General features: G+C 47.0%; 3 protein-coding genes across 4 annotated transcripts in view; 2 read left to right on the top strand and 1 right to left on the bottom strand.

Moving 5' to 3' along the window:
* The window catches only part of HDHD5 (haloacid dehalogenase like hydrolase domain containing 5), a 17812-nt gene extending 7369 nt beyond the window's left edge, over nt 1-10443 (top strand). Inside the window, exons 4-8 of the mRNA XM_040462586.1 lie at nt 1879-1972; nt 3305-3338; nt 5509-5683; nt 9172-9360; nt 9549-10443. Coding sequence (XP_040318520.1) covers nt 1879-1972; nt 3305-3338; nt 5509-5683; nt 9172-9360; nt 9549-9882 — 826 coding nt within the window. The 3' untranslated portion in view covers nt 9883-10443. The remainder of the gene's footprint in view (nt 1-1878; nt 1973-3304; nt 3339-5508; nt 5684-9171; nt 9361-9548) is intronic.
* A 21709-nt stretch (nt 10444-32152) lies between these two features.
* TMEM121B (transmembrane protein 121B) lies at nt 32153-39489 on the top strand. The gene has a single exon (XM_040462668.1). The coding sequence runs from the start codon at nt 34848-34850 to the stop codon at nt 36624-36626; it is 1779 nt and encodes a 592-aa protein (XP_040318602.1). The 5' UTR covers nt 32153-34847; the 3' UTR covers nt 36627-39489.
* Nucleotides 39490-44283: 4794 nt separating this feature from the next.
* IL17RA (interleukin 17 receptor A) lies at nt 44284-68096 on the bottom strand. Of its 2 annotated transcripts, XM_040462981.1 has the most exons (13): nt 67837-68095; nt 57883-57907; nt 57008-57154; nt 55937-56049; nt 54441-54567; nt 52813-52860; nt 52547-52710; nt 51760-51843; nt 51310-51394; nt 50483-50494; nt 50113-50214; nt 48119-48157; nt 44284-47521 (listed from the first exon to the last, which is right to left on the bottom strand). In XM_040462981.1, exons 1-13 carry the CDS (start codon nt 67978-67980, stop codon nt 46023-46025), a joined length of 2589 nt encoding a protein of 862 aa, XP_040318915.1. In that variant the 5' UTR covers nt 67981-68095; the 3' UTR covers nt 44284-46022. The 2 variants fall into 2 exon arrangements, with proteins under 2 accessions (XP_040318915.1, XP_040318917.1); XM_040462983.1 differs by lacking the exon at nt 50113-50214 and having other exon boundaries at nt 67837-68096.
* Between the last annotated feature and the right edge of the window lie 2129 nt (nt 68097-70225).

The raw sequence follows: 70225 nt of genomic DNA, 5'->3' as shown, positions 1-70225 counted from the left end.
GGCCGGTCCTGGTTCCTGATAGTTTCCAAAAGCCAGCCCACTGAATTGGAATCTACTGGGGAGCTTAAAATACAGGTTCTTGGGGGCACTTGGGTGGCTCACTTGGTTAAGTGCCTGATTTTGGCTCAGGTCATGATCTCACAGTTTATGGGTTCAAGCCCCGCATCAGGCTGTATGCTGACAGCTCAGAGCCTGGAGCCTGCTTCTCGGATTCTGTGTCTCCCTTCCCTCTCTCTCTCTGCGCCTCCCCTGCTCATGCTTTCTTTCTCTCAAAAATAAATAAACTTAAAAAATATATATATAGATTCTTGGTTTACTAGGTCTGAGATTAAAAATCAGCAATCCAGGGGCGCCTGGGTGGCACAGTCGGTTGAGCGTCCGACTTCAGCCAGGTCACGATGTCGCGGTCCGTGAGTTCGAGCCCCGCGTCAGGCTCTGGGCTGATGGCTCAGAGCCTGGAGCCTGTTTCCGATTCTGTCTCCCTCTCTCTCTGCCCCTCCCCCGTTCATGCTCTGTCTCTCTCTGTCCCAAAAATAAATAGTTGAAAAAAAAAATTAAAAAAAAAAATCAGCAATCTGTATGTTAAAAGAGAAAACTAATTAGGTTTGGGAACGACTGCTCTAGCGTTGTTCTTTGGGGTGCTCAATCAACTTATCAACTAATATCTGCAGTGAACCTTTTGGGTGTGTGTACACTCAAGAGGCAGAAGACTTGGTCCCTGTACTCAAGCAGCTTATTCATTTGCTCATTTTGTGAACCTGTGTTGAGCACTTCCTCTGTACCAGCCCTGTGCTGTGTGCTCTGCAGGGGCAGGGAGACCAAGAGAAGCACATGGGGTTGTGTCTTCCTCAAAAGGTTCATGCTTGAGGAGGTAGGAGTAGCACACCCAGAAAGGATGCAGGAGTGTTTAAGATGATACATGATTGAAGACCAAGGAGTGCAGTACAGGTTCTGAGAGTCACAGGTGTTGGGAAGGGAGGATCTGGGAGTGGGAATGACTGGTGGCTTCATGGAGGGATGTGGCTGTGCCACGGGAGATGGTTTTGGTTTTCCATGCGGGGAAGGAGGTAAGGATGCTGAAGAGAGCAGGGAAGACATGGATCCCCAAAGCAGGAGATTAGATTGGGACAGGGTGGGGAATGAGAAGAGGAAGAGTGGTGTCTCGGAAAGGGAACCTCAGAAGTAAGGGCAAGAGGCCAGCGAACTTACTTATGTGGGCAGGAGAGTCATTGCAGGTGTTGTTGCTGTTAGGGTGATCTAATGGAAGCATTTTTGAGAGATTCATTTTGAAAGTAATCTGAAACCATGCCCAGTTAAGATTTTAAGTGGGAATTGAGGGCAAGAAAATGGAGGCAGGTCTTGGAGAGGTGAGGTTGGTTGGCACTGGCATTCCACTCTTCGTGGCCTCCCCAAACTGTCTGAATCTGGCTTCTCCTCAAGAGTTAGCTCACGTCTGACTTCTCTAGACTCTGTCCAGCTACCAGCCCGCTGAGGAGTCTCCTCTTTTGAACTCAACACATGTGGCAGCACTGTTCACAGAGTGCTGGTTTAAATGGGCCCTGGGCATGTAGTGAGCTTGAGGCCAGAGATTCTTGTGTGCTTCTGAGCCCTGGTAGTGCCCAGCATAGGACCTGGCACCGGAGTGTGCCCAGTGACCACCGATGCATTCAGTGATGGTGTGCATACATGCTCTGCCTGTGCAGTCATGGCTTGTCCTCCAGGATTGCCATGGGCCTTGCGGGGCTGTGTCTGGGCTCTCACTGGTTTACTCCTGTCTGGGGATTGGGTGGACTAGTTTGGTTGGGACTGTGTTGGTTCCCCTCACCTTAGAGGCATCTCCCAGAAGTGTCCAGCTTTGCTTTCCTAATCTTGCTGTAGACTGGGCTTTGAGAATGTGGTTACTGTGGATGAGCTGCGAATGGCCTTTCCTGTGCTTGACATGGTGGATCTCCAGCGGCGGCCAAAGACCACGGTAATAATGAGCATGCTCCTGGGTGTCTTGTGTTTAGTTTTGTCCTCTTATTCCCCACATGGGTTCTTCTTACCAGCCTTGCAACCCCTCCCACTAAGAACTTCATCTTATCCATCTTGGAGAGGCATATCTGGCCAAGGATTTTGTTCCCCAGATACACAAGGATGGCCCAGAAGAGCAACTGGCTCCTAAGGGCTTTCCTTTCTGCATCGTTTGTAATTAGCTGAGAATCCCTTTCAAAGCCTTAGCATTTCCAGTGAGGAGTTTTATATTTTACAAACTGGCTTTTTGAGTATTGCTTGGGAGAATCATTAACCTTTGTGAAATTAATCATTGCTGCTACTTTACACTGAAGCTTGCTGTGGAAAGTTGTCCTTATGAGAAACAGCTTGCTTTTAAAAGTAACCAGCAATTCTGAGTATGTCCATATTCCTTGTGGGTTTGGCTCTTATTTGAACCACTGGTTTGACTTGTTATCTCTTCTGATCACTAGTTACGGAGCCTCTCGTTGATCTTTTAGAGTATGACTGCCTGCCCTTGATGGCCTTTGGCCCCCCTTTCTCATGTGAACTCTATGTCATATGGCCTACAGTTTAAGTCAAACCACTGTCAAAATATGGAAAAATGTAGTTATAAACAAACAAGCTTAACTTTTGTTTATGTAGCCTTAGTCCTTTCTCTGGAACTTTCTGATTGAATAGAGCACTTCATTGCCTTTGAAAGCTTTCTTCTAGGACCATGGAAATTATGTGGAGAACTCGAATGTCAGAGTTGGAACAGATCTTAGAGCAGCTCAGAGACTGAGCCCCGTGCAGAGGAAAGGACCTGCCCCAGGTCACATAGCTGGTTAGTAGTAGTGCCAGGACTAATAGTCTAGAAAAGGAACGGACTCCAGGAGATTGGTAAACTGAAGACTCCTGCCTCCTCATCTCATGTTGAGAGAAATGGTCCATCATGCCCTGATGGCCTCCCTTTTCTCCATAGGCTTACCTTCATTTGAGCTACCTGATTCTAGACTCTTGCTTGGCTTATAACTTACCTCCTGTCCTGAAGAAGGACAGCTGACTAGCCCTTCCTCCTGGGAGACTTTCATATGTGGGTTCCCTCAGACTGTTCTGTGGTAGCCCTGCTCTTTCTCTCTTTACTTTTCTTTGTAAATTTTCTTCCTCAGTCCTATCTGGCTTCTCCTTGGCTTGGACTAGGCCTGGGGGTGGTCTTTGATCTGTCTAAAGTGTGTCTTTCCTCCTGCTACCCCTTGAAACTGGTTGTGTGGCTGTCTGGTAGTGGACTGCGACTGTGGCATTAATGGGCCTATTCTTTGTCTCTTGGCAGCCCCTTCTAAGGAACGACTTCCCTGCCATTGAAGGTAATGAGGTCCTCTGCTGGGATGGATAGGCGTGGCTCTGGGTGCTTCTCCTTTTGGCCTTCCAGGCTGTCCTAGTGCCGCTCTGTGCCTACAGACTGGTAGGGTTGCTAGGGGCATTGGATGTCAGGTCGTCTGGGTTCTAGTCTCAGATCTGCCACTTACTACCTCTGAGACATTTGTTTTTAATCTTTCCTTCCCCATGTCACTTGCCTTAGTATTCCAGAAAAATTGTAAGTGTAGAAAATCTTAGCATGGAAAGGCCCCCAGAGGTTATCTAAACCAGCGTTTCACAGCTCCATTAAACCCAGTTCTCCCTTGTATAACAAAAATACCATAATGTCCTCTTTACTACTCTGCAGTGAAGTTCACTGATACTGTATATTAATTGAATACATACTGAATAATACTGTATATTAAAAATTAACTAGTTCAACGTAAACCCTATTTATGTATATATGTATGTATGTATGTATGTATGTATGTATGTATTTTGAGAGAGAGTGCGTGAGTCGGGGAGGGGCAGAGAGAGGGAGACAGAGAGAGAATCCCAAGCCGGCTCCGCACCATCAGTGCAGAGCCCAATGCGTGGCTTCAGACCACGAGCCATGAGATCATGACCTGAACCAAAGTCAGACACTTAACTGACTGAACCACCTAGCTGCCCCTAAAGCCCTAATTGTAAGAGGGAGAGATAAAACAAACATTTTTTAGTAAGGTAATATGTACTTCAACATGTAAATGATTATTCAAGAAGACATAATAAAGTAGTGAAATAATAATACAAAACATGGAATCACCATGAATGTTACAGCTACAAATGCAGCCTGATATAAGTGTGATAGGTGTGATATAGGTGTGTTTTATTTGTGACTCAGAAATTAGGGGCAGCATTGTCATTGGTGAAGTGATTTTCCAAAATAGGGAACAGCTATTGGTAAAGTTTTGGAAAGATAAAGTGCAGTCTTTTCTTGACTTACATGATAGTTGCATTTTTGGAAAATGAGTGTGTATGAAAACTCTACCAAAAAATACTTTATGTTTACATGTAGAATTAAATTAGGGCTTAAGCTCAATTAATTATAAATAGGTTTTTCACCTTTGTGAATGTCAGATGGAACACTCAAATGTTAATAGGGGCCAGTTTTTGATTGTTTAGTAGGAGTGTCCTGAGCATCTAGCATTCTTGGCCCCCTCCCATGATCCCTTGCCATGATCATTACAATTAAAATACATCTTCCAGGGGTGTCTGGGTGACCTAGTCAGTTAAGAAACCAACTTCTGCTCAGGTCATGATCTCACAGTTCGTGGGTTTGAGCCCCGTGTTGGGCTCTGTGCTGACAGCTCAGAGACTGGACCCTGCTTCGGGTTCTGCGTCTCCCTCTCTCTCTGCTCTTCCCCCACTCGCTTGCTTTCTCTCTCTCTCTCTCTCTCAAAAATAATAAATAAACATAAAAAATAAAATACACCCTCCAATTTCTAGAACACCTCCCTAGGGGGCAGTACTTCCCCCTTGAGACCACCGGTTTTGTTCAGTCGCTGGCCTTGTAGCTTATATTGGCAGCTACCATTTGCTAAGTGCTGTGTGTCCAGCATGGGTTAAGTGCTTTATTACATCATTTTTATCCTAAACAATAGTAGGTATTGTTATTACATACTTGGGAAGGCCGAGGCTTAGAGAAGGTAAATAACTTGCCCACATTCACAAAGGAAAATTAACAGGGACTTGGAATGCAGGTCTGTGTCACTCTGGATCCCCCTGTCCTAGCTGTTAGGTTTACAGGCCTCTGGGGCTCAGAGAGAAGTGGCTGAGGAAGATGAGCCCTTTGCCAGGTACTTGTGAGTGAGGTGGTCAGGAGAGCATTAGTCCATCGGAGGATGCAGGCTTGAGACTTGGCTGCTGGTTTTCTTTGTTTTCACCTCTTCTGTGAAGTACTGGCGAATACAAGTGAAAGTGGGAGCCCTTAGGAAGTGCCTTCCTGGGTCCTGGGCTTTGTTCACCTTGGTGAATGGGTGAGTGGCTCTTTGAAGGCTGGTTCTGGGAACTGTGCCCTTGCAGGGGTGTATACTGTGGAGGAAGAGCTTGTGGTTGGGTGGTGCCAGCTGGCATCAGCTGGCCTTCTAAGGGCCTTCCTCCCTGCAACCCTCACCTCCATGCCTTTACTCTTTAAAGGGGTACTCCTCCTTGGGGAGCCAATCCGCTGGGAGACCAGCCTGCAGCTGATCATGGATGTCCTTCTCAGCAATGGGAACCCTGGGACTGGTCTGGCAACATTCCCCTATCCCCATCTTCCTGTCCTGGCCAGCAACATGGATCTCCTTTGGATGGCTGAAGCCAGGATGCCCAGGTGAGGACACAGAGTCTCTGGGTTTGACTGTGGTGGCCACTGCCATCTGTTGCCTGGGTGGTCCTGCTGACAGTTTCCTACCATCTGGGCGGTCAGTACTCTGGGTGGTCAGACCCCTGCCTGAGCAGAACCCATATTTGTCACAGAAACTTAATCTTCTGTGAGGATTTTCAATGGGTCACTTCTGATTATTAAATGAAAAGTATAGCTTACAGAACATTGAAGATATGTTGAGATGATCTTTAACGCATGATCTTTGCCCTCCAGAATCTTAACAGAACATGTTATTTTTTTTAAGATTTTTATTTTTTTTAAGTTTATATATTTTATTTTCAGAGGGAGAGAGAGAGAGGGAGAGAGAATCCCTAGCAGGCTCTGCACTGTGAGCCCAGAGCCTGATGTGGGGCTTGAACTCACGAACTGTGAAATCATGACCTGAGCCAAAATCAAGTCGGATACTTAACCGACTGAGCAACCCAAGTACCCCTTTTTTAAGATTTTTTATTTTTTAAAGTAATCGCTATCCCCAACGTGAGGCTTGAGCTCATGACCCCTAGACCAAGAGTTGTGCACTCCACCGACTGAGCCAGCTGGGCTCCTCCAGAACATGCTGTGTTTGCCTATGGAGCCCAAATGATGGATGACTTCTGAGGCCAGCAGTACAGCTGCTCCTTGCATTGTCCCTGTAGCACGAGTTCTTTGTTGTTTCTTTCTGTCCTTAAGATGTAGGGCGGGGTATGCAATAATTATTCTGATGATTGTGTAGGCCAGAGAGCTTGAGACCCAGTGGGTAAGTGACTTTCTCAAAGGCACATTGATATTGAGCAGGCCCATGTTCTCTCCTCAGCTGTTTAAACCTCATCTGGCGTGTCCTTTTTGGAGGCTAAGAACGGTCTAGGCAGCGCTTTTCCTAGCCCTTGAGGGCCTTCCTGGAAGGGCAGCTATGGCTATTGTGTACTGTATGGCTGCTCTTAATCTGCAGGCCCAAAGTCTAGAGTTTTCTTTCTCTGCTACTTACTGATTCCCAGTGCACTCTGTGAGTGATCCATCAACAGAGGGCAGCAGGCCCAACACTTGATGTGACTGAAGTCATGTCACTCATTAACTCCAAAGAGATGAGTGTTACAAGTGTTCCCTTGTTACTTTAAAAGATATATTTCTGCAGGGGCACTTGTGTGGCTCAGTCGGTTAAGCATCCAACTCTTGATTTTGTCTCAGTTCATGATCTCACAATATGAGATCGAGCCCTGCATCGGGGCTCTGAGCTGAGCATGGAGCCTGCTTAGGATTCTCTTTCTGTCTCTCTCTGTCTGCCCCCACTTGTGCTTTCTCTTTCTCTCTCAAAATAAATAAATATTTTATAAAACGTATATTTCTGCATGCTGAGGTTAGATATTTTTTCTGAAGTATTCTTCCTATAGTTAGTGTGTGCTGACACTAGGTGAGAGGGGTTTGGTTATGTAGGCTGGAACTGAATAGCCAGGGGCAAATTTCAGTTTATAAACTAAATTTGAGATTGATTTTCTTTCTTTTTTTTTTGTTAAGTGTTTTTATTTATTTATTGAAAGAGAGCGTGTGCAAGGGAGGGGCAGAGAGGGAGGGAGAGAGAGAATCCCAAGCAGGTTCTGCACTGTCAGTACAGAGCCCGACGCAGGGCTTGAACTTGTAAACTGTGAGATAATGACCTGAGCTGAAACCAAGAGTCGGACACTTAACCGACTAAGCCACCCAGGCACCCCGAGATTAATTTTCATTCAGTAATTTAAAAATTGAAAATAAAATTTGTCACATAAATAAGTGACACTGAAATACAAGTTTATTTGTTTTTTAATTATTTTTAAATTTTCTTCTTTTTTAAATATATAATTTATTGTCAAGTTAGCTAACATACAGAGTGTACAGTGTGCTCTTGGCTTTGGGGGTAGATTCCCATGGTTCATTGCTTACATACAACACCCAGTGCTCATCCCAACAAGTGCCTTCCTCAATGCCCATCACCCATTTTCCCAGCCCCCATCAACGCTCAGTTTGTTCTCTGTATTTAAGAGTCTCTTATGGTTTGCCTCCCTCTGTAACTTTTTTTTCCCTTTCCCTTCCCCCATGGTGTTCTGTTAACTTTCTCAAGTTCCACATATGAGTGAAAATATATGATATCTGTCTTTCTCTGACTGACTTCTTTCACTTAGCATAATACCCTCTAGTTCCATCCACGTGGTTGCAAATGGCAAAATTTCATTCTTTCTCATTGCCAAGTAGTATTCCATTGTATGGATATACCACATCTTCTTTATTCATCCGTTGATGCACTTTTGGGCTGTTTCCATACTTTGGGTATTGTTGAAAGTGTTGTTGTAAACATTGGGGTACTATGTGCCCCTATGCACCAGCACTCCTGTATCCTTTGGATAAATTCCTAGTAGTGCTATTGTTAGGTCGTAGGGAATTCTGTTTTTAATTTTTTGAGGAACCTTCACACTTTTCCCTAGTGGCTGCACCAGTTTGCATTCCCATCAACAGTGCAAGAGGGTTCTTGTTTCTCCACATCCTTGCCAGCATCTGTTGTTTCCTGAGTTGTTATTTTAGTCACTCTGACTGGTGTGAGGTGGTATCTCAATGTGGTTTTGATTTGTGAAATACAACTTTAATATGTTGGACAGTATCTGTTAAGATTTGGTTTAGCAGCCAGGGATGAAAACCCAAAACAAAAGTGTCTTAAACAAGATAGAAGTTTCTTTCTTTCTCATGTTAAAGAAGTATGTGGTAAGCAGTCCAGGGCTTGTGTGGAAGTCCCACCTATCTGGGACAGGCTCCCTCTGTCTTCCTGCTGTGCAAGCCTTGGCTCTTCACAGCATAATCCAAAATGGCTGCCTGAACTCCAGCCGCCATATCAGCATTCCAGGCAGCAGGAAGGAGTGGGGAAGGATGGAACAATTTTATACTCCCCAATTTTACACTTGCTAATAGTTTAGCCCAGCACTTCTGATTTCATTGACTCTTTGCCTGTAGCTTATTCACATGGCTGCTCACCTCGCTGCAGTGGAGGCAAGGGAGTACTTTTTACATCGGGTCACAATATGGTAAGCTGCAAATTGACACTGAGAAAGAAGGGGAGAATGGCAACCAGTAGTCTCCACAAATTTAAAGCTGAATTTAAACTTCAGTTTGTTGAGTCTTGACTGCTTGGGTTGTAATCCTAGCTCTGCCATGTTGAGCAAGTTACTTAATCTTTATGCCTCAGTCTTCTCACTGTAAATGAGGAGAATGACTGCTCTTTCATGGGGTTATTCTGAGAGGTAAGTGTGATATGCCATCTCTAGTGCTCAACAAATGTTAGTAGATAACAGCAGGTCATAAAAATAGGTAATGTCATTCTTACTAGAAATAAGTTCACTTATCTGTCACCAACAGGGTGCTGGAGTGTAAGGTATAGGGTCCTGCTTAGGGCCTGTGAGGGGAGGCCTGAACTGCTGAGCTCTCTTCTCTGACAGGTTTGGCCATGGCACCTTTTTGCTGTGCCTGGAAACCATTTACCGAAAAATGACGGGCAAAGAGCTGCGATACGAAGGCCTGATGGGCAAACCCAGCGTCCTCACTTACCAGTATGCAGAGGACCTGATCAGGCTGCAGGCGGAGAGGCGGGGCTGGGTGGCCCCCATTCGGAAACTCTATGCTATTGGGTAAGTGCTGCTCCAGCTTCTCATCCCTTTCAAGACTCCCCCTGCTCTTCCTCCATACCTGATCACTCCCTTGTTTCCTTGTATCAAATGCATGCCAGTTCCACAGCTGTCCTTCGCTTTCTTTACCTTGTAACACTGAACTGGGTTTTTTTTTCTCTTTCGTTTTCTGGTATGGCTACCCCTGCCAGTGATAATCCTATGTCTGATGTCTACGGTGCCAACCTGTTCCACAAGTACCTGCAGATGGTGAAGCATGATGGGGCAGAGAAGCAGGGGGCTGGTGGCTTGTGGAGGCAACGACCCTCAGCGACGCAGAGCTGCGCCTCTATCCTGGTGTGCACTGGTGTGTACAATCCCAAGGGTCCAGAGCCTACCCAGCCTGTCCAGGGTGCAGAGGAGGCTCCATTCCACGGGCACCGGGACTTCAGCTTCAGCCCGGGGCTCATGGAGGCATCCCACATCGTGAATGATGTGAACGAGGCGGTGCAGCTGGTTTTCCACAAGGAGGGTTGGATTTTATAGTGAGGGCTGTGCATTGGAGGCAAGGGGGCAGGAGGGGCCCTGGAACATTACGGGAGTCCTGTTGACTAGCTTCTGGCCTAGATCGCTGGGCATCAAGTCAGGGCTGCTTCCTGTGACACTTTCTGCCGCCCCACGGGGTGTTATTAACTGGTCACTTAGAAGAAGACACTGTTTTTCTTCTCCTGCTGGGCAATAGCCACAGAATTGTATCTGGGTAGCATTTTGGGTAGAACAGTCAGGATTTTCTGGGCTCAGTTCCTGTCTGATTCTCCTGGCAGTCTGACCTCAGGCTAGTTCCTTTACCTCTGTGCCTCAGTTTCATCTCTCATTTCAGTAGGGACTTCTGAAAAAAGGGGAAGTGGTAGGAAATAATGTGGAAATTTCTACAGAGCCTTGCCTGCATTGAAGGCACTACTACTACTACTGCGTCACTGCATGCCAGCAAGGTATGTCGCTAACACTAAGATACTGCTTTTTATTGTATTTTAGCTTATTGCCCAGAGACTTCTGGGCTTATTTTTTTTAATTGAAATAATCATAATAAAAATTCATTATGCTGTCTATTGTGAAGTGCTTCCTGGAAGGTACTAGAAAGTCCGGTGGGGGAAGAGTAGTGGGTGAGCAATGTGGGTGATCTTGAAGCAAAGAGATTGGTGCCATTTTGCTCCCATAAGGTGCTGATGTCTCTGCTTTCCTACCTCTGTTCTCCCTCCCACCACCAACCCACCCCCGACCTGCAAAGCCTGAGTCTGTCTAGGAATTAGTTATGCCCAGGCTTTGGTATATACTTGGCAACTTCTCTGATACGGAAAAAAAAGATCTTGCTTATGGTTTGTTCAGAAAGAACAAATCACACAGAATCCTGTGTGATTCTGGAAAGAATGTGTTTCTTATATTCCTTCCTCTACAAGCAATCCAATTTCACTTTCCATGGTCTGTGTTGCCAAATCCCTTGGTCATTTCTTGCCCTTGTGTTACTCCAGCAGTCATTTGCATGTGACACAAAGCTGATGACTCCCTCCCCTCTTCTCAAAATACTCTTTACTTCTCTGATATCTCACTGACTTCCTGACCCTTTTGTTTGGATGCCTGGTAGTCATTCAGAGGGAAAGAAACATAGGAGATTGAGAAGGAGTGGCCAGTGAAATAGAGTCACAAGAGTCTAGGAAGCTGAGTGAACATGTTTCACAAAGGAGGGAGTGATGAGCTGTGCTCACTCTAGAAGTATCAGAGCTTGGCTGTGTCCAAAGCTGAGTGCAGTCTGACCTTACTCCTAGCACCCTGAGCAGCCTGGGTCCTACTCTGGGTCCTGCTGCAGCCCCCGCCCCGTAGACACAGCACTGAAGATAGTAGGCTGAAGGCTTAGACACCCTTGTCTTCTCTCTCATCTCCTACGGCCAGTCCATCAGCACATCCTGCAACTTTGCCTTCAGAATGTACCCAGAGTGTGAGCATTTTCCAGCCTTCAATGCCTCCCTGCTCCAGACTGTTGGCTCCTCTGGCCTGCGTTGTTGCGGCACACTCCAGTCTGGCCTCCCTGCCTCATCTCCTCCTCCCTCCCCACTGCTTTCCACTCAGTAGCCCAGAAGCAAAATCCTAAGTTTGACCTCTTCTAGGATCAAAACCCTCCATGACTTTTCATCTCAGAGGAAAAGCCCACATTCTTTACTGCAGCACAAATGCCTCTACATGCTGTTCTTTCCCCTTCATGTTGTACTAGCCCTGCTGGCTCCCTTGCCAATCCATCATACCCATTCCTGCCCCCGGGGCTTCTGCACTCACGGTTCCCTCTGCCCTACTTCCACTGTCCACATGGCTCATTCTATCTCTTTCCCCCCTCATCACTTGTTCAGTGTCTGGTGGATATGTCCTCCCAAGAAGACTCCCTCAACTTCCTATAACAAATAGCATTCTTAATTCCTTAATTTTTTCCATAGTCCTTATTACTTGTGACCTATGTCTACTTCCTTTTTTTTTTTAAGTTTATTGATTTATTTTGAGAGAGACTGTGCATGCATGCACAAGCGGGGGAGGGGCAGAGAGAGAATCCCAATCAGGCTCCACACTGTCAACACAGAGCCAGTCACAGGGCTCAGACTCATGAACTGTGAGATCGTGAGCTGAGCTGAAGTCGGACACTCAACCAACCGAGCCACCCAGGTGCCCCCAAACATGATTTTCTTTTTTTCTTCTCCTTTGAGGATTATGGCAGAAGTGAAGAGACTAAGGGTCTTGGAGTCAGACAGACCTGGAATCAAATCCTAGCTGTCATTCACTAGCTATATGGCCATGGGCAATTTCCTTCATTTCTCCAAGTTTCCATTTTCTCATCTGTAAAACTGGCATTGGCAGTGTGTATGTCATAAATGAGCTATTTTAAGTGCAGTACTGTATCATTTAGGATTTTGTTCAGCTGCTTATTACAGAAATCTGACTACAGTGGCTTGAACAAATAGGTGGTTATTTTTCTAAGCGATAGGAAGTTCAGAGTAGGCATTTCAGGCTGGGGAAGAAGCTCAAGGGTGTCATCAAGGACTCAGGTGCTTGGCCTACTATCCTTAGCATGTATGTTTGTCCAATTGCAAGATGGCTCATCCACCTTCCAAGGAGGATGGAGAAAAAGGTGAAGACAAAGCAAGTGGAGCTGGATTCCTTCAAAAGAACTTTCCCAGAGGTTCTACTTTAGGACTTCAGTTCTGTCTGGTTGACTACAGGTGGATCACACTGATGCTGGTAGCTACAAGGAAGCAGGGACAGGGCACAGTGTTGCTCAAATGAAATCTGGGTCTGTCTGTTTGGAAGACTAGTAGAATGGATGTTGAGTAGGCAACTAGTAGTACAACTCCAGTGCCTGGGACCCACAAGCATTTAATTGAGTATTTCTTCAAGTGCCCTGAGCAAGTGGGTAAAGCCCTGGCCTCAGAAGTACCTTGTCTAGCAGTCATCTGATGACGGCATCTGGCTGCATCTGGCTGGCAGTCTTGCTAGATTCCATTTGTACATCGCTTAAGCTTTTCCAAAGCATTGTAAGTTCAACATTGTTCATCCTGTTTTGTTAGAGCCTTCTAAAGCCCCTAGTGAAGAGAGAATTTTTACCCTGTTTTTCTAAAGGAAGGCACCAAGGCACTATTTTACTTTGATTTCAGAAACATTTATTGATGATCGCCTAGGTGCCAAACACCATTCTAGGTGCCGTAGCAATGACCAGTCATTGGCAACAATACCTGCTCTCATGGTGCTTTACCTTTCACTGATGATGTGTCCAGTCAGTTAGCAAATGGAGAGGCTGGGTCTGCAGTTCAGTCTCCTGACTCTGAGCCCAGTATTCTTCCTGAGACACACACCAAAGACTCTCCTACCCTTAGCCAGCCTGCTGCCCTTCTCCAAGCATTGTTTTGTATCCTGGAGCAGGTGCTGTTGTGCATACAGCCCATGTGAGCTCTCCTCGGGCCAAATAGGTCAAGCTTACCAAATGGAATGACAGGTGAGTGCAGAAATGAGTTGGAAAATAAAGGCAAGTATGGCTATATGGGGAGGAATCATGCCAGAGTCAAGACTCCCTTGCTCCACATTGAAATGACAGAATGACAGCATCTCTGTGCCTGTCTACCTCTGGCTCTGTCCCTTTGGCTGCCTGTCATTCTGACTGTGTAGTCATTTCTCTCTCTTACTTGTTTGGGTTTCCTGAAGATCTCACAAGCCATTCTAAACTGGGTGCCAAAGAGCAAGTGTATGCAATGGTACTTACTCAAATCTGTGTCAGAGGACAGGGCCAGCCAGCCGCTCAGCTCCAGTGCCAATCTTGTCCCTTAGGGGCTTTGTCTAAACTACAGAACCAAAACTCACAACCAACTGCTTCATTTGCTCAGTCCCAAACTGAATGAAAATACTACTTTTTTGTGTTTCAATGGAGCCAAGTGAATACAAAACAAAAAAGACTTTGTAAGTCAATTTGAACATCAAGTAAGCCACGCACTGTCCGTGCTGAGCCTGATGTAGCGTCCACGCCCACAAACTGTGAGATCATGACCTGAGCTGAATCAAGAGTTGGACACTCAACCGACTAAGCCACCCAGGCACCCCAAGTATTTTTAATAAAAGTATTAAGCTGGAACAAAACTATATCATGAGGGGTTCACACTGAACAGAGAATCACCTTGGGTCTCTTCAAGTCATTACCTTGGAGCCAGAACATAGAGGCACTTCCTTGGTGTTCCCCTTGGTGGCAGCAGCTCCCGGCCTCCTGAGGACACCTCTAGGCTGCCAGAGGCAGGTGCATTGAGCAAGTTGGTAATCAGAACTCCCAGCAGAGTTAGGGTTGCCATAGCAACTGGATGCTGCCCGAGGGTGGAATTTTAAAATATCACAGCTATAATAGTGTTTATTTCCCCCAATCACTGTCACTTCCCCAGTGCTGCCTGGTGCTGCTGAGGCTGGGGCCATCTTGGGACGCCTGTTTCCCTGCCTGGGGCTTTTGGCAGCTTCGGGGGTTGGAGGTGGGAGGATTGTCTCAGGGTGTGAACTGCTGGGAAGCTGACAGCTTCAGCTTTTGCTTCCAGGCTCCTCTAGCTCTTGGTTCCAAAAGCCTTCTGTCATTTTCTATATTTTGGGAGGTTTAGAAGAGGGGTCTAGCTTTATACTCTCTCCACTTCCTCCCACTGTGATTTGAGTGCTCTGACTTAACACTCCTACCAGATCAGACTTAGCATTCCTGGGACTTCTCTTTGGAGAGGGGAGGGGCATATCCCCTCTTGTCTGCTTTTTTCTTTGGACTTTCTAACTTCCTCTTTAAGCTTCATTTATTTACTTACAAAATGACCATTAAGTACCCAAGGATAAGAAGTGAGAAACTGCCCTGGTCTTGAAGAAGCTCATTGTATTGACATTGGACTTGGGCCCTATCCAATTCCAAACATTTTTACAAACTTACACTAATTAAGACAGTGTTCTGTTGGCAGAGGGATACAAATCAATGGGACAAAATAGCATGCAGAAGCATGTGATAAGTATCCATCCGTGGATGAGTTGATAAATGTATGTATACACACACATACAAGATGTATACCTATACATATACACAATGGAATGTTCAGCTATAAAAAGGAGATCTGGTAGGGCGCCTAGGTGGCTCAGCTGAACGTCCGACTTCGGCTCAGGTCATGGTCTCACGGTTTGTGGGTTTGTGCCCTGCGTCAGGCTCTGTGCTGACAGCTCAGAGCCTGGAGCCTGCTTTGGATTCTGTGTCTCCTCTCTCAGCCCCTCCCATGCTCATGCTCTGTTTCTTTCTGTCTCTCAATAATAAATAAAGACTAAAACAAATTTTTTTAAAAGGAAATTTGGTATTTACAGTAACATGAATGGGCCTCAAGGGTCTTATGCTAAGTGAAGATAAATACCATATTATCACACTTATGTGGAATCTAAACAACAACCAAAAAAACCCCCTTGTGCTCACAGATACAGAGAAGAGATTGGTGGTTGCCAGAGGTAAGGGGTGGGGGTGGACAAAATGGGTGAAGGGGACCAAAAGGTACAAGCTTCCAGTTATAAAATTAGTAAGTTGGGATATAATGTACAAAATGGTGACTATAGTTAATAATACTGTATTACGTATTTGAAAGTTGCTAAAAGTACTTAAAAGTTCTTGGGGCACCTAGGTGGCTCAGTTGGTTAAGCATCTGACAGTTGGTGTCAGCCCAGGTCATGATCTTGCAGTTTGTGAGTTTGAGCCCCACATTGGGCTCTGCACTGGTGGCATGGAGCCTGCTTGGGATTTTCTCTCTCTCTCTCTCTCTCTCTCTCTCTCTCTCTTTTTCTCTATCTCTGCACCACCCCCACTCACATGTGGGCTAAGTGGCTATTCTTGGCTTTTCCACTCCAAGTAGTGACTTAATCCAGACACCTTCCATTTTGTGATGCTGTCATCTTCAATGCATGATTTCCAAGGTCTCTATGGAAGAGGGAGAGAGAGTGGATGACTGTGAGGGATTTATGGCAAGACCTGGGAGTGGTACACAATACTTGTGTCCACATCCATTGGCCAGGCACATGGTTCCAGTGCAACTACAAAGAGGATGGGAAACGTCTTCTTTTGTGCTGAGGAAAAGGAAATGAGATCAGTCAGCATCTACCCTGTCTTTGTTGCCATATTTCTTTTTACCAGGATGAAGAAATTCTGTTTTGCCAAATTTTTGTTTAAATTAATAAATGTTGGAAGTTGTTTCTCTATGTTTATTCAGTTGATTATAAATGCTTTTCTCCTTTAATCTGTTAATGTGGTAAATTACAGTAATAGAATTTTTTTTTCCTCTTTAACTCTTCCTTGCATTCTTGTAATAAAACCTAATTGGTTATGTTGCATGTTGCTGGCTGCTAGTAGCCAGCATTTGTTTAGGGGCTCTTTGTCTATGTTCATAAATGAGATTGGCCTGTATATTTTTAACTGTTTTCTACTGTCTTTGTCTGGTTTTGACATTGATTATATTAGTCTTATAAAATAAATAGTGGTTCATTCTATATTTTCCTATTTTCTGCAACAGTTTGTTTAAAATGGGAATTATCAGTTGGTTGAATGTTGGTGGAACACACAGATAATTATTAGGACCTGGCAAATTTTGTGGGGAATACTTTTAGTTACTGATTCAATTTCTTTTCTTTTTTTTTTTTTTTTTGAATGTTTATTTTTGTGTCTGTGAGAGCGTGAGTGAACATAAGTGGGGGAGGGGCAGAGAGAGAGGGAGACACAGAATCCAAAGCAGGCTCCAGTCTCTGAGCTGTCAGCACAGAGCCTGATGTGGGGCTTGAACTCATAAACTATGAGATCATGACCTGAGCCGAAGTCGGAGACTTAACCGACTGAGCCACCCAGGCACCCCCTGATTCAATTTCTTTAATAATTAAATGTATATTCAGATTTTGCTACTTCTAACAGTTTAGGAACATCATATTTTTCTAGATAATTTACCAATTTTTTCTAAGTCTTCAAATACATTGACATAACATTGTTCATAATCTTCTTACCATTAAAAATCTCCATTGTTTCTAAATTAGATTTCCTTTTTCATATCTAATATTGTTTTATTTATACTTTCTCCCTTTTTCTTAATAAGTCATGCCAGATATTTGTGTATTTTTTTTTTTTATTTAAAAAAAAATTTTTTTTTTTCAACGTTTATTTTTGGGACAGAGAGAGACAGAGCATGAACGGGGGAGGAGCAGAGAGAGAGGGAGACACAGAATCGGAAACAGGCTCCAGGCTCTGAGCCATCAGCCCAGAGCCTGATGTGGGGCTCGAACTCCCGGACCGCGACATCGTGACCTGGCTGAAGTCGGACGCTTAACCGACTGCGCCACCCAGGCGCCCCTGATATTTGTGTATTTAAATGTCAATTTTAATTATTTATGTTCTTTAATAATTTCTTTATGATTTCACTGCATTTACTCTGTTCTTTCTCCCACTTATTTGGATGCTTAGCTTGCTAATTTTTAGTCTTCCTGCTTTTGTAATAAACATTTAAGGCTATCAATTTTGCTCTAAGTTGTGCTTTGGCTGTATCACATCATTTGGACAGGTAGTATTTTCAAAATCATTTAGTTCAAAATATTTTCTAATTTTTAGATGAGTTATTGGCAAGTATGTTTTAAAATATTCCAAATGTATGGGGAGTGGTTGGTTATCTTTCTGTTAACTGTGTTCTAATGTAATTGCTTTGAGGTCAAGGAATGTAATATACGTGGTCAAGTGGTCAAGTTGGAATGTAATATACGTGGTCAAGTTTTGTAATATATTTCTAAACAATGTGTAATAGTCAAATTTGGGGGTTACACAGTTCTATATTCAGCCATTGTATCAAGCTTGTTAATGATGCAATTAAAACTGTATAGGGGTGCCTGGGTGGCTCAGTCAGTTAAGCGTCTGACTCTTGATTTTGGCTCAGGTCATGATCTCATGGTTCATGAGATCAAGCCCTGTGTTGGGCTCTGCGCTGACAGTGGGGAGCCTGCTTGGGATTCTCTCTCCCACTCTGCTCCTGCCTCGCCATGTGTGCACTCTCTTTTAAAATAGATAAATAAACTTTAAAAAAAACCAAAAGCTGTATATATCTTTATCATTGCTTCAACTATTTGATCTATCCATTACTAAGAGATGCTTATATCCCCTACTATAATAAAATATTTGGCAGTGTCTCATAATTATCCATTTTTTGCTTTATACATTTTGAGGCTATGTGATTTGATACATACAAGTTCAGAATTATGATGTCTTTCTGGAACTTGGTCCTTTTATAGTAGCAAATTCTTATATAACACTATGTGCCAAGGATTTTCCAAGTGCTTTTTTTTTATAATTTTTTTTTTTTTACATTTATTTATTTTTGAGAAACAGAGTGAGACAAAGCGTGAGCAGGGGAGGGGCAGAGAGAGAAGGAGACACAGAATCTGAAGTAGGCTCTAGGCTCTGAGCAAGCGGTCAGCACAGAGCCTGATGTGGGGCTTGAACCCATGAACTGTGAGATCATGACCTGAGCCGAAGTCGGATGCTCAACCGACTGTGCCACCCAGGTGCCCCTCCAAGTGCTTTAAAAAAATTTTTTTTTAATGTTTATTTATTTTGAGAGAGAGAGAGAGAGAATTAGTGGGGGAGGGGTAGAGAGAGGGAGACGCAGCATCTGAAGTAGGGTCCAGGCCTGAGCTGTCAGCACAGAGCCCAACATGGAGCTCAAACTCGGGACCTGTGAGATCATGACCTGAGCCTAAGTCGGAGTCTTAACAGACTGAGCCACACAGCGCCCCTCTAAGTGCTTTTGATACATTAATTATACATTAATTTATTTATCCCTCATAACAACTCTATGAAGTAGGTATATATTATTGTCTCCATTTTACAGATGAGACAATTCATGGCTGAGAGACTAAGTAATTTGCCAAGGGTCACCCAGCTTCTCAGTGGTGGAGCCAGGATTTGAACTCGAGTAATCTGGCTTTGGAGTGTGTGCCCTTAACTACTGTGCTATACTGTCTTTTTAAAATCATGATATGGTGAAATTCTCTTTTTTTAAAGGAAAGACAAGGCATAGACTGAGAAATACCCCTTTTTTAAAATAAATCTTTTTTAAAAAATTTTAATGTTTATATTTGAGAGAGAGAGAGACAGGACAAGTGGGGAAGGGACAGAGAGAGAGAGAGAGAGAGAGAGAGAGAGAGATTTCAAAGGCTCCAGGCTCCAAGCTGTCAGCTGAGAGCCCAACAGGGCTTGAACCCATAAAGCCTGAGATCATGACCTGAGCTGAAGTCAGGGGCTTAACTGATTGAGTCACCCAGGCACCCCGAGAAATACACTTTTAAAGAATTTTATTTTAGAGAGAACACAAGCAGGGGAGAGGGGCAGAGAGAGAGAGAGAATCCCAAGCGACCCATGACACTGAGATCATGACCTGAGCTGAAATCAATGCTCAACTGACTGAGCTACCCGGGTGCCCCCAAAATTTATCTATTTTTGAGAGAGAGAAAGTGTGTGCTTGAGCGAGTGGGGGAGGGGCAGAGAGAGAGGTTAGAAGATCCCAAGCAGGCTCTGAGCTGTCAGCACAGACAAACCATGAGATCATGACCTTGATCTCAATCAAGAGTCAGCCGCTTAATCCACTGAGCCACCCAGTTGCCCCTGGGTTGTTTTTTTTGTTTGTTTTTTTGTTTTGTTTTTTAGGTAGGCTCCATGCCCAGCATGGAGCCCAATGCCAGGCTTGAACTCATGACCCTGAGATCAATACCTGAGCTGAGATTAAGGGTTGGACACTTAACAGACAAAGTCACCCAGGGGCATTTCTGATGAAAAGCCTACTGTCAATCTAACTTGTTCTTTATAAGTAAGTTGTTTTTACTGTTTGGTTTCTCTTAAGATCTTTTCCTTGTTTAGACATTCTGTAGCTTCACTTCAAAGCATTTGGACATTTTTATTTTTAATTCATCCTGTTTAAGATTTATTGCAACTCTTAAATCTCTGGACTGGAGAAGTTCTTTCACCAATTTTGGAAATTTTCAGCCAAAATTTCTTTATTGTCTTTCCCCCAATTGTTTCTAGTTTCTCCTGGAAATTCTTTAGGCATATTTTGGATCTTCCCAATTCATCCACCATGTCTTTTGATCTCTCTTTTATATATTCCACTCTCTAACTCTCTGTACTTCATTCTAGAGAATGTCTTCAGATACATATATTATTAAATCTACACTGCTCAGTTGTGTTTAATTTTCTGCTTAATTCATCTATTAAATTCTTTCCGATGGCTATATATTTGAAATCTGAAGTTCTTATTTATTTATTTTTATTTTAACTTGTTTTATTTTTTATTTTTTTAAATTTACATCCAAATTAGTTAGCATATAGTGCAACAATGATTTCAGGAGTAGATTCCTTAGTGCCTCTTACCCATTTAGCCCATCCCCCCTCCTACAACCCCTCCCATAACCCTCAGTTTGTTCTCCATATTTATGAGTCTCTTCTGTCTTGTCCCCCTCCCTGTTTTTATATTATTTTTGTTTCCCTTCCCTTATGTTCATCTGTTTTGTCTCTTAAAGTCCTCATATGAGTGAAGTCATATGATTTTTGTCTTTCTCTGGCTGACTTAATTTCACTTAGCATAATACCCTCCAGTTCCATCCATGTAGTTGCAAATGGCAAGATTTCATTCTTTTTGATTGCTGAGTGATACTCCATTGTATATATATACCACATCTTCTCTATCTATTCATCCATCAATGGACATTTGGGCTCTTTCCATACTTTGGCTATTGTTGATAGTGCTGTTATAAACATGGGGGTGCATGTGTCCCTTTGAAACAGCACACCTGTATCTCATGGATAAATACCTAGTAGTGCAATTGCTGGGTCGTGGGGTAGTTCTATTTTAGTTTTTTGAGGAACCTCCATACTGTTTTCCAGAGTGGCTGCACCAGCTTGCATTCTCATCTGAAGTTCTTATTTTAAAAAAAAAATCCTTGTATTTGTGATTTTTTTTTCTTGTGTAACATTTAACTTCTTTAGTTTTAAATTAATATTTTAGTTTTTTAAAGTTTATTTTGAGAGAGAGAGCATGAGTAGGGGAGGGGCAGAGAGAGAGGGAGAGAGAGAATCCCAAGCAGGCTCTGCTGCCAGCGCAGAGCCCCATGTGGGGCTTGATTCCATGAACTGTGAGATCATGACCTGAGCCGAAACCAAGAGCCAGAGGCTTAACTGACTTAGTGTTGCTCTGGGGCTTAGAATATACCATCTTAGCTCATGAGAATCCACTTCAGATTTATACTATATTAATTCCAGTGAGATATAGAAACTACACTTTTTTTTTTTTTCAGAGCTCACATGGGGTTTAATTGTGGGGAGGCTCTGCAGGAGAGCAGCTTTTACCAGGTTGGTGTAAAAATGGAACAGGGTCCAGACATGGTTCTTTACACTGACAGTTATAGTAAATTCCAGAATTCTAGCAGCAATTTGAATCATATTAGAAACTATATTTCTATTTATTATTCCATTCCCTTTTTAGTGCTATTACTGTTACATGTATTCTATCTTAATGTTACAAACCCAACAATGCTTTGTTATAATTATTACTTTATATAATTTTATGTCTTTTATTTTTATTTAAAAAAATTTTTTTTAATCTTTATTTATTTTTGAGAGAGAGACAGAGTGCAAGCAGGGGAGGAAGAGAGGGAGACACAGAATCCAAAGCAGGCTCCTGGCTCTGAGCTGTCAACGCAAAGCCCAACGCAGGGCTCGAATCCATGAACCACAAGCTCATGACCTGAGCTGAATTCGGACACTCAACTGACTGAGTTACCCAGGCGCCCCATAATTTTATGTCTTTTAAAGAAAGAGTAGAAGGGAGAGAAAGTATATATTTATAGTTTGTCATATTAAACTTACCATTTCTGGTTCTCTTCATTTCTGAGAATTCTCTTCATCAGGTTACCATCTGATATCTAATCCTTTAACACAGCTTTGCTCTCACCCACCTCCTTTATGTTGTTATTGTCAAATATATTTCTATGTGCTAAAGGCCCAACAATACGCAGCTGTGTGTGTGTGTTTTAAATTAATCTCTGTGCCCAGTGTGGTGCCTGAACTCACAACCATGAGATCAAGAGTTGCATGCTCCACTGACTGAGCCACCCCTGCAGTTGTGTTTTTTATAAGACAATTTATTTTTTAAATTTATTTATTATTATTGTTTGTTTAGAGAGAGAGCATGAGTGAGGGAGAGGGGGAGAGGGGGAGAGAATCTTAAGTAGTCTTCATGCTCATCTCAAGCCCAATGTGGGGTTCGATCCTATGACCCTGGGATCATGACCTGAGCTGAAATCAAGAGTCGAATGCTCAACTGACTGAACCACACAGGTGCCCCTAAAAGACAATTTTTAATAGCAGTTTTAGGTTCTCAAAATTGAAAGAATAGTACAAAGATTTCCCAGTATACCGTGTGTCCCCACAAATGTGTAGCCTCCACCATTATCAACATCACTCACTAGAGTGGTACATTTTCTACCAAAGATGAACCTATATTGACACATCATAACCACCCAAAGTACACAGCTTACCTTAGGGTTCACTCTTGGTGGTGTATATTCTGTAGGTTTGTATGATGATATACACCCATCATAGTATCATGCAGAGGATTTTCACTGCCCTAAAAATCCCTTTGTGCTCCACCTATCCCTCCCTCTCTCCTAACTGCTGGCAACCACTGATCTTTTTATATTCTCTATAGTTTTGCCTTTCCAGAGTGTCATATAGTTGGAATCATACAAGTATGTAGGTTTTTGAGATTGGCTTTTTTTTTTTTTTTCAACTTAGTATTAGGCTTTGAAGGTTTCTCTGTATCTTTTCATGGCTGGATAGCTCACTTCTTTTTAGCACTGAATAATATTTCATTGTTTGTATGTACAGTTTTTTTATCTACTTACCTACTGAAAGACTTCTTGGTTCCTTCTGTTTTGGCAATTAGGAACAAAACTGCTATAAACATTCATGTGCAGGTTTTTGTGTGGATATAAGGTTTAAACTCTTTGGGGAAATACCAAGGAGTGCAATTGCTGGGTCATATGATAAAAATATGTTTAGTTAAAAATTTTTTTAACATTTATTTATTGTTGAGAGACAGAGACAAAGCATGAGTGGGGGAGGGGCAGAGAGCGAGGGAGACACAGAATCCAAAGCAGGCTCCAGTCTCTGAGCTATCAGCACGGAGCCCGACATGGGCTCAAATTCAACAAACTGCGAGATCATGACCTGAGCTGAAGTCGGATGCTCAACTGACTGAGCCACCCAGGCGCCCCAAAAAATATGTTTAATTTTATAGAAATGCCAGAGCATGTTCCAAAGTGGCCGTGTCATTTTGCATTTCTACCAGCATTGAACAAAGGGGTTCCTGTGCTTCTCATTCTCACTAGCACCTGGTTGTCAGTGTTCTAGATATTGGCCATTCTACTAGATGTGTAGTCGTATCTCATTGTTGTTTTAATGTGCATTTCCCTGATGACATATGATGTTTAGCATATTTTCATATGTTTATTTGCTCTCTGTATATCTTCTTTGGCAAAATGTCTGTTAAGGTCTTTGGCCCATGTTTTTACAGTTGAAAAATTCTGTTTGTCTTAATGTTGAATTTTAAGAATTCTGGGTATATTTTGGATAACAGTCCTTTATCAGATATGTCTTTTGCAAATATTTTCTTCCAGCCTGTGGCTCGACTTTTCATTCTCTCAACCGTGTCTTTTGCAGAGCAGAATTAAAAAAATTTTTTTTAATTAGAGAGAGAGAGAGCATGTGAGCTGGGGAGAAGGGCAGAAAGAGAGACAGAGAACCTTAAGCAGGCTCTATGCTCAGCACGGAGCCCATCATGAGGCTTGATCCCATGACCCTGGGATCATGACCTGAGCCCAAATCAAGAGTCAGATGCTCAACCAACTGAGCCCTCAGGTGCCACAAATTTTAAAATTTTAATGAAGTGTGACATCAATTCTTTCTTTCAAGGACTGTGACTTTGGTGTTTGTATCTAAAAAGTCATTACCAAACCCAGGGTCGTCTGGAGTTTCTCCTGTGTCCTCTTCTAGGAGTTTTATGGTTTTGTGTTTTACATTTGGGTTTGTGATCTATTTTTTTTTTTATTTTTTTTTAACATTTATTTATTTTTGAGACAGAGAGAGACAGAGCATGAATGGGGGAGGGTCAGAGAGAGGGAGGCACAGAATCCGAAACAGGCTCCAGGCTCCGAGCTGTCAGCACAGAGCCCGACGTGGGGCTTGAACTCAAGGACCGCGAGATCATGACCTGAGCCGAAGTTGGCCGCCTAACCGACTGAGCCACCCAGGTGCCCCATGTGATCTGTTTTTTTTTTAAAGTTTATTTATTTATGTTGAGAGAAACAGAGTGTGAGTGGGGCATGGTTAAAGAGAGGGAGAATCTCAGGCAGGCTCCTCACCATCAGCTTTGAGCCCCATGTGGGGCTAAAACTCACAAAACTGTGAGAACATGACCTGAGCTAAAATCAAGAATCAGGGGCGCCTGGGTGGCGCAGTCGGTTAAGCGTCCGACTTCAGCCAGGTCACGATCTCGCGGTCCGTGAGTTCGAGCCCCGCGTTGGGCTCTGGGCTGATGGCTCAGAGCCTGGAGCCTGTTTCCATGTCTGTGTCTCCCTCTCTCTCTGCCCCTCGCCCGTTCATGCTCTGTCTCTCTCTGTCCCAAAAATAAATAAACGTTGAAAAAAAAATTAAAAAAAAAAATAAAATCAAGAATCAGACACTTGACTGACTGAGCCACCCAGGTGCCCCGGCCTGTGATCCATTTTGAATTAATTTTTGTGAAGGGTGTAAGATCTGTGTCTAGATTCTTTGTGTGTGTGTGTGTGTGTGTGTGTGTGTGTGTGTGCATTTTTTGTCCAGTTGTTCCAGTACTATTTGATAAAAAGATGCAATTGCTTTTTAAATGAGTTGGATGAAAGAAGAAATGTGCAATTGCATTCTTTTATAATTACCTACATAAGGACCTTTGCTGCAATTGCTTTACACATAATTTAGAAGAAAGGAATAGAAATACACAATTACATTTTTTATAATTGCATATGTAACGACCTTTACTGGCACACTGTTTTGTTGCATATGGATTTGAATTAATGTTTTCAGTCTGAAGAAGGTCCTTCAGAATAGCATTTTAAAATAAGGTAGCACTGGGGCGCCTGGGTGGCGCAGTCGGTTAGGCGTCCGACTTCAGCCAGGTCACGATCTCGTGGTCCGGGAGTTCTAGCCCTGCGTCGGGCTCTGGGCTGATGGCTCAGAGCCTGGAGCCTGTTTCCAATTCTGTGTCTCCCTCTCTCTCTGCCCCTCCCCCGTTCATGCTCTGTCTCTCTCTGTCCCAAAAATAAATAAAACGTTGAAAAAAAATTTTTTGAAAAAAAATAAAATAAGGTAGCACTGCTAGCAACAGGTTTCTCAGATTCTGTTTGTCTACAAATGCCTTTATTTCATCTTCTTTTTTTTTTTTTAATGTTTATTTATTTTTGAGACGGAGACAGAGCGCGAGTGGGGGAGGGCCAGAGAAAGAGGGAGGCAGAATCTGAAACAGGCTCCAGGCTCTGAGCTGTCAGCACAGAGCCCGATGCAGGGCTCAAACCCACGAACCGTGAAATCATGACCTGAGTTGAAGTCAGACACTTAACCAACTGAACCACCTGAACCCAGGTGCCCCAATTTCATCTTCATTTTTGAAAGATAGTTTGGCTGGATATAAGAATCTTGTTTCACTTTTTCTTTCATCACTTTGAATTTGTCATCCCATTGGCTTTGGCCTTTACTCTTTCTGATGAGAAGTGAACTGTTAATCTTATGGGATTCCCTTGTATATGATGTAGTTTTTTTCTTGATGTTTTCAAGATTTTCTTTTTGTCTTTTGCTTTTAACATTTTGACTATGATGTGTATGGATCTCTGTGTTTATCCTACTTGGAGTTTGTTGAGCTTCTTGGATGTGTAGATTAATATTTTTCATCAAATTGGGAAGTTTTCAAGAAATTAATTCTTTGAATATTTTTTCTGCTTTTTTCTTTCTATCCTCTCCTTCAGGTATTCTCATTATGTGTATGTTGATATGATTAATGGTGATATGATTATCTCTCTGAGGTTCTGTTTATTTTTTTCTTCATTTTTTTCTCTCTGTTCTTCAGAGTATTTAATCTCCATTGATTCTTTTTTTATGCCAGCTCAACTGTACTGTTGAGTCCCTCTGATGAATTTTTCATTTTAGTTTTTGCAATTTTCAACTCCAAAGTTTCCATTTGGTGGTATTATTATTATTATTATTATTATTTCTATCTCTTCATATTCTGTATTTGATGAGACATTATCATCATACTTTCCTATAATGCTTTAAGCATGGTTTCCTTTAGTTCTTTGAACATATTTATAATAGCTGTTTTGAAGTATTTGTCTCCTAAATCCAATGTCTAGACACCTCAATGGCAGTTTCTGTTGTCTGGCTTTCTTTCCCTCTGTGTGGATCACACTTTCCTATTTCTTTATATGTTTCTTTTTTTTTTTTTTAAGTGTATTTTATTTATTTATTAAAAAAATTTTTTTTAGTTTATTTATTTATTTTGAGAGAGAGAGCACAAGCAGGGTAGGGGCAGAGAGAGAGGGGAGTGAGAGATTCCCAAGCAGGCTCCACGCTGTCAGCCCTATGTGGGGCTAGAACTCACTAACTGTGAAGTCATGACCTGAGCTGAAGGCAGATGCTTAACCGACTAAACCACCCAGGTGCCCCTAAGTGTATTTTATTTTTGAGAGAGAAATAGAGAACAGGGTAGGAGCAGAAAGAGATCCAACGCAGGCGCCACGTTGACAGCAGAGAGCCCAATGCGGGGCTCAAACTCACAAACCATGAGATCATAATCTGAACCGAAACGAAGAGTCAGATGCTCAATGGACCTAGCCACTCAGGCACCCCATCTTAAAATGTTTCATAATGTTTTGTTGAAAACTGGACATTTAAGGTAATATAGCAACTCTGGGAACTGATCATGACCCCTCACCCCCACCTTAGGACTTTTTGTCATTGATGTTTGTTTTTTTGTTGTTTAGTGACATGGGTGGAAAAATTCAGTGAAGTCTGTTTTGCTTGTAGTGCAAAGCCTCTGATATCACTTTTTGGAAGATGTAGCAATGGACATGAACTCAGTCTCCCTTCCCTCCTGGGACGGTTCCAGTTTTAGCTGGGTTCTCATTGGCTGTCTTTTTTCCTGATCTCCCTGTTAAGCTTCTGGCTGGTCTGCCTGTGTTGGTTTCACATTCAGCTCTAATCTTCACTAATTGATAGCTGATTGTTCTGTTATTTTTCACAATGTCCTGGGGCATAAATTGCTCCACATCTGATCCAATAAATTTGGACCCCTTTGCAGGGGTAGTTCTTGAGACCAGTTTTTGAGGCTTGCTCTGTCCCCAGGTTTTAGCTCTTTCCCTGGTTTTCTCTGTTAAACTTCTAACTGGTTTACTGTTTCACTTGTTCCATCATGGAACTACCTAAGCCTCCTCTAAATTACTTACCACCAAGATTTCCATTGTCTTCAACAGTGCCTTTAGACTTGAACTTCCTCACACTCTGTTCCAAATAAAATCAGGCTCCTTAGGCTGAGCTACAGAGCTCTTTGTCTATCTAAAGCAGAAACTTTGTGCCAGTGCTCACACAGAAATAACACACTTCTCTTGGAGTGATACACCTTTCCAATGAACTGGAAGGGGATGAGAGTAGGGGGTAATAGCTCCTTGTCTTCTCAGCTTGCCTCTCCCTGCCTGGAACCTCTACCCCACAAGTGAGCTGGGACAGGGTGATTTGGTTCAGTATTTTTAGCCTGCCACACCTAGGTTAGAACTTTTACTCTTCAGGAAGGGACTGGTTGGAGGTAGGGAACCTCAGATCTCTCAGCTGTGCTTTTTTGGAATAGAATTTCTACACAGGAAGCTGGGGGAAAGGGGGCTGTATTAGAAAGCCCTTCCTAGGGAGAAACCATTATCCTAGCCTAGGAGACGGGAAGCCCCTTTTTCTTGGCAGTATTCACATGAAGTAGTTTCTGTCACACTCAGCTAGGGGAGGGAGGGAGCAGGTTGTGGCTTAAATGCCACAGACTCTTGCTGTTCTTACAGAGATTTAGTGTACTTTATTGAATAAATGTTTTTCTATTTGCTGGATGCCCTAAGACTATTTTCAGAAATTTTGAATCATTTGTCTGGTTGGTTTGGTTTGTTGGTTTTTACCTCCCTCCATCAACCCTCAGTTTGTTTAATGTTTATTTATTTTTGAGAGAGAGAGACAGAGAGACAGAGAGACAGAGCACGAGCAGGAGAGGAGCAGCGAGAGAGAGACACAGAATCTGAAACAGGCTCCAGGCTCTGAGCTGTCAGCATAGAGCCTGATGCGGGGCTCAAACTCACAAACTATGAGATCATGACCTGAGCCAAGTCAGTGCTCAACCAACTGGGCCACCCAGGCACCCCGACCCTCAGTTTGTTTAAATGGTTGTTTTTTATAGTTGCTAGCAGTTATGGCTGTTTCACTGGGGAGCAAATTCACAGAGATCCACACACTGCTATTCTTGGATGTAATTCTCCCTGCCTTGTTCTTTTCTTTTTCTATACTATTCTTTTTCATAGCATTCTTTTTAAAAATGTTTTTAATCATTGTAAACTTATTGGTATTATAGCCATCATCTGAAGTTCTTGGTGGTGGTGGGGGGAGGGTCTAATCTTGCTGTATATTTCATCTGCTGGCTTTCATTCATGATGGATTATTTCCTTATGTGTTTTGTAATTTGGGATTGTGAGCTCACTTTTGCTGGTGTTTTATCTATGGGACTTCTGTAAGGCCTGTGTTGAAGGTGTGTCTCTTCAGAACTGTTTTATATTTGCTTTCAGTAGGTATCCATGTTCATTGTCAGCCTACAACCAATATATATATTTTAACTTTTTAACACTTATTCAGTTTTGAAAGATGAAGAGAGACAGAGCATGAGCAGGGGCGGTGCAGAGAGAGAGGGAGACATAGGATCCAAAGCAGGCTCCAGACTCTAGAGCTGTCAGTCAGCACAGAGTCTGACATGGGGCTCGAACTCAAAGACTGAGAGATCATGACCTGAGCTGAAGTTGGACGCTTAACTGACTGAGCCACCCAGGTGCCCCAATATATATATATATTTAAATAAAGTATATTTATTTTGAGAGAGACAGAGAGAGTACAGGGGAGGGGCAGAGAGAGGGAGAGAGAGAATCCCAAGCAGGCTCTGCAATGTTAGCCAGGAGCCTGATGTGGGGCTCAAACTCATGAACCTTGAAATCATGACCTGAGCTGAAGTCAGACACTTTAACTGACTGAGCCACCCAGGTGGCCCAGCCTATAACCAATATGTATGTTAATTTTTAGCATAAGATCATTGAAATTCTAAATCTATATGTGGTGTAGGCTCATGGTAATGAATTCCCAGGAGGGGTTTTCCTTGTACTTCTAGCTGAGGCCAATCCTCATTAATTTCGATGTAGTCTCCCTATTTGGGTGGTAGATTTGTTTTTCTAGTCCATCCTTTCATTGAGGGTTCTGGTTTTATGTAGGAAGCTCAGCTTTGCCTTCTTGCCTCATTGGGGTTGAATGCCAGGTCTCCTGTCTGTTTGGCTATTAAATCCAAGTTCCCATCTGTGTGGTCCAATAGAACGTGCCACAGTGATAGAATTGTTTTGTATCTGCTGTCCCATACGGTAGCCACTAGTCACATGGGGCTTTTGAGCACTTGAAACGTTGCTGGTGAGACTGAAGAATTGAATTTTAGGTTTTAATTTATTTCAATTAATGGCAATTGAAATAAACTTAAACCTAGATTGCTGTTTGTGGCTAGTCCCTACCATATTAGATAACATCGCTTATCTAAGAGACTACATATGTGAAGGCAATCAAAGCATCATTTACTTCACTTATCATTTTGGTTTTTAGTTTCCTCTTTATTTATGGCCCCAAGAATTTATCTTACTCTCTTAACTGGGCATTTAAAAGGACATTCAATTTTATCTTGTATTTTTTTGCTAGCTGGAGAGGTTTTATATTACTTAGTTCACAGTATTGCCAGAAGTAGAACATAGTCTCTGCTTTCACTTTCTCTCCCCTCCAAATCCATCATCTTTACTGCAAAATAACTTTTCCAAAATGCAGATCTGTTCTTGTGACATCTCTGCTCTCAAGAGTTCCCTATTCTGAGGGTGCCTGGTTTGAGTGTTGGTTGAGGGTCCGACTCTTGATTTCAGGGTTGTGGGATGGAGCTCCATGTCCAGCTCTGTGCTGAGCATGGAGCCTTCTTGGGATTCTCTCTCTCTCTCTTTCTCTCTCTCTCTCTCAATCCCTTTGCCCCTCTCCCTGCCCTCTTTCTCTCTAAAAATAAAAAATAAAGAAATAAATCACATCTTAAAAAAAAAAAAAGAGTTCCCTGTTCTCTCAGAATGCAGTCCATTCTGCATATGGGCTGGCATATGAGGTCTTACCTGTTTCTTCAGGCTTATCTCGTATTGCATCTTCTTGCACCTCATATTCAAGCAGTGTCCCATACTTGTAATTCCTTAAAAATGTCCTGCTATTTCATACCTTTGGTACTTTGTTGATCTTGCTCCTTCTACCTGGGATGCTCTCCCTATCCAGCCCTATCTGCTATCTGCTAACCAACATCTGCTCCTGTTTTACAACAGCTTTCATACCCCATCCTCCTTGAATGCTTTACCGACTCCTATTTCATACCTCTTCTGGACCCTATATAACATTTGGTCATAACATTCATAATATTTTATTGTGTCTCCCTCCCAGTGTGGGTTCCTAGGAAAGGACTTGCCTTGTTTTAGTGTCTAGAATCCCGACACCTAGCCCGGGGACTGATACATGGAGTTGCCTCCTTTCCCCAAGAGCGTAATGGCATGTCTGTGTGACATCTGTGGGACAGCTCAAGGCACAGCCTTGCTCCAGGTATTGGAGGAGCTCTGAACTGGGGCAGGAGGAGTGTCCATCTTCAGAGAGCTCTAAAAGCAGTTTTGAGGCTCCAAGTTCCTAATAAGCCGCACACAGCTTCACAGACTCATCCTGTCTCAGTCCCAGTTCCCTGCTAGCTTCCCTTTCATTTTCTGATAGTCAGTATGGTGACTGTGTAGTTGAGAACCAGAGATCCCTGCTTGTGTCTTTTCACAAGTACCTGTGAGGTTCCACACACCCCTCTGACAGTTCTCTTTGGACCTGTTCTTTATTCTCGCTATGAAGGTGAGAGAGGGCAGTGATAGTGAACTGAGAATGGATTAGGAATGAGTGGGGTCTTGGTTCAGTATTTGGAGGGGCTGGCCCTGCCTCACTGAACCTTCCTATGCTGCTGAGCTGGCAGGGATATCTTTCCCTTACTCCTAGTCTGTCTACTGCTGTTCCAGGAGGACAAGAATATTAGGTCCCCAAATGAACCTTACCCAGTGCCTAGTGTTTAGCAGGTTCTTAGGTAAGTATATTTTGGTTTGAAACCTGCTTAGTTTGTCCCTGTCCCCCAGGATGCCCATGAGTGCTGCCATCCTGGAGAGTGGTACGCAGTGAGAGCACTGGGCTAAGAGAAGTCTAGATCTAACCCTAACTCTGCCCTTAACTGCTGTGTGACTTGGAGTAAGTTGTTTTACCTCTCTGTCTCTCAGTTTGGTATGTAAGATATCTAGCATAGATCCTCAGGGCTTATGAGGTCCTTGGCATCTGTATCTTCCCTTTGCTACATCCTTGTAGGATATTTTCTCTCACTTTATATATGAGGAAGTCTTTTTGTCTTCCTTCTTCTTGTCATGTCTTTGTCAAGCCCTTTCCAGGCTGAAGCAAAGGCCGTGTGTGTGTGTGTGTGTGTGTGTGTGTGTGTGTACACAGAAGATTAGAAAAAACCCAGTGCAAAGAGGAGATCCTTCCAATACCTAGGCCACCAACTTATTCTTTCATGTACTCGGATTTCTTATCCTTATTATATGTGGTCTTATTCAGGGCCTCAGATCTGAAAAAATTGGGCTAAAAGATCTTGTACAGAAAGTTAATCTAATCTGGGGCACCTGGGTGGCTGAGTTGTTATGTGTCAGACTCTTGATTTCAGCCCACAATTTGTGGGATCAAGCCCTGCCTTGGGGTCTGCACTGACAGTGTGGAGCCTGCTTGGGATTTTCTCTCTCTCTCTCTCTCTTTCTCTCTCTCTCTCTCTCTCTGCCCCTCCCCTGTGTCCTCTCTGTCTTTCAAAAATAAATAAACTTTAAAAAAACCAAAACAAGAAAGTTAATCTGATTGACAGTATATTTCCCAGAAATACAAAGGATAACTTCAAAGGGCTGTTACAATTCAAGTGGCTGGGGAGGGAACCTGTCCTGGAGGCACCTGTGGGAGGAGGGGCTGGGCCTGCCAGGTGAGAGCAGGAGGGGAGTACCGTGAGTGGTAAGTGGGTCAGGGTAGCCGGCAGGTGTGGGGAGTGGGAGCAGATCTCTGAGTGTTCCCTCAGGAGCCCAGTTTTTGCCTTCATCAGCTGCTTTTGTTCCTTCACCTTCTCTTCATTAACTTGAGCAGAAGGCTTGGGTCAGCTTTCGGGTTAGTTGTTGGCTGGTGTTTTCCCTGGGGGAGAGCTGGGAGATTGGCTATAATCACTCCCATTAGCACTTGGCCGCTCCCCAGTCTGCTTCTTAACCTCTACTGTCTCAATCCTGATGCCTGCTGGGTCTGCTGTGATGCTCACACCTGAGTGCAGGCTGCATCTGCTGTTTCTTCCCCACCCTGCCCCATGTGGAGGGACCTTGGCACCAGCTGCCATAGTGGAATCTCTCACACTGAAGTCTGTGAAGACCAGCTCCTAGAACCACTGTCCTAATGAGAGTGGCTTTGCTCCCTGGCACTTCCCAAAGTGCAAAGCTGTGGGGGACAGAACTCTGGATGTGGCCTCAGGAATCCAGCCCAGAAAACCATCATTAGTGCCCTGTACCATGAGTAAATGTTCCTTGGGACGTTAAGACAAGAGCTAAGAGGAATTAGGATACACCAGCTGCCTTTAACTGAGTACATACTCTGTGCCAGGCACTAGGCTAAAACCTTTGAATTCATGACCTCTCTTAATATAACAGCCTGTTAAGGTAGATATTGGTCCCTTTTTACAGTTGGATAACATGAGGCTCAGAGAGGGGAAATAACCAAGCTAAGTGGCAGAGCTGAGGCCACCGACCCCAGAGCTCACGTTCTGTCTGGCATGACGATTGGACATAGAACTTTTGAAAGGCTGTGTGTGACAGAGGCAGATGGAAAAGTGAAGGCTGTGGTTCTAAATCGCACATTTACCATGGCTTAGTTGTACAGACTGGAGAAAACAAGTTTGGCTCAAACTGACCCTTATTCAAGAGGCAGATTTAGGGGCAAGGCCTGGGCTTTACTGTTTCCTCCTCCCTGGCACTGCAGGGTGTCATCTAGGAAGGGAGCCCCAATGGCAATGAAATCAAGGCAGGGAACTTGGAGCCTGAAGTATGTGGGGAAGGAGGAAGGGGCCGACAGGCTTCCTGCCTTGCCAGGATGTTTGCATTATACATGAGCCTCGGATTTTTTTTGAGCCCCAAATGCTCTAGTCATTTCTTCTCCCCTAAATCTGTAAAGCCAGAGCTCTACCTGCTGCCTTTCTGAGTTGCTGTTGGATATCTAGCCCCAGTCATGGAATAAATCCTAGGGGCTGAGTCAGAAAGAGCTCTGAACTGGTAGCTGCAGGCCCACTGTGCCTTCTGTCCACAGTGGCTGGTTGTTAACATTCCCCATCACTGTCTTTGAGCTTTTGTTTTTTATCAAGGTACCCATACCTCTAAAGATGCCTTTATTTTACTCTCTGCTATGTACATCTTTATTAGTTGCAATTACCACTTTAAAGACCTCTGAGAATACCAAAAGCCCCACTTGGCTGGGGCCACATAAGTAATTCCTTTACCTACCCTCTCTCCCCCAGCAGTTATATTCAAAGAACTGATCCATTCACTGGACATTGGAACCTCTCTGAGGGTCTATCACTGAACTCAGTGCGGGGGCACATGAATATGTAGAAATACATGACTGGGCTGGTCCTTTTAAATTGTATAGCCTGACGCCTTCATTAGTTTTTAAGTGCCTGAAGGAGAGGCAGGATGCCCCAGCCAGCGGGCACTGGACAGAGCCAAGGGGCCAGAGCTGCCTTTCTGCCTGCAAAAGTGTGCTGACCAGGAGGAGAGGCCTGAACCTGTCGTCTGTGTCTGGTGCTCAGGCGCATGGTCTGCGCTGAGACCAAGGCCATCCAGTTGCTAACGCTTCAGCAGTTCAGCTAGTGGGATCTCTGAACGACTTTCCTAGGAATCCTATGCTGGGTTAGTCCTCCCAGCGCCACCACCGACCCCCCCACCCCGCCCCTTCCCGATTCCCAGCCCCTCCCTCCTCCCCTCCTCTCTTCCTCTAGGCCCACCACAGCGCTCCCCACCCCAACTCTTATGTCTCAGCAACCCCTTCCCCCTTTTCTTCCTGCTGATCCAGCGAGCCAGGCTTTCTCCTTCTCTGGTCTCTCCTCCTCCTCTCCCCCTTGAATCCAGTCCTGGTTTCCCCGCCACCAGCCTCCCTTTTTTCTCCGGCTGGGCTCGCTCCCCGCCCCCGCCCCCGCCCCCGCCCCCGCCGCGCCCGTCGTCGCCGCGGAGGGTTCAGCTCCTCGCCTTCCCCGCTCCCAGCCACCCGGGGCTTGGCTCGCCCAGTCCGGTGGCTCCAGTCCGGATCTCGCTGCTGCCCGACCCGGGTACGAGTCCCAGCCGCTCCGGAGGAGGCGGCGGCTGGCCCCGGCTCCCCTCGGCCGCCTAGCCAGCCCAGGGTTGGCGGGGAGGGAGCAGCTGGGCAACCCCCCGGAGCCCCTTGGAGGACAATGCACCCAGCGCTCGGCAACCCCCGCTCGGTCTCGTCCTCGTCCGGCTCCTTCCCGCCGCCCCCCGCCGCCGCCCGGCTGCAGCCCCTTTTCCTCCGGGGGGGTTCCTTCCGCGACCGGAGAGGCTCGGGCGACAGCAGCACCAGCACCAGCACCAGCCGGGGGGGAGGCGGCGGCAGACGCGGCGGGGGCGGCGGCGGCGGCGGCTCCCGCTCCCCCAGCAGCAGCACCGGCGCCGAGCGAGAGGACGACGACGAGAGCATCAGCATCAGCAAGCCGCTGGTGCCAGCCACCGCCGCCGGGCTCCCGGGACCCCCGACTCAGGGGGGCGCCCCAGCCGCCGACCCCGCGCCCGCCGCCTTCTCCTCCTCGGCCGCCACCTCCTCCTCCACCTCCACGCCCACCTCCTCCTGCAGCATGACAGCCGCGGACTTTGGCGGGGGCGCGGCGGCCGGGGCCGTCGGGGGCCCCGGGGGCCGCTCGGCTGGGGGCGCGGGCGGCACCGGGACAGGCAGCGGCACCTCCTGCTGCTCGTGTTGCTGCTGCTGCGGTCGCCCGACCCGGTCGGGCCGTAGGAGTCGACGCCGCGGCTGCGCCCCCAGCCCGGGGTGCCGCTGGGGCTACCAGGCGCTGTCCGTGGTGCTGCTGCTGGCGCAGGGCGGTCTGCTGGACCTGTACCTCATCGCCGTCACCGACCTGTACTGGTGCTCCTGGATCGCCACTGACCTGGTGGTGGTGGTGGGCTGGGCCATTTTCTTCGCCAAGAACAGCCGGGGCCGTCGGGGCGGCATGGCGAGCGGCGCGCACAACCACCACCAGCACCACCACCACGCCGCGCCGCCCCTGCACCTGCCCGCCTCCTCCGCAGCCTCCGCCGGGGCTGCGGCAGGGGCCAAGGCGCGCAGCGGCCGCGGGGGCGCCGGTGGCCCGGGGGGCGGCCCGGGGGCTGTCGGGTCAGCGGGCGAGTTCGCCTTTGCCTACCTGGCCTGGCTCATCTACTCCATCGCCTTCACGCCCAAGGTGGTGCTCATCCTGGGCACGTCCATCCTGGACCTCATAGAGCTGCGCGCGCCCTTCGGCACCACGGGCTTCCGCATCACCATGGCGCTGTCCGTGCCCTTGCTCTACAGCCTGGTGCGGGCCATCAGCGAGGCTGGCGCCCCCCCTGGCTCGGCGGGACCCCTACTCTTGCAGCCCCAGCAGCACCGAGCCGCCGGCTGCTTCCTGGGCACGTGTCTGGACCTGCTCGACAGCTTCACCTTGGTGGAGCTGATGCTGGAAGGCCGCGTGCCGCTACCCGCGCACCTGCGCTACCTGCTCATCGCCGTCTACTTCCTCACCCTCTCCTCGCCGGTGCTCTGGCTTTACGAGCTCAACGCCGCAGCGGCAGCTTCGTCCTGGGGCCAGGCTTCAGGGCCAGGCAGCTGTAGCCGCCTTCTGCGACTGCTGGGTGGCTGCCTGGTGGACGTGCCCTTGTTGGCGCTGCGCTGCCTCCTGGTGGTGAGCTACCAGCAGCCCCTCTCCATCTTCATGCTCAAGAACCTCTTCTTCCTAGGCTGCCGCGGCCTGGAAGCCCTAGAGGGCTGTTGGGACCGGGGGAGTCGGGCCTCCCCCAGTCGGGGGAGAGGGGGCTATGGCGCTCCGCCCTCTGCCCCACCGCCGCCACCGCCACCACCACCACCACCTCAGGGAGTCTCTCAGCTGGGCCACTGCATCTCGGAGAATGAGGGAGGAGCCCATGGCTATGTCAATACCCTGGCAGTGGCCTCCCAGAATTGAGGAGGGATAAAGGAGAGGGGCTTACTTTGGGCTTGAGAGACCCCAGCCCCTTATCCTCTGACCTTCTCTCACCCAGATTTGATCAGGCTCCATTTGGAAAAGGTAACTGTCAATAGGGCTAAGGGCCAGTGTGTCCTTCTGCACCCTGTGAGTCAAGACTGCTTGGAGGGAGACCAGCTGCTAATGATGAAGGAGGAAGGTCCACTTACTCAATTCTCCCTTCTCCATATCCTACTCTAATCTAGCCTCCAGGGGGCTGGATACCTCTGCTTCTTGCTTTTCCCACTGCCATCCTAATTCCTGTCCATTGTGGGGGAGCATGGAGTAAAGGTGGTGCCCAGGCAGGGGGTGCTGGGCCTTAAGCCTTCCCTCTTGCTTGGAAGTGCCAGCTTCTTATAGGCTGTGGTTAGTGGTCACTGTCCCATGCCTTGAAACTGACCCGGAATCCACTGTTCCCCTGATGTGTCTGTTGGATTTTTTTCCCCCCAGATAGTAGATGCAAAGTCTGTGTTTGTCTCTGTGTGTATAGTGTTGTTTTCTTGTGTCCACATTGTGACCCCTTGCAATCAGTAGATCTGGGAGGCCCTGCCCTCCCCACCACACATATGACCACTCTCCTCATTGCTACCTGAATTTGTGGCCCTGAATTCCCAGAAAGAGCTGGGCTCCTGGGAGTTGCCCAGTTGCCCTCCTCCGAGGGAGAAGCTCACCCAGGACCTTCCTCAATTCTACTCCTCTCTTCTCAGCTTGGGGAGGAGAGGGTCCCTACTCTAAGGACCAAACCACACCCTTTCTTGGGTGAGTGAGCATTTCTACCTCCGTGCTTTCAACTTTTGTAGCATCATGTGCTGATGCTGCTTGCAAAAAATAAAGGCAAAATACTCAGAAGTCGCATTCAACATGGCCACTGGATCCAGCTGGGGTTTGGTGCCAGTCTTATTACAGGGTCTGTGGAGTATCAGCCATTGGCTTGCTCTCCCTGTCTCCTTCCCTTTGTACCTGGAACTCTTATCCTTCCTGAGGTTTGTTGCTGACTGGGTCAGATCTTGGCTCAGAACAAAAGCTTTGGTGGGGTTCCTGGATAGATGTGAAGTTGGGGCTCCCATCGGCTCAAGGAAATCCAATTCCCCATCTGTCCTTCCTCTAGGAAGCCTGGTGTGTATCAGAAAATGTGGTGATGACCTTCGTCCTCGGCTCTGGTTAAGAGAATTTCTACGGAGAAGGCAGGCTGCATAGAGAGGCTGGGCAAATCTTACCTCCGCCCTGCCTTCCTCCCTAGTATTCTCGCTGAGGTTGATGATGAGGGACACCCAGGGGTTGCCCACTTATACTCTCTACGTGGGACCTCAGTCTTGGAATCTTTGAGGCAGGATAAGTGTTTTTAGGGGAGGTAAGAGTGCAGGAGGGCAGCTGGCAGCAAGGCCAGGAAATACTCATTTTCTTCCACCCCAAAATAAGATGGGGTGGTGCTATAAGAATTTTTGTTTTCCCCTCCCCAACTTCTTATGCTTGAGAAGTCTTGTGTGGTTTAATGAACCCTGGACAAAAGACTAGAAGTCACGGACTGTAGTTTTGACTCTGTCACTCACTAGCTTTGAGTGACATGTCACTTGCTTTCTGAGCCTCAGTTTTTCACTTGGGGCCCTTCTCTCTCAACTTCTTGGAACTTTGTTGACAGAAGACATCTGTCCATGTAGACAGAGACAGAGAGGCTGATGGCTTGAGCAGAGTTCTGAGCCTCCCCTACTGTCACAGTGGGGGACGATGGAGGAAAAATGTTTACACTCAATGTATTATCTGTGTTCCCAGCCCCTCACCCTACCAGGTCCAATATTAGCTAGTTGGATTTTACAACGAATCTTTTTTTTTCTGCCTTCTCCCCCTCCCCCCTCTTACCCCAATCCTCTCCCTTTAAATTCTCTGTGCTTGAAGTTCTGGGCCCAGACCCTGGGTGGGCCCCCATGGCTGCTCCCTGGGTCCCCATATCCTGTCTCCAGCTTTGCTCTCTCTGCTACCTAATCTCAGTGACTGTGAAAGGGCTCTGTGTCTGAGCCATGGCCAGCCCCTGGCTGGCCCCTGCCCCACCCCTCTCTCCTGTTTGGATGGTGGTCTCCCGCTGAATGACTGTAAAATCTGAGTGCTGTTGAGTTTTCTGTGGGAGGCTGTGATAGGTTCCAATGAGCTACCACTTCCCGAGATATGACAAGAGATTTATGGCACCTGGGCCAATTCTGGCAGAGGCCAGGCCTGCTCAGGCTCTGTCTGCTGCGCCCCGCCCCTCACCCCTGGACATTGTCTTTCAAACATCTGGTGCAAGCACTTTGTGCTCAGGGGTCAACCCCTTCCTTCTGGTGTTTCTTTCTTGAGTCCTTTTACTTTCTTTCCTTGCCCCATGCTCAACAAGAAAAAACCCCTAAAGTTTCATTTTTCTTGCTTTCTAGGGGCATCTTTAGTGGGGGGTCAAACTGGAGATGTTTCCCGTGGGTCTAAATAAAGATAAGATGCACTGTCTCCTGAGGCTTGTGCTGGCAGTATAGTTCACAGAAAAGTACTCTGGGTTCAGAATTCAGACTGTCTGCCTCTAACATTTGTGCAAGTAAGGCATGCTCTTGATCTGAGCCTCTGACTCCGTATCTGTTTTAAAAGGGGGTTGGACTAGACCCTCTGTAAAGGCTGTTCTGCTATAATGTGCCCTGGTTCTGGTTCTATGTGTCTTTGTGGAGGAGAGCTGGCTGGTAGAGCCTGGAAGAAGGGAAGCGGCAGCTCACTAGCATTTATCACGTTTTTTTCCCCCTTTCTCTTTTTAAAAATAAAACCAGCCTCTGTTCTGAAAATAAAAAAAAAAAAAAAAGCCTTGAGACTTGTGACAAGCTTCCTGTGTGGTTTGTTTAAGATCTTTCCTGTCCTGGTTTCCTTACTAAATTCTTAAATGTCACTGTGACATTTGTCATCATTTTATAGGCTTATGTTAACATCGTGGGTACACCTTGGCTATTTCCTTCTGGGCGGTTGGCATGCTATTCAGAGAGGCAGTGTGGTTTTGGCCTTGACCTGGGGGGTGTCTAGCCAGGCTTTCTGTAGGCAGAGCTAACTCAGGTGGGCGCTTGGCCTGAGAGAGATTTCCCCAGCCATTTGGGGCTTTCACTCCCACTTCTTTCTAAGAATAACTTGCCAAAAGAAAGATTGAGAAACTTATGTTAAGTACTCTGTCCTCCTCTATTACTCTTCCCTCAGCCAAGCATGAATTATTGTTTAAAAAACAAACAAACAGGGGCGCCTGGGTGGCGCAGTCGGTTAAGCGTCCGACTTCAGCCAGGTCACGATCTTGCGGTCCGTGAGTTCGAGCCCCGCGTTGGGCTCTGGGCTGATGGCTCAGAGCCTGGAGCCTGTTTCCGATTCTGTGTCTCCCTCTCTCTCTGCCCCTCCCCCATTCATGCTCTGTCTCTCTCTGTCCCAAAAATAAATAAACGTTGAAAAAAAAAAAAACACAAAGGGGACTGTGAAGTCTAAGACACAACATTGAGTCTGCACAAAAATAATAGATTTTTTTTTAGCATAGATATAGCCACTCTGTGTTGTTGCCCTATGATGCTTCTGGCCATTCCAAAGGCTACACAGTGGTTGGACCCAGAGGGTGAAAGAGGCAAAATCAGAGCATGGGAACGGCCTGGCCCTCGGCTTGCTCTCTGTTCTACTAGCTGAGGCTGTGGGCACTTACCTCACCTCCCAGAAGGTTTTCATCAACAGGAGCAATATTATCTCACAAAGCTGTGGTAATAATTAAATGAGGTGCCATATGCAAAAATGGTCCTTTTCCTCAAGATATTTATAATCATAATGGGGGACAAAATTTACATATAAAATAATGACAAAAACATAAGATCATGTTTTCATTTGTTCCTAAATCTAGATGTAAAATAAGATGATTAATTTGACTAAGCATGTTATAAATATTTACACATTTCTCATAGTTAGGCAAGCTAGCTCTTACCCATTTGGTCAACTGGAACATATATGAAAACATCTTTGTGAAAATGAGAAATGGCATATGAATGGGCAGTATATTCAGAGTGGGCAGGGCTGAGGTCTCACTCAGGCCTTGCCTGAGGGGTTGAGTCTGATCCTGAAGTTCCGGCCCTCTGGAAGAACCTGGGAACATGCCCTGTGCTCGCCTGAGTCAGGCCCTTGCACAGCAGCCCATTTCATCCTCACAGCCATCTCCAAGGGAGCCTTATCTCTATTTTCCTGAGGCCCAGAAAGATAAAGTAGCTTGCTGAATACCACACTAGAGTCAGGAAGGGAATCCAGATCAGGGGCCCCTGGGTGGCTCAGTCAGGTAAGCGTCTGACTTCAGCTCATGATCTCTCGGTTTGTGGGTTCGAGCCCTGCATCAGGCTCTGGGCTGACTGCTCAGAGCCTGGAGCCTGCTTCACATTCTGTGTGTCTCTCTCTTGCCCCTCCCCTGCTTGTGCTCTCTCTCTCTCAAATAAACATTAAAAAAAAAAAAAAAAAAAAAAAAAAAAAGAGAAGGGAATCTAAATTTGAACCCAGGTCTGTCTGCTTTCCAGATATTCACTACCCCAGGCAGCCTACAGACTTAGCTGTCAATTAAGTTCAACTTTCCCTTATTAAAACTTCAGAATGGTCTGGCTCAGAAGCAGGGGCTGGTTTTCATATTCTGTGTGAGTCCCAAGAGAGAGGCATTGAGCAAAAGTCCACTAGTGGGACACCCATGTCAGGGTGCAGGCAAAAGTAGGGGGCCAGCCACCTGTGCCTCATTCCTTTCTGCTCTCTCTCCTCTTCTCAGGTCACTATTGTATCTATCTTCTTCCTCTCTAATCAGAAAGGAAGAATCCAGTAAACAGCCTAAGGGACTACTCTTCCGAGGAAAGGAATCTAGGAACTGGGGTGTCGGGAGTGGGGGCATGTTGAACAAGAACTCTTGGTATCCTTCAAGTCATGAGAGAGGGGACTCCATGTTCCTCTAACAGACAAGGCTGGCTCACCTGTCTTAACCAATCTAAATGGACAGGATGTGAATGTGGACCGAGTGCCAAGATCTGGGGGAGGCAGCAGGGCATGGAGAGCTGGAGGGGAGACCAAAAGCAAGAAGATGGACCTTGAAGCCATTTAGGAGTGATGTGGGAGGCCATGAGTGGGCACCCCAACTTCGCAGCCTGTACCCACGGGCTGGGGGCAGTTGCTTTATTTTATATTCTCTCATAATAAAGAATATTGGATATTACTTTTGTAATCTGAAAAAGCAAACACTATAGTGAGAAAGCCATAGCAACAGAAGAGAAGCTGGATAAACAGTGAGGTTCCTAAACTGCTCTGACCCAAATCAGGTCAGAGTGCTCCTTGCTAAGAGGCGATGAGACCTAAGGGAGCCTCTGGACTCCTCACAAGAGCAGCAGTGGGTAGGGGTAGCAACACCTGGATGGTGTGATGGCTACCATGTACTGAGTACTGCCATGTACTGATTTCTCCTGTGTACTAAGTACTACCACATACTGAGTACTACCGTGTACTGAGTACTATCATGTACTACTGAGTGCTCCTGTGTGCAGGACACACCCAAGTGATTCACATGCACGTTCCAGCCACTCCTCACAAGACCTCTATGAGGTAGGAGCCCCTGCTGCACATCCTGCAGCCTGAGACCTAAGGAGGATTACTTGGTAAGCCACATGGCTGGCAAGCAGCAGAGCCAGGGTTCCAGACTTGGGTTAACCTTGGGCTAACCAGCCCTTGGGTTGCCTCTTTTTAAAGAACCTCTCAGGCGCCTGGGTGGCTCAGTGAGTTAAGCATCTGATTTGCGCTCAGGTCATGATCTTATGGTTCAGGAGTTCGAGTCCTGCATCGGGTGAGCACGAGCCCTGCTTCAGGTGAGCCCTGCTTCTCTCTCTCTCTGCCCCTCACTCACTTGCGCCACCCCCCCTTAAAAAAAAATTCTCTCTCCCTCTCTCTGCCCTTCCCCTGTTCTCTGTAAATAACTTAAAAAAAAAAAAAATCTCTTTCCAGATCCCTGGCTTGAGACCCACAGCTGGAGCTGGAATACCAGCTCTGCTTTAATCTAAGCTCACGCATACTTGGGCCCTTACTTTCTTGCACAGCCTGAAGCAGCCTGTGTCTTGTGGCCCTTAACTGACAGGTCTTTTTAGGAAATGCTGGGGCAGAATGGCACCTGGCACTGCCCTTGTGTATTTGGGACTGGAGCGCACCAACTGCAAAGCTAAAGGACACAGGATTAAAACTTTCCACTGCATTGTAAGTGCATCTTCCTCTCCCTTATGCCTTATTTAATATTCAAAGATAAGCAGAAAATCAGTAAAATCCATCATAGCCTGCCATGCAGAGATCCCAGCTCAAACTGCTGAATGGATGTTTAAGTGACTAACAACTCCCTGAAAGCCTGGACACCTCTGAGGTCCTTCCTAAGCAGAAAAGAAAAACTGGTTTTGGAAGCTGACTTGGAAAGCACTGTATTGAACAATGTCTACATCACCATTTAGTCATCCCTACTGCCTCTTTTTGTTTTTTTTTTTTAAACTAGAAACAAGACAGCAGGCAAGTCCACTTGGAAGTTGGAAGCTGGCCTGGTGCAAGCATGCAGACTTGGGCCGGGTACCAGTCACAGCTACTCCACTGCAGGCTTCGGTCGTATATTGACTGTGGGTCCTCCCACCCACTTGAGCCACTTTTGCACTCTATTTAGGAGAGGGCCTGAGTGGTAGGAAAGTCACAGCTTGGAGGACATCTGTTCTTGGAATGGTGTTTCTGGGTGAAGTAGGATTTTATTAGCCATGTTTCAGAATAGTATGAAAAGAAAGGCATGGCTTTATTTATACATGCTCTTGAAGCTCTTGGCATTTGGCTGACAGCAGACACCACAGGTTGACAGAATTTCCAGCATTTATGCTGGAAAGACCAGTATGAGACTGGGGCTTTAGGGTAGGGCAGGGAACAGGGGAGGAGCCAGGGAAGAACATTAAAGAAAGGGTGAAGCCTGGGGACTTCATGATTCCACTTACATGTTATGTCCAAAATGGAGAAATCTATAGAGGGATGAGGAATTTAGGGAGGTTGGGGTGAGGATTAAGGAGTGCTAGATTTCGATTTCTTTTGGGGGTAAGGAAAATGTTCTAAACTTGATTATGCTGATGGTTGCTGAAGTCTGAACTCTTAAAAGCCATTGAACTGCATGAGGGCAGCTGGGAATGGTATGGTATGTGCATCGTATCTCAACAAAGCTGTTAGGAAGAAAAGTAGCAGCCCTGGAGATAAACAGGACTTAGTGAACAATGCTAATTGAGGACATTTTAGCCTCAGAGGCCAGCAAAGCTAGAATTCAAGGTTTGTGGGGAATGCAATTCAAATGGGAATGTCTTCTGGGCACCAGCACTACACTGGCTAGGGCCATTCTGCCACCACAGAGAGCCCTGGCTCCAGCAAGGAAGAGCCCACGGTGGTATTCCACACTCTGCACATTTAATGCTTCCTAGAAGCTGGGGAAACACCACAGGCTGGTAGGCATCTGGACCCAGCTTATTGGAGGAGAGATGGAGCCTGAGAGGCTGGCAGCTGGGAGAACTCAGTTCCTTTTCTCCCTTCTTAGTCTGTTAGGGCTGCTTTAACAGAACACCATAGGCTGCGCTGCTTATAAATGCAGAAATTTATTTCTCACAGTTCTAGAGGCTGGCAAGTCCAAGATCAAGGAGCTGGCAGATTGGGTGTCTGGTGAGAGCATGCTTCCTGGTTCACAAACCATCTCGCTGTGCCCTCACGTGGCAGAAGGGAGGAAGTCTGGGGCTCCATGCACGTGACCTCATCACCTGTCCCTCCACAACCGTCACACTGGGGATTAGGTGTCAATGTAAGTATTCTGGAGGTGCACAGACACCTTACCTGGTCCTGCTGTCAGGCTGTATACGGGCCACACTCTGTCTGGGACTTAGGCCTGATGCCGCTGCCACTATGAGGTGAAATCGCACCACTGGAAAGGACTCTACAGCTAGGAACTCTTGACCCATAGTAACATAGAACTCAAAGTAACTACCCAGAATTCTAACCAGAGTTAACACATTTATTCATTCTTTTATTGATAATCTTCCTTTTGTGCACACATATGCATGGGTGTGGCATACACACAGGTAACCTGTGATACTTGGTTTCCCATTACGTGCCAGAATCCTCACCCCTTCACTGAAGCTTGAAGCTGTGACTCCATTCCAGGGGCAGATGGCATCCCAGTGTGCTTGCCAGGACCCCAGAGGGACAAAGCCTTCAGTTTCCCCAAAGGAGGCACTTTCAGGAACCACTTCTTCAAACACTGGGCCTTAGCATCTCTCCTCTTTGAACCAACTCAGACTTTTAAAGACAGAGTGGTACACTTTCCTCTCTCCTCAAAGAGGCCTGCTTCTGCCAGCCCTCTAACTCCTGCCCTGCCCCTCTCTGCCCACCCTGATGTGAGGTCCATATCTCATACTCAGTCTTGGGCACCCAGCTCTGGTGCTTCCTGTGCTCATGGGGGGCAAGAGGTGTGTGGATGGGGGGCTGCTGCCCAGGGGCCCGCTCACGCAGTCCCTAAAGACCCTGTCTTTGACTGAGCGCCAAAACAGGGGCTCAGGATTTCAGACTTTTCTCCCCGTTGAATGCTGTTAGGTTTCACACCACACATTTCCATCCTGTCTCTTTTCAAAACTGAGCTGAGGTGGCTTTCAGGTATGTCTGGTCCTCAGCCTCCTTCTCTGCAGAGCAGCAGCTTCCCATATCAAAGGAATCCCAGGCCACAGGGCTGATGTCCCAAACCCCAGCCTGGCCCACATGCCTTCTCCAACTGGGGCTCTAGCTGCCTCTCCACCACTTCTCTTACTGCTCCAGCCCTCACCCCACCTGCTGCATTCTGCAACCACAGTGTCTTGGTCCAGGTTTCCCTTCTTTGTATTTTCATAGCCCTGGGCAGACCTCTACAATGGCCTTACTTTGCTCATGACCATCCTGTTTGCTAATCTGTTGCTCTCACTAGATGTTAAGCCCCTCCGTGGCCGGGGCCAGTATCTCCTGCAATTTACCTTTGTATCTCAGATGCCTGGCACATAAGAGGTGCAAGATAAATGCTGAATGAATGAAAGAATTAACGAATGAATGAATGGTGGAGACTCAAGGACACTTTGTCACTAGCTCCTGGGAATGGGCTGTGGATTCTTGTGGGGAAGAGACATCATGACCAGAGGGTCAGAGAAAGAAAATTAAGGGGGATGCCCAGGGATCAAGAGGTTAACACTTCAAAGGCAAACATTTCACACACGGACATATGTATACATACAGACACTCATGTGCACACTTGTGTACATACACGCACCCTTCTGCCAACACTCGGGGTCTAAGGAGGCCCTATGGCATCTCGGGCTCCACACCATCCCAGCCAGAGTTCTTCTGAAGCTCTTGGAAGAAAAGTTGCCGCTGGAGGCTTCTCAGGCTCTCTAGGTCCTCAGGCGAGAGCTGCTTGGCCGACCTCCCCAGGTTCTGCTTTTCTCCCTCCTCCTCCATTTCCAGGAGTCCTTCAGGGGGCTGTGGGGAGCTCCTGGAGATGTAGCCCTGGTCGGACTGCACTGACTGTCGCTGCCCATCCTCACAGGGAGCGTACAGGTCTTTGAGGGCTGCTGCGGTGCTCTCCCAGCCCTCCTGGTCCTGGCAGCCCAGACTCTGTTGGAAGAGTGAGAACATCAGGCCTTCGAGCTGTTCCCTCACGTCTTCCGGGAGGTGGTTGGGCGATGCCCTAGGCGTGCTGCAGAGGGGCGGGTCCTCTGAGTCCACGGGGAAGAGGATGCTGTTCCGCCGAGGGCCGTGGCCCTCTAACAGTGGCCAGGCCTCATCTCCCTCTACCACGGCCAAGCGGCTGGCTGTGCTGCTCCCGGTGGCTTGAGGGACAGGCTGTACTGCCTGAGTTGGAGGCGCCTCCTCCACAGGGAGCACCTCTGTCTGGAGCGTCAGGGCTGCCGGCTCTCCCTGGGGCTGAACTTGAGGTTCCAGCCGGGACATTCCCCTTCCTTCCTCACAGACGCGCAGATCGAGCACCAGGCAGCCCTCGGAGGCAGGTTCCTGCACCAGGGGCTTTTGCTTGATGATCCCTCCTCCCGGTGGCAGCAGCGGCTCTTCAAACACCTCTTCATCCAGGGATGGGAGGTCCTGGTCCTCTGCGGAGCAAAGGTTCTCGCGCTCGAACCAGTCAGGGCACTGAGCCTGCCACTCCCGGAACCTCTCCACGGCCTCCTTCAGCAGCCGGCCACTGGGGCTCCGCAGGTAGTTCTCGCCCGTGAGCTCCCCAACGCGGTGCATCCGGCCGGGTTCAAACATCTCCAGGTCCTGGATTCGGAAGTAAACTTCCTCAAATTTGTCCATGAGTGGGTACCTGGGAGTGATGTTGAAGAGGTCAGGAATATCACTCTCACTGCTGATGTCACGGAAGTAGCAGACAATGTAGGTGCCGAAGCAGGCTGGCTTCTTAAAGTCTGGCAGGATCATGTTCATGGCCGCTGTGAAGAGGTCACCCCCGGGCTTCCAGCAGTCACACCGAAGCTGGACAGCAGGCTCCTCCCAGCCGAGGATGGCCTGCCACTTGGCGCGGGTGCCTCGGGAGCACAGGATGATGATCTTGGAGTTGGTCTCTACCATTTCCTGCTTCTGGCGGCCCACCCAGGTCATGATCCCCACCTCTGAGATGACCTGCTCCTGCAGCAGGTCGAGGGCCACTTCGGTGCCACAGACGGTGAGCAGGAACTGGGCGAACTTTAGGACCACATCCACGTAGAGGGGGTGGTCAGCTGAGTAGACGATCCAGACCTTCCTGGGCTTCAGGGGTGGGGGCGTCAGGCTGCTCTTGGGCAGGACATCTGAGGGAAACAAGGAAAACCAGGCCCACAGGTTCAGGTGTGCATCTGCAATGATCCTCAAACCACAGGCCAGGGGCAGAACTCCTAATGGGTCAGGCCAGGAGTACCCTAGACCAGGAAGAGATTGGCTCCCTAGCCGAAGTAATGCAACTGAGGTCTCTGAATAAGCCAATGTTGCTATTTCGCCCATTTTGGCTGCCTGAAAAGAATCACAATTTGACCCCTTCTGGGACAGTGAATTTCTTTCTCAAGATTCCTATCTGGCCTTTAGCCGATACTTTAAAAAGAAAAAGAGACACAAAGGCCTGCCTATGGAATACAAATATCTGTTATAGGTAGGACCTCTTTTTATAAAAGATGGTCCCTTCCCTTCCTTCTTTGTCCAAGTGATTTAAAAAATGTTATCTTAGCTTTGTATTTGAGGTCCCCTTGTGTGGTGGTACTAGGAAGCAGGTCCTCTTACGGGGAGGTCTCCTGAAGGAGCTCAGGAGTTAAAATGCAGAAGGCAACCCACCCATGTCTCTCAAGAGAACCCTCCATCAAGCCTTTGACGCAAAACACACCAAACAGAGGCCACCCACACCAGGAAATACTGACCTGTACATTTGGTGTCATTCCCGTATTTTTCACGAGACCCTGAAAGAAACAAAAATACACTGGAGCAGCTCTTTTGGAAGAGAAATAGGGACCAATTCACAAGGGCACCTGATGGCATGCTGTCACACCCCTGACACAGAGCAAATGATAAGGGAGGGCAGTTATTAGATGCTTCAGGGCCTTTGCAGGACCCCGTGCTGTGTGGAGTCGCTCAGGTGTGAATCCCAGGTCAGCCACGAACAGCTGTGAGATCTGGGAAAGTTACCCATGCCTCAGAAACTCAGTTTCTTCCTCTGTAAAATGGGTCTGTGTGGCACAGATTAAATGAGACTGTATATGTGAAGTGTCTGGCACACTGAACATAGTCAGCAGGGGTCACAAGCACTTGGCAGCACTGACCCAGCAGGGACCCTCAGAGCGGTGACTGGGAGTTCCACCCACGTCCCTCATTGTAGCCCTGGTTCCTCTCCTCTCCACAGCTGGGCTGCTTCTGAGAAACACCCCACTGCAGGGAAAGCCTCTTTCTCAGAAGTGTCCTTGCCAGAGGCTTACAACACATCTCCAGAAGTAGCCCCCACCAGGCTGGTTTACAACATTTCCTCCTAGTATTTTTGAGGTGAGGAAGAGAAACAACATTCTTAAGCAACTGCTCCCCCTGAGCTACAAAGAGGGAAGCTGTGGTGCAGGAGTCGGCTCCCCAGTGACATGGCAGGGTGAACGGAACCCCCGATGGCCAAGGAAGACATGCAGAACCTTCATTTCAATCCCCACCTTTTGGGCCCTTTCCCAGAACTACCAGAAGATAGTCAAATGAGTGAACTTTCCTTCATGTCTTCTTCTTCATGTGTCCTTTCGTGTCAGTGTGGCGTGAGGCACTTCAGTAAAAGGTCAGAAGTGCAACAACAGAAATGAAGCAAAAGCCTCTCTGATGTCTGTAGGGAGCTTTACAGTTTATAAAGTGTTCGCAGAGATGTTAACTTATTTGACCCTCTCAACAATCCTGTGGAGAAGAGCTCTCTCACGGGGTCTTCCAGTGCCTGGTCTGGCGTTCTTCCCACCACACAATAAATAATAATTAATAAAACCTACTCCTGACGAGACTTGAATGTGTGGAAACAGCTCCCAGACTACTGAAGGAAGGGCCCGGGCCCAATGCGGAGGGGGTGGGGGGGGGGTGGCAGGGAAAGTCTGAGCCCCTAGGCTAAAGGCCCTTGTTCTCTCCTGCTCAGAACTTGGCCAGATCATTCAATCCTCACACACCCCTGAGGGGGAGGTGTTATCCCATTTTACAGAAGAGAAGATCAAATCTAGGGTTTGTTAAGCAATTTGCCTATGCCTGCAAAGCAGGGAGGCAGAGCTGGGACCCACACCTGTACGTTCTGGGTCTACCCAGAGCCTTCTTTTCACACCATGCTGCCCCTTCACCATTCTCCCTGACCTAGGATGTACAAGTCTGGGAGCTGCAGGATGGAGTCATTCAGGTTCTCCCACCTGCCTGGCTGATCATGTCTGATGCAGGGAAATTCTACCCTAGCTCCTTCCATCCAGTTTGTTTTAATGGTATTAATTTTAGTAGCAATAAATATAATTATAGCTAACATATGTTGAGCAAATATGTGCCAGGCTCTATGCTAAGAATTCATATATAAACATTATTTCATGTCATCCTTATATTTGTTTTACGATGTGGGTATCTTTATAAATTCCACTTTATAAAAGAGGAACCTGAGGCTCAGAGAATTAAGTAATCTGCCCAGGTAGTAAGTGGTGGAGCTGGTATTTGAGCCCAGGGCAGCCTTCCTGCAGGCTGAGTTCTTGACAACTGAGCTTGGTGTGGCCTAAAAGAGGCAAGTTCTGTTCTTCAGGCTGGGGTTGAAGGGTGCCCTCCTAGTACAACCTTACAGAGACTGCAGCAGAAAGAAGGGGACATAGGAATAAAGAGAGGAACAGAGGGGAAAACCCCATGACCCACCCCCACAGCCCCTGCCCCTTACTGGGTAGCCTCCAGGTCATGCAGATGATCAGCAGGATGACGGAACCCACCAGCAGGATGGAGATGCCCGTGATGAACCCGTACACCCACAGGGGTATATAGTCTGTGGTAAGCAGAACAGCATGAGTGATGTAGCAGAGGGGGTCTGCTATGCCAGCCCTGAGCTCCCCCAGCCCCCGGGCCCAGCCCCCGGGCTGTCCACTCTGGCCTGCACCATGACACGGTGATGATCTCCACCCCTGGGCTGGCCTCTTGGTTCAGCCTTGTCTGCCTGGCTCCATCCAAGGCTCAGTCAGGGATGTCTCATGTGGCCCCTGGGGAATGGCCCCTGCGGACTCCTACAGCGCTACGGGAAGGAGAGTGGGGCTTACCTGCGATTGAGACTGCAGTGAGAACAAAGGGAAAACAGTATTCTTAGTTATTAGCAGTGACCACAAGAACCATCACTGCCCCCACTGAGGGCCTGGCAGTGACCTCGGCCCTGCACTAGCACTCCAAATGCCCGGTAAACTGAGTGAAAACATCCACATGGAACACCCAAGTTGTCGGTCTATTAAGAGATGACCCAACTCTCAACCGGGAGGCTAGGTTCTCCTCCAGGCCAATGCAATGTCTGCTGCTTTCTGGTCTGCATTTGGCTGTAGCCACATGCTAGGGGGTGGGTGGCTTATGAGTGGGAAGTTGGCAGTGGTGCAGGGGGAGGGAACAGGCTGCCGAGCTTCTGGCCCTCGGGCCAGAAGCTGAAGCTCCGCCACTTCCCTGGTGTGTGATCTTGGACAAGTTCCTGAAGATCTCTGTGCCTCTATTTCCTCATCTATGAACCTGCAGAAAGGACCTTCTGCTTCACAGTATGAAGAGTCACAATTTGTGAGGACTGAAAGTGGACATGGTAAAACACTTCATTCAGTACATGGTCCATAACTGTAACTCTCTGACAGTAACAATTCCTGTTTTTTTCAGTCTCAAAAGTTGAAGATCAGAAAGGTTAAGTATTTTGCCCACGGCTACATAGCTAATGAAAGGCAGTCAGGAGTCCAACCCAGGAGTGTCTTTAGAGCCCCACACTGCAGGCCTGAGTAACTCTAAGTAAAATTAAACTCCACCCCCACCCTTAGAACCAGGTCAGGGTTCAGCTCAAGGTGTTGACTTCATTCACACTCACCCCTAAAATGCCCCAGAGCAGCCATAAACTTCCTACCTGGAGGATCTGGAATTTCCGGGCAGGGTACAGTTATGGAGTGTCTCAGGCAGTCGTTTAGACAGCTACTGAAGAAGGGCTGGATCTGTGAGAGCAGAGGAGAGAGGGATCCTGAGATGCTGGGGAGACTTGGGGTCCTCTACTAATGCTTTCTCGCCAGCAGGCTATTTGAGGACACACACCTGGCTGGTTGCTCGAGGACCTCCCTGTGCTGTCGGACAGATCGCCCATCAGCTACAGGGGCCAAAGAAGCCCGGCCAGGTGAATCTGGGAGAAAGGGCTGGGGAAGGTGGACATGATGTCTCACCAGGCAGGGAGGCCCAGTGGGGCACGGTGCCAGGTCCTCAGAGAGAGCACGAGTCCCTGAGCCGCCCTCCTTTCCTAGTCTGCCCTTCTAGGAGTGCTACCTGTGCATGTGCTCCCACACCTGTGCACACTACACTCACTCACCTGTACTCGGTGGCGGCAGCACCAATTAGAATCTGACAGGGTGAGCGTGACATTGGACCGCTGGCGGGAGTCCTGGTACGCAGGCTGTAGGGAGAGGAGAGGACGGGTGAGAAAGTGCTGCAGGTGGCTGCTGAGAACGCTGGCATCGCTGTCCACTGTGCCCCATAGGAAGGCCACACACACAAATGCTTCTTGGGTTTCTGTTCCAGGAAAGGCTATGTTTCCCTAGGGCAACTGGTTCATTGTTAATTTGTGAACACATCTAGTAACTGGAATTTCTCTTTGCTTTGGCTGCTGGCATCATGGGGACAATCTGTGTTCATAACCAACGGCCTGACACACATTTTCAGTAGTAACTGCACCCTGGTTCCATCTTACTTCCTCATCTTTATTTCCCCTTTGTCTTAATACCCACATTTAAAAATATTCAGATCCTTTTTGGAATAGGTGGAAAACAACAACAACAACAAAAAGAACAGAGGACACTGTGGGGAAGGAAGAACTAAAAGGACGGGGGAGGTGAGCAGCGCAGAGATCAATGACATTTCTATCAACTGCAGAATCAACTATAAGAGACAAAGGAAAGATCAACCACAGAACTGATTCTACGTCAACCACGTACCAGAAGGAAAGAAAAAAAACAGATGCGCAGGACTGGGGTTGACTAAGCATGGTACTGAGCGCTGGGCTTCTGGCAAAGGTTCTGTCCTGACAGTGGAGGGAGACTTGAGGCTGAGGGAGGCAGCATGGTACTACACTGGAGGGGTCAGGACAGTGGCAACATTACCTCGGGCACCATCAGTGTGTGCTGGAAGCAGCTGTGGTTCTCCGTGTGTGGAAAACTTGTCAGCAGGATCTGGTAATGGGTAGATTCATTCCACAGGGTGAAGCTCACCCACAGCTGGCGGGCCTCCAGGGTCTCCACGGTGATGTTGGGGTCCCACAGGCTGCCTGGTCAGGGCGCAGACACAGGCTGGGAGTGAGGGGAGGGCATGCGTGCGTGTGTATGCTCCTGGGCAAAGCTCCCCCAGCAAGACCGCCAGGTGTGGTTACCTGAGCCCACGCATGGTGTGATCATCTTCATCCTGGGGTCTTCGCAGCCTATCAACCCAGAAAAAGGTGAAACAACTAAGCCTCTGCCTTAGAAAGTTTGCTCTTCCAGACACCCGACACCAGGGATACAACCTGTTTCCTTCTGGGAGGCTTCAAAGATGGGCCCTTCAAAGCCAGTTCCCAGACAGCACTGCTGCCATTAGCCAGAGGTCCCACAGAACTGGGGGCTGACCTGGTTGTCTCCTCCTTCCTCTCTCAGGGAACCTTCCAGACTCAACTGTACTCCTCCTGAGCTTGCTCTGAGTGACCCAAGAATCTCAGCCCACTCCGGATCCTCCTCCCACCTCCAGCTTTCTCTGTGGGTTGCCTCTGACTCTTGACAGGGGCAGAAACATTTTGTTCCTCCACAGCAGTGTTTCTCGAACTTTCCTGTGCATCATCATGGTAGTTTCTGATTTAGCTAGGTCTGGGGTGGGTCCTGAAAATTTGTACTTCTAACAAGCTCCCAGGTAATTTGATGATGCCACTGGCCCAGGGATTGCCTTGAGGACCACTGCTTCAGAAACATCTTCCTAACCTCCCTTCCCCAATGGCATTTACTGTATCATTTTCACTTTGGTTTAAGAAGACATGTGATAGGTATGAATCGCTGTAGACTGACAGTCACTGAGTCTACTGCAGGAACAAGCGAGGGGACTGGGGGATTCACACATTTGACAAGCACTTACTGAGCACCCAATCTGTGCCAGGCACTGTTTTAGACAGTGGTGAATAAGATAGAGTCCCTGCCCTCTGGAGAGCACATTCCAGTAGAAAAGACCAATGAAAACAAACAGCATAATGTAACATCACAAATATATGGTGATAGTATGTCAGGGAGTGATGGGTAACATGAAGAAAAATAAAGCAGGGTAAGCAGATCGTGTGTGTGTATGTGTGGTTGTGCATGTGCCCATGTGGAGTGCTCTAGGAATGGAGAAGACTGTCATCATCCTTAACAAGCACTTCCTGATGACCTACTATATGCAAGGCACTGTGTGGTTCTGGAGATTGCGCAGACCCTGAGCAAGCCCCAGACCCTGTCCTCAAGGGGGCTGGGTTTCCATATGTAGTTGGCTTTGAACAATGAGAAATGTTGTAGGTTGTGGCTGAGATTCTGGGGAGGACAGAGAAATAGATGGTGCACACACATTAAAGGTTTAGAAGATAAACCCAGCAGTCTTCTTAGGCAGGATGGATTAGTGGGGGAAGAGGAGACGGTATCACACATGGGATGGTGGTGGATAAATGCAGGTAGGATGTGGGGTAAAAAGTGAAGAATCAGGTGGGGACAAGTGGGGAATGAAAAAGAAAAAGGTGCAGAGCAAGGTGACGAGAGCTGGAACCAGACTAGAAGCAGGAGTTAAAACTCTCTCAAGAGTGGCTTGTCCTTCTGACCCTTCAGCGGGAGGGAGTTGGGGAGTTGGGCAGGAGCTCCCCAACTGTGGCATCTGTTTATTCCGTAGGTATCACATGCTGTAATGGCAGTCACAGTCCAGCTGAGCAGGGAGGCTGATGTCTGAGCCACCTGCTGGTTTCTTCTCCAAGAGCTGAGTGGTGAAAGGAATGGCTTGGGAGGGCGCTCTTACCAGGTACGGGAAAGTTCCTGGACTGGTGGTTTGGGTCACCATCAGGGATGGGTTTGGGCAGGTGGTGAACAGTCACCTCATACTCCTGGCCAGGTTCTACCACAAAGTGGCTGAAGGTAAAATGCCACTGAAAAGAGGGAGGAAGGGGAGGTTGGAAAGGTCACATACACACTTCTCACCGAAAGAACTCCAAGCCCACCTGCCCTCAAAAGATCAGTGAAATGGGAGAAGAAAACAACCACCAAAGCAAGATCCCAAATCAGAGGGAGGCATTTCTTTGTTCTTTGTTTCCTCTGGTCTTTGCTGCCTATTTTAAAAAAGTCTGGCCCCTCATCAGTAGACTGTAGTGTCATATGCCAGAGAATCTGGGGAAAGCCAAAATAGTCCTCCTCCATCGTGAGCCCTCTCAAACTCCAGAACTACAGCGTAAGGGAGCCAGGGAGCCGAGCCAGAGGACTTGGGGCTATTGGGAGAGTTAGCACACAAGAGGCAGTTCTATGCCTTTGCCTATTTTGGGCTTTTCATATGAATGGAATCATTCAATATGTGAAAAAACAAAAAACAAAAAAACCAAGAGGCAGCTAAACACCATTTGTTAAATGACTCTTCCTCCTTAAGGGAAAACCAGGGATCTCTTGAGAATGTTCTGGAGCAGGAAAGTGCAGAGGGAGGGTTACAGATCCCCACTGAGTCTGCATCTGTAGGCACCTTTGTTGTACAGGTAACAGAAGGTGTGCAGATATTTTTTTTCTGGATGGTGCAGATGATGTGCATTGATTCCACCTCTCATTCTAACTATCCTGGTGGTGGACAGAGGTTGGTGGTGGGGGGCGGTTTGCTTCTAACTTGATCTAGGCACGTGGTCTTCACCATCCACCTGGCAGTCAAGTTTGAGGGTCCTAATTACATACAGGAGAAGGGATCTGTCTTGGCTGCTTGTGGTTGTGGGGGATCTGCAAACAGGTACTTTTGCAGATTTCAACCAGCAGTTTGCACACTGGAGCTTGCACCAGAATCACTGGGCAGGCTTGTTCAACACCGATTGCTGGGCCCCGCCCTTACAGTTTGATTCTGGAAGACTGGAGTGGGGCCCTAGATTCTGCATTTCTCACTGGTTCCCAGGTCATGCGGATGCCGCCAAGGACCATACTTTAAGCAAACTAAATGAGAATGAACATTTTACCATCGGGCAGTGAGCAGCTAAATAAACGGAAACCGCTGCAGAACTCACTGGCTTGTGCCCCAGCCACAGTGGTTCTCTAGGCTGGGCAAAGCTGTTTCTTCCTGGATGCAGGCCCCAGGTTAATCTGGTTACAAAGAAAGAGAGCAGGAGGTGGGGCCGTGGAAGTCCATCCCATTCAACTCTCTTTACAATGAACATCTAGTTACAGTTGGAAGCAAAAGCCAGGTGGGTATGTCTGGGAAGTCTTCGGAAACATGTTCTGTTCCTCACTGTCACCAGAGGAACACAATCCACTCTGGAGCCGGACACTTACCCGCTTATGATGATGCTTCAGTCTGGTCAGAAACTCAAACTTGACACACAAACGTTCATTGGTGTTCAGCTGCAGGACAGACAACTCTGCACCCTCCAGGTAGAGGATGCTGGCTGCAGGCCAGAGGGAGGAGAGGAGACAAACAGATGTAGATCAACAAACACAAACCGCGGGGTGTGGTGCTTCCCCATCTGTTATGCTTACTCACTCTTAAAAGAAAATCTGCACATTGTACCTAACCCTCCACTTCCTGTTACTTTTTGCTCGCTCTTGGGCCTGAGTTAGCCTCCTGCCTTGCTGACACTTACCTCCCAGCTGGGCAAGGACAAATGAAACTTTATACTGGGCTAGAGGCAAAGGCTGTGCAAATTTGTGGCTGGGATGTTGGCAACATGGCACGGGTGTCACACATGGCTGTCCCAATCCTTGGATAGGCTGGGGCAGGCACCAGAGGCTGGAGACTTATAAAGAGGATAACCTCCCCCAGGCCCTGGTCACAAATGTGGGGCTGGCTCTTGTTCTGTCATACAACTCTCTATCCCTGGAGAAGGTTTTTTGGGGGAAGGGTGTTGTTTTAAAAAATGCCAACTCCTAGGAGCAGCTGGCTGGCTCAGTCAGAAGAGCATGTGACTGTTGATCTTGGTTGGGGTTGTGAGTTTGAGCCCCATGTTGGGTATAGCAGAGATTACAAAAAAAAAAAAAAAAGCCAACCCCTAAATTAAGAGGAAAAGCAGGCTGGCAAATGTGTTACCATTTTCCAATAAATATTTGGTACTGTAGTCAGAGAATTAACCATTTGACTTCCTTTTCCAGGGTGATAAGGATTTTAGGCTGAAGGAAGGATGGTGGGTTGAGAAGATACCATCATTGGTTAATATCTAAAATGCTGAAGAAGTATTCATGTATTGCATGAAATGATAGAGCCTTTCAGCATGAAATCTGGGCCCTCATGTCTGAGCATAGGACTGGGAACCCAATTCTGAGTCTGGTGGGAGAGCCGTATGGTCTAGTCTGTGGATTCACCTGGAGGTAGGTAGAATCTCCCAGGCAGAATCTGACATGCCCACTCACCATCTGTCTGCAGGGTCCATCTGATGCCAGCTACAGGCAGTAGGTCTCCATGCTGGGTCTGGACAAAGTCCAGGTGGACCTGGACATCCTTTGGGGATGAAGGGGTCAGATTTCGAAGGTGGATCCAGCTGTCATCCAGGCAGGTACCTGGAGCCAGAAAAAGCAAAAATTAGAGACCTCCATGTTCTGCAAGAACCTGAAGAAACTGCAAAAGAATGAGGCATGCAGGCAAGATGCGACAGCAGTGGCTCCAAAGAGCTAGATCTTAAAAGCTCAGGGGCCTGCGACCCTTAGCTGGGTTCTTGGCTTCACCACACTGCCCCCACCCCTTTCCAGCTTGTCTGGGTCGCTGCAGATCTCTGAAGTCTAAAGGGCATGTTAAGAGAGAAGACAAAGCATGAAACTTGGTTTTGAGATAAAGCAGTGAAATGGGAGTACAGGAAGGATGGGGTAGTGATAAAAGTTGATTCATTTTATATGCCAGGGGTCTCTAATGAGCACAGACACTTGAAGTATGTGCCTCCTTCTTGAAATAAAACACAAAACAGGACCAACACCACAGATGTCTCTCGCCTGACAGTGACAAGCTCTGACAAATCAAATCGTATTATAGATACACCAGGGCAGTACTCCAGATAATATTTTCAAAACCCAAATGACAATTCTGATTCTCACTTTTGGACTTTTGCATAATGGATATTCTTGACAGGAAGCACAGGTACACACATCCTGGATTCCCAAGGGCACCTCCTGCTGAGGGCTGTAACCCTTATCCCAAAACAAAGTGGACTGGCAGCACTCTTGTCGGAGATCAGCATGGGGTTAGCATTTTATTAACAAGGCAATGATAAGACTAACAAAAACAGATGACTTACTATTCTTGACTACGCAGTTTAGCCCCTGTGGAAAAAAAGAAGGAGGTAATTACAGCTGTGAAAGAATGGTAGTTCACCAGCCAGGCTCCCCATGCTTCCCTTGGCTCCTTCTCAAGGATAAAATGTACACAGCCACCCACTCCCACTTCAGGCCGCTCTTGGGGCAGGGAACCATATTCTCCTCACACTTCTCTTATCCTGCACTCCCATCCTTGGATAGGAGAAACAGGATGGCAGTGGGTACAGTGGCTGGCAAAACAGAAAGGGCATTTTCTGAGTAACTGGTAACAGCCAGGAACTTCCCAATTTTAAAAGACACTGAGAGGGTTCTCTTGGGGCACCCTGCTGAAGAGGCCTCTAAATACCCAGCAACTTCCCGTCTCCCATCTGGATAACAGTGCTGTAAGAGGAGGGAACAGAAACTATATCCCTCGTTATAGGATCAGTTATGGAAAATTCACCAAGTCTCTACAAGCTCCTTTAGGTGCCAGATCCTGTTCTGGGTGACTTAGATATATTATTTCACTAACCCTCATACACATATGATTAAGTATTGCCCTCTGCCCTGTTTTATAGATCAGAAGACCTAAGTACAGATATTACCTTATGTCGCTTCCCACTTGGCAATCTGTGTTAACTCTCTAACCCAGAGGAGCTCTGGGGAGCCGAATTTAGAAGTCCCAATTACAAACAATAGGAGATGTGATTACTGGGCTTGAATTTGGCCAGCTGACTCTACTTTGGAAGACACACACACATCCCTGGAGCTCAGCCACCTTCCCACCACTTACCAGCTAAGTGACTTTAGGCAAGATATCAAACATTGCCAGGCCTTGATTTCTTCAACTGTAAAATCAGAATACCCATAACACTAACTTCACAGCATTGTTGAAAATCAAATGACACAAATATAAAGATCATGGGGCAGGGGGTGGGCTGGTGGTGATGGTGGTGTAGGTTTAAGGAAGCCCCTTACTTTCCACTTCTAATATATCTCCATTACAAAAAATTTCAAACAGCAGAAATGTATTTGTGTATTAATGATACAATTAAATAAAGTAATACAGTGCTCCTGGACTGTTAAACAGGCAGCTTACTAGAAGCCCTAAGAAAATCGTTATGAGGAATTTTGTTGGCTGTAGTGCCCAGAGAACTATGTCATTGCCACTAAATGAGACAATATTTGTCCAGTGTTGGGCACATAATAGTTGCTCTTTAATTACTGGCTGCCCTTCCTTGGAGCTTGGCATATAGTAAGCACTCAAAAAATGGAAGCTATTATTATTACGGTGATCTCCATGTATTCAGATTTGGCAGTGGAGCAAAGGAAGAACTCAGGCGCAGTTGTTTCTAGTTATCTAAACTGGCAAAACGGACCAATCATGGCTTGTGGGACAGAAAGTTGGATGTCGAAGCAGATCAGAAATACGATTTTTGATTTTCGGGACAACACCGAAATTTGGTATATGTGTGTAAATAGGGTGTTGGGGTCAGCACCCACCTTTTTCTGTAAAGGGAGCAGAGAGCACCTAGGTGGCTCAGTCAGTTAAGCGTTGGACTCTTGATTTTGGCTCAGGTCAGGATCTCATGGGTTCCTGAGTCTGAGCGCTGCATCAGGCTCTATGCAGAGCCTGCCTGGGATTCTCTCTCTCTCTCTCTCTCTCTCTCTCTCTGCCCACCTCCCCCTACCCGGCCCCTGCTTGTGCTGGCACATGCACTATCTCTCCCTCTCAAAATAAATAAACTTAAAAAAAAAAAGAGCAGAGAGACAGGGCTAAAGATGGGAGGGGTAAGATGCTGTGCCACCAGGGTTCACTCATAAAGTGGATACAGGGATGATATACTTGAGCATGCTCCAGGATTGACTTCAAGCACACCATTTCATCCATACCTGGGCATCTGGGACACCAGTTCATGAGCCCATGGGGTCCAGATTTTCTGTAGCCTGTCCAGCTCCTGGTGATGAGTTATCATTACCCAGGGCCATCAAAACCCTGCTAGGCTCTCCTCACATATTCAACAAAATCTACTAGCTGTCTGCTCACTCTAGTGTCACTCTGTTTCCTGGCTGGTGAGGAGATTACCTCCCAAGCGCAAGCTCATTTCTCCGTCTACCGGAAACTCCTAGGACCAGGGCATAGCTGAAATCAAGAGTCAGATGCTTAACTGACTGAGCCACCCAGGTGCCCCTAATTTATCAAGTTTTAGAATTATTTTTGTGCTATCTTTAAAAATTGGGTAACTTATCCTTTTGTTCTGTGGTATTGAATGCCCATCAATAGGGAATGGCTGAATAATGTGAGATCTAGTTTAAATCTCACTATCCATCAAGACAAATGGTTGGATAGACTGCTCTCCACTATGGAATATTATGTAAATACTAAAGACAATTAGTTACATAGAAATCTACTAACCTGGAGTGATGGCTAAGATGTGTTGATGAGTGAGAATAAGTTGCAAAGAACTTTTTATCATATGACCCAATTTTCTATAGAAACAAGTGATGAAAAAACCCTTCCCATATATTTACATGTGTTTGAATATGATTGTATGAGCATATGAAAATATGTGGACAGATATATAGCAGGCTGTTAACACATTGGCTACTGTAAAGGGATGGAAGCAGAAGAGATGGAGAGAGGGAAGATAAAGGGGAAAAGATTTAAACAGAAGAAAAAAATGTGCATATAAGTGAAATATAGAAAATAGAAATATAGAAAAATAAATTCCATTAGAGGTTGTGGCATGTTGATCATGTACATATATCTTTTCCCCTTCCCCGAACCATATGAAAATTCTAGGAAAGGGAAAATTTTATAAATTTTCAAGGACAAAGAGGAAACACCAGTGGACAAAAGAGGTGAATACATTTTTAAAAGCCAAAGAGGAAGGAGGAGTAGACGACTGGCTCAGGCCAAGTGGAGGAACTTGCATCTGAGTTCCTTGCTGCAGAAGGGAATGAGACAAGAAAGAAGCCAATGGCTCATCAGAATCTTTTAAAGAACCAGGTCTTAAAGGTATCAGGTATCTGGGGAGGTAGTATAAACAAAGGAACTGAAGGGGGTGTGGTAAAGTGAAGGTCTACATAGAGAATGTTGGGAACTTCAGCCTCTTTTTCCCTGCTCTGATTTCAGAATGCTGGCAGCCAACCCCTGGGAAAGGACCTCCAGATGCTGACATTAAAGAGTCCACTGATAGACAGGGCAAGTTTATCATTAGCCTGACCCACTATATTAAAGTCTGATGACCAATAAGCCCTATCTACACAGAGTATGTAATCAGCTTTTTAGGACCTCATTCTTTAAAAAAATTTTTTTTAATTAAGTTTTTCATTTTAATTCCAGTATAGTTAACATACAGTGTTATATTAGTTTCAGATGTACAATATCATGACTCAACACTTCCATACGTTACTCAGTGCTCATCATGATTAGGACCTCATTCTTAAAATATTCTCAGACAGCCAAAGAGTATCAGATACTTAAGAAGGGTTTCCTGTATGAGAAATAGATCAAAACATACAAATTAAAAAAAATACTCTTGAAGGGAATAAGACAATGGTAGGAACAGAATAAAATTAAAACTAACAAAATTATAATACTTTCAAAGAGATGAGAGGACATGGACAAGGACAGGACACTGTGGTAAAATGAACAAGCTGGGAATAAAAATGAACCTTGGAAATAAAAAACTCCATAGAAGAGTTGGGCTACAAAATTCAGGAAATTTCTCTGAAAGTAGAATAAGCACAATCAGAAATCAGAGAAAACATGTGAATATTTAGGAATCAATTCAGGAAATCAAAGTATGATTAACTGGATTTCCCAAAGACTGTTATACTGGAAACAGAGGGGAAAAAATTAAAAAGCAAAAAAATCCACTCCAGAACTAAAGGATACATATTTCCAAATTAAAAACATTCATTGAATGGCCTGAAAAAAAGGCCCAGACCAAGGCCACACTTCATGAAACTTTTGGAATAGCAGGAATAAAAAAGAAGATCCTAAGTGTTTCCAGAGGGGGAAAAAAATAGGTACCATACAGTCAGGAAGGCATTGGCTTTCTTAGCATCTGTACTGTTTGCCAGAAGGCAACAAATCAATGCCTTCAAAATTCTAAGGGAAAATGATCTTTAATCCATGATTTTTATACCCAGCCAAATTAATCAAAAAAGTGTGAGGGCATGTATGTGTATATATTTCCCTCATATCCTTATGCATTTTCTTAGGAAACTGCAGGAGGATATGTTCCAGCAAAATAAGGTAGTTAAGCTCTGAGAAGGAAATCATAGGGTCCAGGACATGGGAACTGTAAACAGGACAGATTATCTAGTATGATAGTTGTGCCGTGGTGCAAGTCCAGGTCCAAGCTGGAGAATGTGGGGTTCCAGGAGGGAGTTCTTTGGGGGATGAGGAAATGAAATTGATGGGATATCTGATGTTTGGGGAAAACAGTGTATGACAAATCTGATAGAAAAAACTAGTTATATGGAAAATTATGGAAGGTAAAGAATTAAAAGAAATATCATTTCACAGAGGAAAAGAAATTACACCAGAAAATAAATATAATCAAAGGGCACCTATTTGCCTCAGCAGTGAATATTACTTGGTATAAACCCCATGGATTTCATTGAGATTGTGATGTAACTACAATGGGGATGCTGGGAGAAGCAGTGGGAGCAGAAGTATAAGAAATTGAAATTTTTATGTTATGAGTCAATAGGTAATATCTAAAATTGACAAGTCAAGAAAAAACAGTGTAAGTACATTTAGAAATGTGGAGGCAAATGCCAGAGGAAAAAAAACACTAGGGGTACCTGGGGGGCTCAGTCAGCTGAACATCCAACTCTTCATTTCGACTTGGGTCATGATCTCATGACCCTGGGATCAAGCCCCACATAAGGTTCTGTGCTAGCATGGAGTTTGCTTAAGATTTTCTCTCTCTCTCCCTCTGCCCCTCCCCTGCCTGTGCTTGTGTGCTCCCACAAGTGCATACATGCACTCTCTCTCTAAAATAAAAACAAAACAAAACAAAACAAAACAAAACAAAACAAAACAAAAAACTAAAAGAAGTATATGTGATCATCTCTGGAAAACAGTTTTAGGAAGTGCTGAGGGCTGGGACAGAGATCTGATGTTTTTGGTTTTAAAGGTCTTAGTATAATTTTAAAAGGATCACCATGATATTATACATGCTGCCAAATCAAGCATAGGATTACTACATATTACCTTGATAAGAATTAATTAAAAGACAGACTTTTATTCAGGACATTACTCCAAACAAAAGAAGGGATTAAACAGTGAGATAAACGGATGAAAACATTAATTTGTTTAGGGGAAGGAATAGCAGACTTTTTCCTTTTAATTTCCATGTAGAATTTCCTTTAGTGTGATGTCTTAAATGATGTAAAAAATGCATTCAGGCTCTTCTCTGAATGCTACTGAGACAGATCTTGTTGTATTCTCCTCCAACAAATCATCCCAAATTATTTACTTCAAATGTCCACTTTAAAAAAGATAGTTGGATCAGAATATTATTTATGAGCTACTTGCTTGTGAATGGCATTATGTTAGCCCTCCTGCAGAAATCTGAGAAAGAATGTTGGTGAGGAAGATGGCACTGGTAGCAGCTAACATTTACTGAGTTCTTCTTTTGTGCCAGGCATCATGCTAAGCACTTTATACACATATTTCATTTAATCTTTATAATAGTCCTATGAAGTAAGTACCGTTATCCCATTTTAAAAAATGTTTATTTATTTATTTTTGAGAGAGAGAGAGGCAGATAGAGAATCCCAAGCTGTCAGCACAGAGCCTGATGAAGGGCTTGAACTCACAAACTATAAGATCATGACCTGAGTGGAAACCAAAAGTTAGAGGCTTAACTGCTTAACCAACTGAGCCACCCAGGCTCAGTCCCATTTTTACTGATGGAAAAACCGAGGCACAGAGAGGTCAGCTAAGTGGCCCAAGAGCCCATAGAGCTAACACTCAAACCCATGTAGTTTTGCTCCAGAATCCTTGCTCATTTTTTTTTAAATTTTTTTTTTCAACGTTTATTTATTTTTGGGACAGAGAGAGACAGAGCATGAGCGGGGGAGGGACAGAGAGAGAGGGAGACACAGAATCGGAAACAGGTTCCAGTCTCTGAGCCATCAGCCCAGAGCCCGACGCGGGGCGCGAAATCACGGACCGCGAGATCGTGACCTGGCTGAAGTCGGACGCTTAAACGACTGCGCCACCCAGGCGCCCCTCATTTTTTTTTTTTTTTAAGTTTATTTATTTTGAGAGAGACTGAGACAGCACGAGTGGGGGAGGGGCAGAAAGAGGGAGACAGAGAATCCCAAGCAGTCTCCACACTCAGCGTGGAGCCTGATGCAGGGCTTGAACCCACGAAACTGTGAAATCACGACCTGAGCAGGAACCAAGAGTCAGACATTTAACTGACTGAGCTACCCAGGCACCCCCAGAATCCATGCTCTTAATCACTGCTGTACTGTCTACATTGAAAAAAAAAAAGGGACACCTACAACAGGTAAGCCAGTATTCTCTATCCATAGTGGTAAAGATTAAAAGGAAGAAATTTATTTCACTATGTTTAACTGTGTGCATGTAATGAACATTACCAAGTGCCTGGTAAAGAAAAGCGGGCTCTGAAGTCACATACTGCTCTGATTCTCAGTACAGCACTCACTAGCTGTGTGACCTTTGGCCACTAGCATGTAATCACGCAGCCTGGCAGGTTATTGTGAGTGTGGAATGAAGCTAGCATGTTAGCCCCAGGCAGGGTGCCTGCCACAAAGCTATAGGTGAATGTTAGTGCCCTTGTACCTTCCAAAGCCACAGCCCATGTAGTCTGTTGCTTTCACTCATTCACTCACTCACTCACATATTATCACATGACCCTGTGAGGGGAGGATCTTTTATAGGCAAGAACATTGGTCCACAGCAATGGAGTGGACCCAGGGCTACAGAGTGGGTGAGCAGGGAAGCTTGACCCAGAGACCATATCTTCTGACCTGGTGTGTCCTCTTCCCTGCACGGTACTGCCATGTGCTTTTGGCTGCTGGCTGCTATGTGATATCACAGTACCGAGATGGAAGTCTCGCCGTGAGCAGTCAAAGCAAGGAGCTGGGTATGATGGTCAAGGAACCTGTTAACTGTGCTGGTTCCACTGCCAGCAGTGACCCTGACTGCTGGAATGCTCATACCATGTAAAAAACATCCACAGAACATAACTTTTTACGCCAGGAGTGGCCTGGCAACCAGAAGATAAGGGTTAAATCTGACAGTTTTTCTACCACAAGTGAAAACCACAAAGTGCTCAGGAAAAAAAAAAAAGAAAAAAAAAAAAAAAAAAAAAAGAATTTGTAATACAACATACATCCTGTCTCTAAAATCATGTGTTAACACTCATACTGACCAAATCCAAGTCACTGTCTTTTCTTGAGGGCTTTCCTCTTGGCTAGCAGTCATGGCAAACCTGTGAGAAAGCCCAGGCAGGGGGAAGGGCCAACCAGTAGGCTGCCCAGGGAAATGCAATTACTTATGGTTTCTCCAGTATTGATTTTTGTGGAGAACTCAGAGTCATCTGGGTTTTGAGGTGCTAAACCCAGGAAGCCAGAAATAGTGCTATGCTTGGTGTCAGTTTACCCTTGCTTTTCCCGCAGAGCTAACCATTCATTCATTCATTCATTCATTCAACTTTAATTCCACAAATATTTATCAAGCCCCAAGTCCTGTGCTTGCAGCACAGAACAGGTATGTAGAAGGCTCTACTCTGTCTTGGGAGAGAGTCACTGAGCGAGAACTCCAACCAGGCTTTGGATAGACATTTGTATTCTGGAAAGTGGTACACACTTTGTGATGGTTCATCCAGGTCTTTCATTATGGAAGTGAAGAAACCCAGGTGCAGGCCACCTACGTTGCCTAAGCTTGCAGAGATTCTAAAAGTGAAATCAGGATGTAAATTTAGGTGCTCTGAAGCCAAGTTTTTGTGGTGTCCCCTACCCTCACTATATTGTGTTGTATCCACAAACACCAGTGGAGGCAGAGAAATCTGAAGGGTGTTGTTTCTTTCTTTTTAAAGAGACTAGTCAATGAAGCAGGGAAGCTGTTTGTTCATGGAGATGAGCGGTCTGTGAGCCAAGTGTCTATGTAGAGGCAAGATGGAGGGAAGGCAGAACACAGGAGATGGCAAACAAATTTGGCCGGTAAGTATCTGTCTCCAGCCCTGCTCCTGACTTTCAATAGCTTCCCACTGAGTGATTAAAATCAAACACTTAGTCTAGCTCTTATACCAGGCCATGATGGAGTCCCTACCTCCCTTTCTAGCTTCTTCTCTCACTTTCCTGCCACATTCTCTGGTGCAATCACAGTTTATCCTGCTCACCCAAGGGCCTGGGCTCAGCCTCTGTCTACCACCTGGACAGCTCCCACTACCCCTCAGGGCTGCCCTAATGTCTTATCTGCCCTGAAGAACATCCCAGCCGGAAAGAGTTTTTCTTTCCTCTGGAATTCTGTACACTCCTGGTTGCACAAGGAGCCCTTGCTACAGGCTGCCTTGCACCATATTAGCACCTTCAAGCCTCTTCCCCATCCTAAATGATTTGAGTCTCTGCACGTTAGGGTCCCAGGGGTGTTTCCTCATAGTTTCAGTTCAGAGCAACAGTATCTTGTATTTTGCAGACACCTGGCAAACGGCCATCAGAAAATGAACACGAATTCTCTAGGTACAACAGTTCTATACCAAGTCTGTGGGAAGGATCTGCTGAGCACATGTCCCCTACTTTGCCTAAAAGCGGGACTCACAAGGACATTTCCCAACATTATTCATATAAAAAAAATTCTTCTAAATCGTCACTCCCTCTCCACTCTCTTTTGGCAAATCCTCCATGACATTAGATAAGGAGACATATCTTTGGTTGTTTCACATCCTCTGACTCAGATACTGGGTCAGAGGTGGTGGAGGGGAGGGAGCTGAGGAAACCAGAGAGAAAGTGGAGGAAAGAGACATTTCTGAGGGGAGAAGCTGTGGAGGTGAGCAAGGTGATCTGCTGTTTGTTTTTTTCCCCTTAAGATGGTCCTCCACAGAAGGCCACTACCCGACGGGTGGGTGTGTCACTTTCCGAGGACACATTGGGGGTACTACTTGACGGGTCCGAACTGGATGAGGGTGGCGGCGGCGGTGGTGGAGGAGCTGGAAGGTCGATGTCTTAATCCTTTCCCCAGTCCTTAGGGCTTCTCGCCCTGGGGAGGTGTTGCCCAGCTGCCCGGAGCCAGCCAGCTGCATTCCGCACAACTGTCCCCGTCCCACCGCTCCGTCCCCTCGGCCCCCGCAGGCTGTCCGGCCTCGAGCACAGGGCTCTAGGACCGCTGGGTCCCTCCTGGGGTTAGCGGAGCCGAGATCCGTTGGGGCCCCCAAGCTCCTCAGAGCCTCCCCCTAATCAGGTTGCCGGGGGGCTGGTGGGGCTTCTTTGAGGGAAGCTCCCGAGGTCCGGACGGGTCTCCTGACCTCGGGTCCTGGCCCGCTCCGGCACCGCGGGGATTTGTAGGGCGCACGGCTTGGAGGCCGCTCGGGTCCAGTCCCCACTCCTCCGAAGGGCTCCCCCCGCCTCCCTTTCTAACCGGCCTTGCCCAGCCTCTCCGGCCAGGCCCCGCGCCTCCCTCTCCTTCCCCGAACCGTGGGGCCCCGGCGGCGGCGGCGCTCCCGCCTCCCACACGGGACGCCGGGTAGGGTTGTGCAACACGCACCGCGCGAACTTCTCTCCCGCAAACTCCCTTTTCTCGGGTTCACCCCTCAACTCCCACCAATCCGAGTGTCCTCCGGAGCGCGCCCGCTCCGAGACCCCCAGACTAGACTTCCCGCCGGCCCGGCCTGGGGCACCTCGTCCGCTACCACCGCCTCTGTCCCTCACCCACGTCCCAGTAACCTCGGGGCGCGTCGGGGTCTCACCTGCTGGGAGCAGACCGGCGCCGGGTAGTCCAGGAGCCGCGGGGAGGCGCGAACCGGGGCCAGCCCGCTCAGGAGCAGGGACAGCAGTAGCCGCCCCAGCAGGGGCCCCGGGACGACTGGTGGCCCGCGGCGCGGAGTCCCCATGGCCCCGCACTGTCGCGGAGAGCTCGCGACCCGGCGGCTGGGGCGCTGAGAGGGACCGGCCCTGGGCTTTCCCTTCCGCCGAGAAGCTCCGAGTCGGCTCGACTTCGCCTGCTTCCGGCTTCCAGCCGCCCAGGGGGCGGGCCGCCGAGGGGCGGGGCTCTGGCCCGACCAGCGCTCCGCTGGGTCCTCCTCCGGCCGTGCGTCCAGGTGCGCGCTCCTCCCCGCGCTCCCGGGGCCTGGGCTCGACTCCTGCGCGCCAGCTTCCCGCCGCCCCGCCCACCGCCTCTCCTAGCTCTCGGCTCCCGCCAGCTCGCAAATTTCATCTCTGCGCTTACCCGCCAGCCGTGGCGCCCGGCTTTAGCTCTTTCCCGCGTTGCCCGCGCCCCTGGTTAGTCTTCTCTGCGTTTTCTTCTCGGTTCCTGGACGTCAGGCCCCAGCTCGAGACTCCAAAGGAGTCCGATCGATTTCTTACTGCCTTCCCCTCTATTCCCACCCCTGGCAGCTCAGTTGTCTGGCTCTGTTCTTTCTTTTTCTCAGTCAGGGGCTGCTGCTGCCGGCTCCGACCCATTTCTCAGTTGGATTCCGGGGGAGGAAGTAGGAGCAGTCATTTCTCACAGAGTTGGCGTCGACTCTGGGAGATTGAATTCTTGGGGGGCAGGCACCCGGTTTCGGACCATTCTGCGTGCTCACAGCGCCGAAGACTTCCGTATTTCCCGAGACTTGCCCCACGTCCGTTGGAGGACGGCCATCGCGACCACAGCTCCTTAGTCTCCCTCCTGATGACTCGTCCTCTGGAGGAGCGCTGACTGCATGCTTTCCTGTCCGGACTCCCCAAGACTATCCAAGTTGGGCCGCGTCTCCCTTCTCCTGACTCCTGCCACTGCCCGACCCGGCTCGTGGCTTCCAGCCTCTGCCTCCCGGATTTCACCCTACCCGCTCCCGGCACATTTGCCTTTCTTAAACTGCATTTCGTATCCCCTTCCTGCGTTTCCCCTACACCCACCTCCCCCGCATTTCTCTCCTGGTCAACTCTAAACGCCTGGCCTGGCCTTTGAAGCCCACTGAATCTAGACGCACTTAGCTTTTCCGTGTGTTTCCCACCCACGGACTGGAGCTCCCAAGTCTGGGTCGGTGGATTTTTTCATTGTCTGAAGCAGCCGCCATCCTTTTCTGCTGCTGAGGACCCCTGGCGATTATCTCTGTTAGCCCCGCACCCCCAACAGACTGCTGCTCAATTAGGCCTCAAGCATCCTGCTCTCCGAACATCTTTACCCGTTTTTTTCTTTTTAATGATTATTTATTTTGAGAGAGAGAGAGAGAGAGAGAGAGAGAGAGCATGAGTGGGGGAGGGATGGAGAGAGAGAATCCCAAGCAGGCTGAATGCTCCAAGCTGTCCTGGGGCTTGATTTCAGCAACTGGGAGAACGTGATCTGAGCTGAAACCAAGAGCCCTGGATGCTTAACCAGGCGCCCCTTTACTTGTTCATTTCTGAAAGAATCTTGGAAAATTCTGCATCCTCTCACCCATTTTTCTAAATGTTTATGTTTGAGAGAGAGCCAGCGCGCCTGAGAGCGGGGGAGGGGCGGGGAGCGGACGTGGGGGGAGGGATGGGGAGAGACACAGAATCTGAAGCTGGCCCTAGGCTCTGATCTGGTCAGCATAGAGACTGATGCAGGGCTCGAACTCAAGAACAGTGAGATCATGACCTGAGCGGAAGTCCTGTTCCCAAGGCAGATGCTTAACCGACTGAGCCACCCAGGTGACCCGCTCTCACCCATTTTTTAAGACAATACTTAAGGGGTGCCTGGGTGGCTCAGTCGGTTGAGCGTCTGACTTTGGCTTAGGTCATGATCTCACAGTTTGTGAGTTCAAGCCCCACATTGGCTCACTGCTGTCAGCGTGGAACCGGCTTTGGAGCCTCTGTCTCCATCTCTCTGACCCTCCCCTGCTCGCACTTTCTCAAAAATAAATAAACGTTAAAAAAAAAAGACACTTAAAATTTTTAATCCTGTAATTAAGCAGATGTAGAGGATATAGTTAATTTGACATTTGTAGCAGGCAGCTTCTGAGATGGCTCCCACAATCCCACCTCCTGGTATCCACATCCTTTTATATCTCCCTCCCTTTGAATGTGGGCTGAGACTAATGCCTTGATTCCAACAACAGAATAGGAGTAGAATAAGACAAACATGATGGGATGTCACAATATTAGGCCACAAAAAGACCATGGGTTCTGGTTGTTTGG

The sequence above is a fragment of the Herpailurus yagouaroundi genome, unplaced genomic scaffold (assembly GCF_014898765.1).
Source record: "Herpailurus yagouaroundi ecotype Mexico unplaced genomic scaffold, PumYag 355, whole genome shotgun sequence".
Classification (NCBI taxonomy): Eukaryota; Metazoa; Chordata; class Mammalia; order Carnivora; family Felidae; genus Herpailurus; species Herpailurus yagouaroundi.
Note: the sequence above shows the minus strand (reverse complement) of the source record. Positions and strands in the feature narration are given on the sequence as shown.

Coding starts and splice junctions, on each gene's coding strand:
- TMEM121B (XM_040462668.1), top strand. CDS start 34,848: ATGCACCCAGCGCTCGGCAACCCCCGCTCGGTCTCGTCCTCGTCCGGC.
- IL17RA (XM_040462981.1), bottom strand. CDS start 67,980: ATGGGGACTCCGCGCCGCGGGCCACCAGTCGTCCCGGGGCCCCTGCTG. Junction 52,861..54,440: donor CAGGAACTTTCCCGTACCTG/GTAAGAGCGCCC, acceptor CTGGGTTGATAG/GCTGCGAAGACCCCAGGATG. Junction 51,395..51,759: donor GCTGCCGCCACCGAGTACAG/GTGAGTGAGTGT, acceptor CTGCTCTCACAG/ATCCAGCCCTTCTTCAGTAG.